General features: G+C 46.6%; 1 pseudogene; it reads right to left on the reverse strand.

Moving 5' to 3' along the window:
* Positions 1-17,860: 17,860 nt before the first annotated feature.
* LOC124101654 (cell division control protein 42 homolog) lies at positions 17,861-48,708 on the reverse strand (annotated as a pseudogene).
* Positions 48,709-72,089: the final 23,381 nt, after the last annotated feature.

Genomic DNA, 72,089 nt, shown 5'->3' on the forward strand with positions numbered 1-72,089 from the left:
CAAGAGGTCACTGTTCCAGTCTATGTGACCTCAGGTGCTGGAGACCCACCCTCCGCCTCCATCATATGGAAAATCCCTGCCCTGAGAGTCGTGTGGGCAGGTCCAACAGTGTGCCAGAGTGATCAGTCTCAGCCACCATCAGCGGGCAGAGGCCTTAGGCCTGATAACAAAGGGGCATCAGAGACCCCCGGGTTGACTGCCTGTTATTTCTTCCTTCCCCGCCATTATCCCATTTTATAGAAGAAGAAACTGAGGCTCAGAGGAGCACGTGAAGCTTGGATAGACGTCTGTGGAACTGCTGAGTGGAACTGGCCTTGTGGTACCCTGAGCCCGGCTCCTGCTCTGCACCAAGTGCAGACCTGGCACATCCTGCATGTCCCAGAGCCCAACAGACACCTTCTGGGCCTCTCCGCCTGCAGGTCCCAAAGGCACTTCAAACTCAGGACGCGAGACCCATTCCCAGTGGGCTCACCCCCAACTTCTTCTTCTGGGAATTTTCTGAACTATGAATGGCAGCACGAAGAGGCCAGTGCCAGCTTTCTGCCCCCCTGGGCACTTTCCACAGAGCCACCCAGGGTTCAGGAGCCTGTCCCCTTCCTTGTCCTGCCTCATCCCCCTCCCAGGGTGTTGCCCTGGTGCCTCCCCTGCACACAGCGCCGCTGCTCCCACTCCACCCCACTGCTGCCTACCTGCCCCCACGCCTTCCCTGTCTGCCATCAGAGGAGCCTCCTGCTCATTTCTCCAGCAACTTTTGTGCTCAGGCTCTGGTCACGCTGCCCCTGTCCCAGAGGACCGCTTCCGGCCTCGGGCCCTTGGCACATGACACTTCTGCTCGATTGTCTGGCTGTACCATGTCACCCCACCTTTCATGATGGTCTTGACCCAAATTTGTTTTGCCCCTGGGGCCTGCTCTCTGGGCACTCTGACACCACAGGCTGGCCTGAGGTGTAATCCCTGTTTCCCCCACCCTGCCCTCCCTCTGCACTGTGTGAGGCCAGGCCCAGCCTCCAAAAGCCCTTAGCGTGTCCACCAAGGAGTGCAGGCTGGACTACACCAGCTAATGGGCAGGAGGGGGTCCCAGGGTGTCCACACTGCTCCTCGATGACCCTAGCCCAGGGTCGGCCTCAGCATCCTCAGCCCTCCCTGTAACCGGAGGACACCCCGGGGGACCGACAGCCAATCACAGCTGGCTTCTACCTCCAGAGCGAAGCCAGCTAATTCCTCACGGTCTCTGCTCACCTCGACATAAAGCACTTATTCTTCCTCGGCTTGGGGCTTGGGTGGGAAAATATTTTCCAAAGGTCAGTTTTCCAATTATACTTAAAATTTGAAAGTTCATTTTTTTTTTCTTGCCTCCTCCCGGTGCAGCCGTGGCCTGCTAATTTCATAAAGATACCATTTAGCTGAGGTAGGTGGGATTCTGGGCATCGGACACGGCTTCCCAACGTCAACAGCCAGCCGTAACCGTAACGACAGACTTCCCATCATTTGTGGGGGGAAGCCGTTTCTCTCCCCCAAAAATTATGGCCTGTAGGAACCAGACAACATCCCCATTGCCCAGCGGGAAATTACAGAGATTTTCTTATGTACTTAACATTAAGCCCGAGTTTATAAAGTCCTGCTTGGTTTTAATGGCTTGCTCAGGAATGGCCCCGGCCGCTGGGAATGAGGGGCTGTGGTTCAGGGCCATCGCTTTGGCATGGCGTGATGTGGCAGAGTCCCTGAGGTGGGGGATGGCAGCCCTAGGGGGCTGGGGCCTGTGCAGGAGGGGCTGGGACCCCTGGGTCCTTGAGGAGGAGGGCAGGGCGAGGTGGGTCTGGGCCTCCATTCAGTGGCTATGACAGGAGACCCAGCAGGACTGCCCCTCTCGTGGCCTCAGCCCCTCCCCTGAGGACACTGAAGCACTGACAATGACAGTGTGGTGTGGGGTGTGATGGAGACAGTGCTGGGGCTGTGGTGGGGTGGCTGAGGGGTCCAGGAGTCTGGCTTCCCGGGCATGGGGTGGGGAGCCATCTGGGTGCAGTCCTGTCCTGTCGGGGCCTCTCTCACCCTCTCTGCCCAGGCTGAGCCCGGGTCCCTCCAGGAGTGAATGGCGCATGAGTTCTGAACCCCCAGTTGAGGGCCTGGCTGAGGACCGGGAGAAGTCGGAAGCAGAGGCCCTGCTAGGGTGTGGCCTGGAGCCCAGACCTGGGGGACAGGGTGCTGAGGGACCCAGGGGCCTCCTCCCATGGGGGCTGCGTGTGGGTGTCAGTGAGGTGCAGAGGAGAGATGACCCATGCATGGTCCAGCAGGGGCGCAGGTGCGTGGTCTCACCTCTGGCTTCAGTGGCAGGGAGACCTGATCAGTGGTGCCCACAAGGCCAGTTTTTGGGAGAAGCCAGGAATCGGGCTCTCGATGTGAACTGCCCCAGTCTTTTGAGTGTGGCACCTATCTCATGTTTTTGAAAAGCAGGCGCATCAAGCCACAGGGACTGTGGGCCTCTTCCGTCTTCTTCTTGCCTAGCCTTCTCTTTCCCAAACCCAGCCACCTGTTGGCTCCTTGTCTCTGCTCAGGGCCTTGGAACTTGCTGTCTCCTCTGCCCAGGACACCCTGAACCCAATGATTGCATGACAGGCTCTTCCTCTTGGTGGCCCCTGGCCCCAACCTGATATCCTAGTTTATTCCTATGAGCTCATCTGCTTGTTGGTTCACCCCACATATAGCAAGCTCTGAAGGCAGGAACTTGTCTGATGTATTTACTGCTTAACTTTTAGGTGCTTGGTATGTAGTAGGTACTTAATAAAAAATTAGTGAATTAATGAGCAAATGGGTGTATGTGCAGCATACCCAAGGGGTGGTATTACCGTTTGGATATGAGGTATCCCCACAAAACTCCTATATCAATGCAGGAATGTTTGTAGGTGAAATATTGGATTGTGAGAGCTCTACCCTAATCAGCCTGTCCTACTGTGAATGAACTGGGTGGTCACTGTAGACAGTGGGGTGTGGCTGGAGGACGTGGGTCACCGAGACATGCCCTGGGGGGGTGCATCTTTTCTGGGGCCCATTTCCCTTCTTCTCTCTCTGCTTCCTGACCTCTCCATGAGCTTAGCAGCTTTCCTCCACTGGGCCCTTCCCCCATTTCTGCCTCACCCTGGGCCCCAAGCAATGGACTCAGCCCGCCACGGACTACCTCTAATATCGTGAGCCCCCAATCAACTTTTCCTCCTCTAACTTGCTCTTTTGGGGTACTTTGGTTCATAGTGATGAAAAGGTAGCTAAAACAGATGGTCAGGTCAGGGGCCTGGGTATGAAGGGGCTGATGGACGTGGTAAGGCCACTGGGATTGTGGAGCAGTGAGGGGTTGGGATTTTATTCCAGAGTCATCACAGGGTCTGTATGAGACCCTGGATGTGTGTGTGTGTGTGTGTGTGTGTGTGTGTGTGTGTGTCAAGGGGGATACAAAGAAAAACCTGATGGACGAGACCTGGGTCCTCAAAGAACTTCTAGATATTTAGATGTGTAAGTAGAATCGACTAATTCTTTGGCAAGAGTTCTACATACACAAATGCAAGCACAGTAGGTGCAGACCTGTCTTCAAAGAGCTAAGACTCCAGAGGAGACACACAGCAAATAAGGGAGACATTCATTATGTCCATCCACTTGTCATCCATCCACTTGCCTGACCACACACCCATCCACCCACCTATCTACCCTGTCTCCATCATGTAATGATGGGCTCTCCTACCTTACCAGCCCACCGTTCCCAGATGGACATCTGAAAATGGATGAAACACCAGGTCTTCTTCTTATGGGATTATAGGACAAAGAAAGTTGACAGTTCCTTTCAGCAGGATTGCTCTAGTGGTCATCAAAAGGAAGGGCCAGGAATGGCAAAGAAGAGCAACCCATGTTGCCCAGCCTATCATGGAAGACAGGATGGAGCAGGGTATATCGGAGTGGGGTTCTGAAGATGAACAGTGGAAACAAGTGTTTCAGTATGAGGAAACTTATTGAACAAGGCCGAGAAGGCAGGAAGTGACCCGTAGCATTAATACATGTGCAGACTTGGAGACTTGAAGAGACAATTATAACATAAGGTTATCCTTTCCAAGCATCTCCATGAACAACTTCTTATTTTATCAAAGAACACACCTTTCCCATTCTGTGATAAGAAAACTGAATTTTGGAAGCATCCAGATGCCAAAGGTAGCAAAAGAGTTGGGGTGGCATTGAGATCTGAGACTCACACCCCAATCATTGTCACTCCTAACAGCTTTCTGGATGCCATCTGCAAGACTTGGCTCCATTGGCCTCTGGCTGCTTGGACAACCCACTAATGAATTCTCCAAAATGGGTATTGCAGTGGAAGGAAGGAAAGTTCCAGGCTTTGAACAAAAGTTCCATTGCTCCAACACCAAGTAGGAAAAACGACAGGAAGGAAACATTTGTTAGGTATCTGCACCATACATGGACTGCAGTAGGCACTTGAGATGACCAACTTCAACTTATCCTCAAAGATATCCTTATGAGGGAGGGATTATCCTCCTTATTTTGCCCATGAGAAACTGGAGATGAGAGAGATTAAATAGCTTGCCCAAGGTCACAGACCTAGTAAGTGGCTGAACCAGCATGCAAATCAAGGGTTAGCTCATTCCAAACCACAAACCCCTACTGAGAAGAGGGGTGGGCAGTCCACAGAGTGGCTGTGCACAGGCAAGCAGACAAGGTGAACCAAGCACTGCTCTGCTTTGTGATTTTATTTACACTAGCATTTAAAGAAATAATATAAGTAATATATACAAATGTTGAACAATAAAGAGGGAACTTGAATGTTTAAGCATCTAGGTGTGGACATGATTGGGTACCGAGTGTCAGATTTATCCTATCCAACAAACAACCATAAAACTAGACAAAACACATATGAAGCCACTCTTTTCAAGCACTGAGCATCCAGTGAAATCAGAACTGTGATTCTTTTTGTTTTTAATTTATTTTTTAGTTTTGGGTGGCCACAACATCTTAATTTTATATTTATGTGGTGCTGAGGATCAAACCCAGTGCCTCATGCATGCTAGGAGAGCACTCTACCATTGAGCCACAACCCCAGCCCCAGAGCTGTGATTCTGAGAAATCAGAAACACCCAGGCAAACTCCATCTTCATTCTGGTTCTGTGCTTGAAAGCATTTTCCAAACTGTGGCACAAGGAGGAAAACCGGCAGAGCTCCACGTGCAGAGGTAACAGGCTAGTTCAGGACTTTTGAGACAGGTAGTCTGCAAGGCAAGGCACCAGGAAGGAGGAAGTAGTGCAGAGAGGCACCAGCTTTCTTCAAGGGAAACAGTTTTCTGCAGAACACTCAGGCTGAAGTTCTGCAAGGCTTAGTAGACAACTACTATAGGATGATTGAGAGCTGAAGAGTGATTCTAGAGGTGGTCTAGTTCTCAGAGACGTTGGAGTTCTCACCAGCCAGTGTAAGGAGCTACTCCAGATCCAGCTTTAAAAAGCTAAACTCAACCTGACCTAATTTTCCTAGGTACATATATTAATATACCACAGTGAATCTCACCATCATGTACATCCACAAGACACTAATCTTAAAAAACTATAAATAAATAGCAGAAAGATCTGTAGAGTACAAGGAAGGGAGTAGAGGGAGGGAGGAGGGGAGAGAAAGGGGAAGTACTGGAGACTGACTTGGAACAAATTTCATGCTTTTATAGTTTTGTCAAAATGAATCTAATGTTATGTATAATTAAAAAGAGCAAATAGAATTTTAGCCTCAACAAGATCAACCTCTTCTGTTAGTAAACTAACAGCCTGTCAGAAAACCAGGTGACACTCTTTAGAGAAAAACAACATTTAGCTTCTCAATAGCATGGCATTAACAATGTCTAAAATGTAATAAAAATGACTAGACATTCAAAGAAACAGGGAAAAGGGTACCCACAATCAGGAACAAAATGAAACAAGGTTTAACATAAACAGATGTAGAAATAAAGTGTGTTAGATGAGCTGCCAGGCGCGGTGGTGCATACTTGTTATCCCAGTGGCTTGGGAGGCTGAGACAGGAGGTTCGCAAGCTCCAAGCCAGCCTCAGAAAAAAGCGAGGCACTAAGCAACTCAGTGAAACCCTGTCTCTAAATAAAATATAAAAAATATGGCTGGGGATATGGCTCAGTGAACTCCAATGGACCATATACTGAGATATAAAACTCAAACTATAAAACTTCTGGAAGAAAACACAAGAGAACACCTTGTTACTTTGGGCTAAGCAAAGTACTAGCTACAACACCAAAAGCACCATCCACAAAACAACAAATAAATAATTTTAACTTCATTCTCTGCTTTGCAATAAACATTATTAACAGAATGGAAAGACAAACCATAGACAGGGAGAAAAAGTTTGCAAAGCATCTCTTGAAATTCAATAAGAAGAAAAAAATCTAATTTAAAAATGGGCAAAAACTTTGAACAAGCAATTCAGCAATTAATATATACATAGATGACAAACAGGCGGATGAAGAGATGTCCAACACCACTAAGTCATCAGGAAATGCAAATAAAAAACCACAGTGAGAGAGTACTGCATACTTATTAGGAAAGCTAAAGTAAAAATGACTATACAAAACTACACAAAATGTTGTTACAAGTGTGGAAAGACCAGATTGGTGGGAATATGACATGAAACAAACACTTTGGAAAATAATTCGATAGTTTATTTAAAAGTTATAGAAGAGCATCAGCACGCATGAAACCAAACCCGATGAAGAAAGCAAACTTGGCAACAGCTTTCAAAACAATGACAATCATAACTTAAATCTCTGGAAACTGTCTAAGGGCCTACAGCAAATGAAGAGACATTTATTCTAGAAAACATGCTAAGACTCAGAAAGAAGAGAGTTTGTAGATTCTAGCCATGGCCCCTTCCATCCTTCCTCCCTACTTTTAGAGGTGAGGCTACTGGGAAGTGATTAGGTCTTAAGTGGGAGTAGTGATTTTCTTGTAGTGGTTTCCTGCTCTTGCGGTTGTTGTAAGCGAGCCTGGCATCCCCCTGAATCTCTCTCACATCCTGTCTTGCCATGTGACCTCTCCCTCTCTTGCACTTCCACTATTATAAAGCCAACGGCCATGGGGCCTTCACAGGAACTAAGCAGATGTTGGCACTGCACCATTGAGTCTCCAGACCTTGGTCCCATATTATGGCCTTGTTTCCACATGAACAAAAGGCAAGACATGAAGATTAGTGGCTACAGGCCCATTCAGGGTGCATAGACTTTGTCCAGAAAAGAGGGCTCCAAAGCCTTTCACAAAGAAACTGACATGATTTGAAAGAGCATTGAGAAGTTTAAACTTAAAAGTGCTTTCAGAAACAGCATCCCCTTTTAAGGTAAGAGAAATAAGCTAAACCATAGACTATCTAGTTCACCAGAAAGAGCCAGGGAAACAGACAGCTAAGAAGTGTCCTCCTGGGTATTGAACAAACCCCAAAGACTGGCCTCAAAATCTATCCCTAAACAAATTTAATTGGATAAAACTGCTCAGAAATTTATGTTCCAGGGTAATGTTGAAAACAACAAAGCAACCAGTTGGTGATTAGTGGAGCCTAAATGATGGAGAGTAAGACCACCCTTAACAGAGAAATAAGGAAAGGGGACAAAGAGAGCCCTCCTGAAATCCCTGTCATCCCAGGGTGACTGTGTGCATGCCAAAGGGTATCCCTTTTGAGGAGTGACACCAAAATCTTTATTCCATGAGGGAAATGAGCTTTCACTAAAGTAGTCTAGCAAGCCATAAAACAAACAAGCAAACAACAAAATTACGTCTCATGGAGGGGGAAGGCCATTAGTATTCAAAGTTGCACAAAATATCATCTAAAATGTTCAGTTTTCAACAAACAAATTATAAAACATGCAAAGAAACAGGCACATGTAACCCAGGTACAGGAACAAAGCCACAGAGAGTTTCCTATAAGAAACTCCAGATGTCATACTTAACAAAGTCTTTAAAGTATGTGTTATAAAAACATTAAAAGAACTAAAGGACAATGTTTCATCAGATGCATAATATCAATAGAGACAGAAATGATTAAAAAAAAGAACCAAGTGAAAATTCTATACTTTAAAAGTATAACAAATAAAATGAAAAATTTACTAAAGGAACTCAAGCAGTATATTTGAACTGTCAAAAAAAAATAGTGACCTGAAAGATAAATCAATAGAGATCATGCAATCTGAATAACAGAGAGAAAATAGAGTGGAAAAAAAATGAACACTTTTCAGCACATAAGCATACATGTAATAGAAATACCAGAAGGAGAGGAGAAAGGAACAAAAATAATAACTTGAAGAAATAGTGACTGAAAACTTCCAATTGGTGAAAAACATTAATTTTTACATCTGTGAATCTCAACAAAGTCTAGTTAGAATAAATACAAAGAGATCCACACCCAAACACATCATGGTGAAAATGTTGAAAGCCAAAGACAAGGAGAAAATCTTGACAGCAACCAGAGAAAATGGCTCTTTAAATACAAGGGAACCCTAATGAGATTAACAGCTGACTTCTTATTAAAAGCAATAGATACCAGAAGGCAATAGTATGGTCCATTTCAAGTGCTCAAAGAAAAATACTGTTAACTGAGACTCTTCTATCCAGAAAATAAATCTTTCAAAAATGAGGATGAAATTAAAACATTCCCAGATAAACAAAACCTAAGAGAATTAGTTTCTGTCTGACCCACCTTATAAGAAATATTAAAGGAAGTCCCTCAGGCTGAGAGCAACTAAACCCAGACACAAATTCAAATTCACAGTAAAAACACACCATTAAAAGTAATTATCTAATTCTTTTTATGTTATTAAAAACCAGAATAAATGCATACTTTCTTTTTTCTCTTAATTGACTTAAAAAGAAATTATGTGAAACAATATATACATATGTTAAGAAAGTTAAGGAAGGTCTCAGGCTGTAGCACGGTGGTAGAGCACTTTCCTGGCACATGTGAGGCACTGGGTTCGATCCTCAGCACCACATTAAAAAAATAATAAAACAAAAGTCCATCATAAACTAAAAATACTTTAAAAAAGAAAGTTAAGAAGATAAGACAATGTTTCATTAAATATAGATATTATTTGAGGCTATAAATGTAATATATTTTACAAAAATGGCACAAAGAAGGTGGGTAGTTGGAGTGAGGTATGCTGGAGTAAGGAAATGACACCCCATGGTAATCCAAACCCATAGGCAACAATGCAGAGACCCAGAAATTGTAAATTAGGAGGTAAATAAAACAAACTCAACTAATATACACATGCTCTCCATGCTTTCTTCAGTTTCATGTATAATGTAATAATTACAACAATGTATTTTGAGGCTTTTAAAATGCATGGATATGATGTGTGTAACAATACCAGTTCAAGGAGAGAAAGAGGAAATAGAGCTTTCTAGGCAGGCTATTCTATGTTTCAATGGCATTAAATAAGTAGAAATCTTAAGAAGACTCTGATAAATTAATAAGTAAGAGAAAGTAAGTAAGAGACAACAGATCATTATAGGAATTAAAATGTTACACTAGGATAAATTCACTTCACATGAAAGAAAAAAGTATAGCAGGAGTAGAGGAATGAAATGAAGGAAAAATACAGTGAACAAATGTGAAATGTCAGATATCAGTCCAACTATACCAATAGTAACATTTAACTGAATAGATTAAGCAATACAATGAAAAAGCAGAATTTTCATACTGGATAAAAATATTCCAATTATATGCTGGCTATAGGAGAGCTACATTAGATTTAAGGTCATAAATAGGTTGAAAGTAAAAGAAAGAAAGCAGGAATGTCTATATTATTATCATGCAAATAGCTTTATTTTTTCCTAGAGATAAAGATAAAGATAATGAAAATGTCAATCTATCAGGAAGTAATAACAATTATAAACACATATGCACCTAACAACAGAGCTCTGCAATACACAAGCAAAAGCTGACAAAATTGAGGGTAGATATAGGTAATTTAACAATAGTAGTAGGAGATTTCAATAACCTACCTTAAATAGTGAGTAAAACAACAAGGCAAAATATTGACAAGGAAATAAAAGACTTGAACAATAATATACACAAATTAGACCTAACTAATATCTATAGAGTGCTGTATCCAACTAGAACAGAATATGCACTATTTTCATGTATACATGGAACATTCTGCAGAACAGACCATGTGATGGATCACAAAATGAACACCAACTAATTTTTAAAAATTGAAATTGTACAAATGATGACCTCCAATCACAATGGAGTTGGAAACTAATAACAAAGAAATTTGGAAAATTCAGAAATATGTGAAAATTAACACACTACTAAATAAAGAAATTGGGATTAAAGAAAAATCACAATGGACATTAGAATGTACCTTGAGATAAATAAAACTGAAGATAAAAATGTGAAAATTTCTGGAATACAACTTAAGTAGTAGTAAATTGATGGGTGTAAATTACATGAAAGAATAAAGATCTCAGGTCAACACTCTTCCATCTTAAGAATTTGGAATAAGTAGTGACAACAGAATGCAAAGTGAGCAGCAGAAACAAAATAATAGGAATTTTAGTAAAAATTAATAAAACAGAATAGAGAAAACCAACTAAACCAAGTATTGTTTCAAAAAAAAAATCAACAAAATGACAAATAACAACTAAATACTTGGTCCTGGTGCACAATCCCTTTTACATTAAAGATTTCACCTACACTGAGTAAGAAAAAAGAGATGACTCAAATCACTAAAACCAGAAGTGAAAGAGGGGACATAATTATCAACCCAGCAGAAATAAAAATAATCGTAAGGGAATACGATAAACAACTATTTATCACAAACTGTATAACTTAGATGAAAAGGACAAGCTTCTAGAAAGAACAACAGGAATTGATTCAAGAAGAAAAAATTAAAAATTGGAATAGACCTATACAAGTAGAGTTTGAGTTAGTAATCAAAAACTTCTGTAAAGAAGAGCCCAAGACCAAATGGGTTCACTAATGAATTTTACCAAACATTTAAAGAATTAACATGAATTCATCACAAACTCTTGGGTGGGAGGAGGATGGAATTCTTTTCAACTCACTCTATGGGGCCAGAATTGCCCTTATCTCAAAATCAGACAAATACATCACAAAATGCACCATTCATATTTCCATATTTATATTTTTATATGAATACAGACCCAAAATTACTCAATAAAATACTGTCAAATAGACTCCACCAGCACATAAAAAAATTTATACACCATAATCAAGTGGGATTAATTTCAGAAATAGAAGGTTTCTTTACTTTTTGAAATTCAGTTAATGGAATGCACCATGTGAACAGACTGAAGGGGGTGGGGGACACACTTTAATTTCAATCAATGAAAAGAAAAAAAGACATTTAACAAAATCTAATACACTTTCATTATTATAACACTCAACAACCCAGAAATAGAAGAAAACCTCAATGTAATGAAAATAATATATTAAAAAACCCACAGTTAGCTTCATACACAATGGTAAAAATTGGAATGCTTTCCCCTTAAGATCAGGAAAAGGACCAGGGTATCTGTTCTCACCACTGCCTTCAATTGTACTAGAAGTTCTATCCAGGGAAGTTTGACAAGGAAAAGGTATAAAAGTAAGTTAGACTGGAAACTAATAAGTAAAACTATCTGCAATTGCACATGCCATGACCTTGTGTACATAAACACCTAAGTAATTCACTAAGAATCTATTAGAACTAATAAATGAGTTTAGTAAGGTTGTAGAAATAAAGATTAATATATACAAATAAAGTATACTTCTAAACAATTCTATTAGCAATGAGGTAAAAATAAAATACTTAGGAATAAGTTTAACAAAAGAGTGCAAAACTTTTACTCTGCAAACTATAAAATATTGTTTTTTTAAAAAAATTTTTTATTATTAGTTGTTCAAAACATTACAAAGCTCTTGACATATCACATTTCATTCATTTGATTCAAGCGGATTATGAACTCCCATTATAAAATATTGTTGAAAAAATAAAAGAAGCCTAAATAAATGAGAAGACATCCCATGTTCATGAACTGAAGGCTAAATATCGTTACAAGGGCAACACTTCCTGAAGTGATCCACAGATTCAACATGATTCTTCTCAAAAGCTCAGCTGAATTCTTTTCAGGTATCAACAAACTGATCCTAAAAATCCATATAGAAATTTAAGGAATAGTCACAAAATTTGGACTAGTCACAAAAATCTTGGAGGGCTCCCCCCTCTCTAATTCAAAACTTACTACACAGCTATAATGATCAAGATAGTGTTGTACTGGAATAGGAAAATCATACAGTTCAATGGAATAGAATTAAGGGAAAAAATCCAGATTTATTGCCAATCAAGTCATGGTAAGAGTGGCAACATGATTCCATGGAGAAGGAATAAGCTTTTTAAGCTTGTGGTGCTGGGACAACAGGGTATTCATGTGCAGAAGGATGGAGTTGGGCCCTACCTCACACCACAACAGAACTATGACCTCACAAGGGTAGTTCTTTGACCTAAGTCAAAGAGTTAAAAGTATACAAATGTTAGAAGAAAAAAACAGGTGTAAATCATCACAACCTTGGAATAGAAAATAGTTTCTTAGACATGACCTCAAAACCACAGCAACGAGAGAAAAAGGCAGATAGACTGGACCTCATCAAGACTGAGACATTTTGTGCTTCAAAGACATCATCAAGAAAGTAAAGGAAGAAGCACAAAGTGGAATAAGATGTTCGCAAATCATACATCTTATAAGGTGTTAGAGTCTGTAAACAAGTCTGGATGGCGCCTGGCATTTTGCCAGAGGGAGTGGTTTGTGAAGTAACGCCAGTGAGCCATTAAGTGTGGAGATTCCTATTGGTTGACTGCTGTATCTAGTTTATGCTAATTAAGATAAGCTGTGTGGAATGTATAAATACCTCTGCTGTCCTACAATAAACGGCTCCCATTCCTGCTGTATCAATCTACACAAGTTGTTCGTCACCCCCCGGTTATTTTGCTGCAGCCGGACTGCGGCAGTAAGGGACTTGCATACAGAATATATAAAGGATTACTACTACTCAATAATAAAAAGACAAACAATTCAATTTAAAGATGAGCAAAGGAACGATCGAAGTCGACATTTTCCCAAGGAAGATAAACAAATGGCCATGAAGAATATAAAAAAAGATGCAATCATCATCAGCCATAAGGGAAATGCCAATGGAAACTATTCATTAAAATAGCTATAATACAAAAAAAATGTAATAGCAAGTGTTGGCAGGGATGGGGGTAAATTGTAACCCTTGTGCACAGCTGGTAGGAATGTGAAATTGTGTGACTGTATTGGAAAACTGTTTGGTCATTCCTCAAGATGTCAACACGCAGTTTCCACATAACCCAGCTCTTCCACTCTTTGGTATATAACCAGGATAAACAAAGGCTGCATATGAACATCCAGAACAGCTTTATTTAGTGACCAAAAATAGTAACCAACCCAGGAGTCCTTCAGTGAGTGAATGGCTAAACAACTCTGGACTATTGACAACATAGACTCCTACCAGCTATAGGAAGGAATGAAATATTAATACCTGCTACCACATGAATAAATTTCCACGGAATTATACTGAGTTTTTAAAAAGGCTATCTATGACAAACTTTGAGGGGTGATAAATGTGTTCAGTATGTTGATTTTGGAGAGGGTTTCTGTATCTATATGTCTATAGTTCTAGCTATGACAAGACAAAGGCAGAAAATATTTGCAAGTCATATATATGAGGAGGGTTTAATATCCAGAATATATAAAGAGCCACCACACCTTAACAACAACAAAAAAGACAATCCAAATAATGGTAAATGCCTTGAGCAGACATTTCTCAAAAGAAGATATTCCAGACATTTCTGGTGGGAATGTAAAAATGTTACAGCCACTACAGAAAACAGCTTGGTAGTTTCTCAAAGAGCTAAACGAGTTACCAAGTGACCCAGCAATTCTGCTCCTGGATATATATTTAAAAGAACTGAAAACAGGGACTAGAACAGATATTTGTTTGTGGTTTTTGTAGCATCATTCACAAAATGGTGGGAACAAGGCAAGTATCCATCAATGGAGGAATGGATAAACAAAACGTGGTGTATTCGTACAATGAAATGTCATTTGGTTATAAAAAGCTGTGAGATTCTGATACATGCTATTACATCAGTGAACCTTGAACATACTAAGCCAAGTGAAATAAGTCAGATACAAAAGGACAGCTACTGAGGGCTCTCACTTACATGAAATGTCTGGAATAGGAAAAAATAGGAAGTCAGATGTAGACTAGAGTTTGCCTGGGGGCAGAAGGGGGAGTTCAGTGGGTCTGGTTTCTGTTTGGGGTGATGACTGCACAACAAATTGAACACACTTACTGTTACTGAATTATACATTATGATAGTTAGAGTGGGAAATTTTTACTTTTATTTTTGGTCCTGGGGATTGAACTCAGGGGCACTTGGCCACTGAGCCACATCCCCAGTCATATCTTGTATTTTATTTAGGGTCTCACTGAATTGCTTAGAGCCTGGCTTTTGCTGAGACGGGGCTTGGAACTGACCATTCCTGCCTCAGCCTCCAGAGCCACTGGGATGACAGGCGTGTGCCTGGTTTAAAATGGGTAAATTTCTGTTCTATTTCCACAGTTGAAAATAATGATGTAATATATGAAAAGTATTTAAACCATATACTGTAAATGGGAAAACTGTGAATTATATCTCAATAAAGCTGATTTAACTGATTTATCAACTTTCACACTTGACTTATTTTCATTCGATCATATGTCAATGACACTTCAATAAAACAAACAAAACTGTGCATTCATGACTGATAAAAATAAAATTCTATTTTTTGAAGGAAAAAAATCAAATCCTGATACAGTCTCTTTAATCACCTTCCAACAATATGACTTTATTCCTCCATATTTGTTCATTCAGATAAGAACAGAGGCTGGGCCTCCTCAGCATGTGCCAGCCACCCTGTGACTCCAAACCCTCGGCTGTAGCCAGCTTTTCTGTCCCTGTGACAATCTGGCCAAAACAACTGTAGAGGAGGAAAAGTTTATTTGGCTCTGGAGGTTCAGTCCATGGGGCCCACTCTATAGGTCTGGGCAGGAGGTGAGCAGGACGTCATGGCGAAGGATATGGAGGGGGGGGGAGCAGCTCAGGACATGGCAAAAGGAAGCAGAGACACAGAACGAGCTCTGCTTGCCAGGGACAAACTATAAATCCCTAAGTCACATCCCCAGTGACAGTGAGCTACCTCCTCCAGCCACATCCTCCTCCCTTAGTTATCACTCAGTTAATCCATACCAGTGAATGGATCCACCCATTAATTTAAGGCTCTGAGAACCCAATCATGTCACCTCTGAAAATTTCTTGCATTGTCTGGCAGGTGAGCTTTTCGGGGATACCTCATGTTATGGTTTAGATGTGAGGTGTCCCCCAAAAGCTCACCTGTGAGACAATGCAAGAAGGTTCAGAGGAGAAATGATGGGGTTGTGAGAGTCTTGACCCAGTCTGTGAATTAATCCCCTGATGGTAACTGGAGTGGTGGGTGTGGCTGGAGGGGGTGGGTTTTGGGGGCGTGGCTCTGGGGTGTATATTTGGATCTGGCCAATGGAGTCTCTGCTTCCTGATCATCAGGTGAGCTGCTTCCCTCCCACACTCTTCTGCCATGAGGTTCTGCCTCACCTTGAGCCCCTAGGAATGGAGCTGGCCTCTGTGGACCAACACCTCTGAAACTGTGAGCCCTCAAATAACTTTTCCTCTTTTAAAATGGTTCTGGTCGGATCTTTCAGTCCCAGCAGTGAAACAGCTGACTAGAGTGCCTCATTATCTAAGCCAGAACACCACCCTGCCTCAGTTTACCCTCTTGGCCTTATAACATGAACCCTGAGGCTCTGTGATTGGAGGGACACAGGGGGACCACCATGGTTTTTCCTTAAGCTCCTCAAGCCTTGCTCTCTTCATCCATAAAATGACAATGACACCTGCTTAAAGGACTCCCAAAGGTGTCCTTCCACAAGGCTTAGCAGTGCTCCTGGCACACAGAAGGGGCCAGACACACGGCTCCAAGGAAGGGGACTCCTGACGCTCCCAGTGAGACACATGGTCCTTGCCTGCCCTGGGGTGGTGGGGCTGAGAGACGCTATGTCGCTATGTCGGAGGTCATGGAGACTCAGGCAGAGGGCAAAGGCGGGCCAGGGCTTGGGCCCAGGAGTTGTGGTGTGCTGGGTGGGTGAACTGGGAGGAGAGGTGAGAGCTAGTCCTGGGACAACAGAAGGCCCAGGATGGGGACCAGGATCCCCTGGACGGTGTGGGGGGGGCTTCTCAAAGTCCTTTCCAGCACATGCTGGGCTCTGTGCTCCAATGTGGTGCACACCCAAGCCACCATTAGTATCACATCCTGTCCTGTCCCTGAAGGGGACCTCAGCGTCCTCATCTAGAAAAGGTGAAGGATTAAGGCTGAGGAAGGGGCTCAGGTTCACCTCCACCTGCCTTGTCCCAGGCTGGTGGCTGTGCCCTTCCTGCACAGCTGTCCCCTCATCCTGGGAAGCTCGGTAGTGCCAGGCACCCTGGCCTTGCAGTCATCGAGGGACAAGAGGCTCCTCCTCTGTCCTCTGGACTCCCCCCCAGCTGGGGTCTCCCCATCCCTGGGCCTCCCGTGCCTTCCCAGGTCTGTCTCCTAGGCTTGCCTGGGTCTGTGGCCCCCTAGGGCCTCGCTCTGGACAGCCGGCTGGGCTATGAATAGCACACGGCCCTTTTCCTTTCCAAATATAAAAATGTTTGCTTTCAATCAGGGGCGTCTGGGGAAATGGAAATTATAGGATTGGAGAGTGTCCTTGGGTAAAGAAATACCTCGAATGCCGAAACCTCGCAGGGCCTCTGATTAGGGCTGGAATAATTCCTGCTGTAATATAAACAAGCCTCACTGGGCTAATGGGGGGTGGGGAGCAGGCTGGGAAATAGGGGCACATGCCACGTCTTTGTTCTCTCCCCTCCCTGTGTGCCATTGTGCAGGCCCCAGCCTAGCATCTGGAGCAGCCCAGCTCTGAGGGGTCACCAGAAATCTTGGCTTCCTGGGGTGCTGGGTGACCATGGGTGGGTCATTGGCAGGACAGGATAGATGAGGTGTGCATCTCACAGGATTTGGGACTGCATATGGCTCCTTGGTCCCCTCCAGACCTTGGGCTAGGATGCTGGTGGAGGGAGCAGCAAGGATAGGGCTAGGAAGAGAACCAGGGAAGCCTGGGAAAGTGGCACTAAGAGAAATTTCCCAAATGGTCCATCAGTCACTCAACAAACATCGGATCCTATCTCCTGGTGGCACTAGGATGTGAAGATGGTGAAAATGCTGCCCCCACCAGCAAGGGGCACAGAATTGAGTGAAGAAAGAAGCAAATATAAACCAACAGTCTTACTGGCCATGGTGCAGGGCTGTGGTTTGGGTAGGAGGCTTTAGACCCCTCCACTTCTCCCTAGAGAGCGGGCAGGTAGGAGGAGGCAAGGCTATCTCTTCTGCATGGTGCCGCCATCTTAAAAGTTCAGTTAATCTTTTTTCTTTTGTGCAGATGGACCTCTCGAATCCACGGCTCTTATTTGATGCCCACGTCTCGGGTGTGCAGCCACCTTGTGCTCGGCATTGAGGAGGCAGGCACAGGTGAGCCCAGCTCACCAAGCCAAGAGATCAGCAAACTTTGGAGAGCGTTTGCAAAATTCTTAGGGTGTGTCTCTGTCCTCAATCCTGCATCTGTAAAATGGGGGAACCAGGAAGAGGGGGAAAAGCCATCAGAGGTGACACTGAGAACCCAGGATCATAGGCTGGGGCAATCAGCCCCAAAGCCCTGCAGTGCCTCCAGACAGCCGCATGCCCTGGGGTACTGCGCTGGCTCTGAGAGCGGACACTTGGCTTTGCCCAACATATGCCGGAGGCCCAGAGGACAGAGGGGCCAATGGGGCTCGGTCAGTGTCTGTGGGGAGAAGCAGAGGAGGGGGAATAAGGTGGAGGTGGATTAAGCAGGGACTGTGAAAGTGGCCACCTCTGCTGCCCCAGCGTTGAGCCCAGTCAGGAGCCAGGACTCAGGGGCCTGCAGACCACGAGACCAGAGCGCAGAGAAGGAGGGGGAGAGGGGACAGGGTTCACCTGCTCCCTCTCTCCGAGGGTAAAAACGCACCCAGCCCCTGGCAGATCAAGATTCCGCAGCGTGAGTGGGACTCCCGCGTGTCCCCTTCTGCCTCTGAGGTGAGAACGTGTTGAGACCTGGGAAGTGGGAAGGGTGTCCAGGGGCCCCCGAACTCCGCAGGGCACGGGCGGGAGGCAGCGGCACCTGGAGCAGCGGCTCGGTGGGGGGTGGCGGGGCGCGGGCGGGACCCCTCCCCAGGAGGGTGGGAGCGGCCCCTGGAATGCGATGGCAGCCTCGCAGATGGCCCCCCGCCCGCCCGCCCGCCGCGGCCGCCAGCGGTTCCGTATTTACACTACATTAATAATGGTTTAAACGTTCTCATAAATAGATGCTGATTAATTGGCAATCCATTTGCCGAAGCCCGGCCTGCCAGACGGTTTCCTGGAGGCCGGTTCCACATCGCGATAAACACCGGCCGCAGCCCAGCGGGCGCTAATGCACCGGCCCCGCCCGCCCGGCCATTCCTCAGGCCCGAGAGCGCCGCCCGCGACCACCGCGGTGGCCCCGAGTTCCCGCTCCCAGGACACCCTCGGGCCCCGGGGAGGGAGCGCAGCCCGCCGGGCGGGGCCCCAGCGGCTCCCTGAGCTTGGACCCATCCGAGCCATGGGCGGATGCGCTGCGCCCGGGGGGACCCCAGCAAGTCCTCTTGCTGGTCACCCTCAAGGGCCCGCGGTGGCAGGCCTGTAGGGACTTTGCGGACCTGGAGACCCCTGGAGAGAAGGCCGATGGGGGACAAGTCCCTCGTGCCGCGCTGCGCTGTCACTGCCAGTAGGGGCCCTGGCCCACCTGTCCTCTGTCACCCAGAGTGCCCTCCCACGCGCCCTCCTTTCCTGCCGCCTGGCAGAGGCCCCTCTTCTCCTGTTGGGGTCCACGCTCCGCCCCGCCTGCAGGACGTCGGCAGGAAGGGGACGCCTTGGTGCAGAACGCAGAGCCAGAGCGCCACCGTCACCCCGATGCCTGCACCACAGCCCCTCTCACAAACCCCGGGGGAGGCCCCACTGACCCCCCGCGCCCTGCCCTGCGAGACCCCTGCCTCTGGGTGCTGCGGCCACGCCCTCGGGGCGGCTTCCTGCGCTCAGCGCCACACTTACCAACCCCAGCTGTTCTGTGTCAGCTTCCCGCACCCAATCCACAGATGGGAACACTGACTGTCACCTGCCTAGGATCACCTGGCTCGCCAGTGACAGGTCGGCACACCCCGCGCATCTGTTGCAGGTTGAATTGTTGAAAGAATGAATGCGGCACGTGATGAACGAATGAATCTATAAACCCGGGTCCAGGGAGGAAAGGGGGTGGGGGAGGGGAGGGGTCCCCCTCCCGCCCCTTCCCTGATGATTGGTTTTTAAGCTCGGGCAGACCCCGAGTGGGGAGGTCAAAGGTGGCCGCTGATGGCTGTCACTCAAGCAAAATAGGCCCGTTTTCATTTTTCACTTGGGCCCAGACCCCTCCAAACAGACAGTGATTAGGCCCTGATTGAGCCTTTCCTCCGCCTGATGACTCCCACATGTGACCCGCTCCCAAATTACATGCAAATGTTCCCGGACGAGCTGCTGAAAGCCCCCGCCCGCCCCCGGGAGGGGCCACTCCCAGCCGCCGCGCAGCACCCATCCCCCCGCAGGTGCGCGTGCAGGTCTGCGGGGCTCACCTGCGCCCCCCACCGCGCCCCGCAGCGCCGCCTGGCGGCGACGCGCCTGGTGCTCGGTTTGCTGCCCCGTGAAGAGGGTGGCTAAGGGGAACCGAGAGGAACGGTGGCCTCGGCACAGCCTGTGCGCCGTGTGTTGTGTTCTCAGTCACGAGGAGGATGGTGGCAGTGGTGACGGTGCTGATGATAACTGCTATTGGGGTCGTAAAGCTGAAAAGCTAGGGGCACAGACTGAAGCCAGAGGCTTCCTCTGAGGGGCACCACCCTCCTGCCTGTGTGACCTGCCGGTCGCCTCTGCAGCCCTGCCTCGGAGTCGGGATGGAGTGGGCTCACCCGAGCCCAGCCTCACCGCGGTGCTGAAAAGCAGAATAAACAGACATCCCACGGTGCTTAGAACCGGCACACAGTGTCACACAGGCTGCTGACTCTGCCACCCTTGGGGCACTGTGAACGACAACCCAGAGCAGGCCTGGGGCCCCGCAGCCCCGAATTCTCTCCGACCTGTGCAGGGATCCTAACTGCTCTTGCTGGACACCAGACAGAGCTGTAAATATGCCTCTGTAGCCAGTCCTGCACGTTCTCATGCCTGTCCTATGAAGTTGGTGACACCGTGATTCTCATTTTTCAGAGGACAGTGTGACCCACAGAGGTAGAGCAGCCTGTCTGCAGCCGCACAGCTGGTCAGCAATGGAGGCATCCGGGGCTGTCCACACCTGCAACTTGGGAGCTGAGGCCCTGGCCTGCAGATGGCACACAGGGACAGCAGAGGCTGCTGCTGTGGGGTGTTGGTCCTGGTCCTGGGGCCTCAGTTCATCCTGAGCCGGCTGCCATTTGGGCTCTAACAGGGGCCATTGAATCACCCCACCTGGGCTCTAGCAGGGCGGGGTACCCTCTGCTGTAGGCTGGGGCTACAGCCAGCCAGGCCCAGATTTCAGATTTCATCCTCCTCTGATGGGGGGGCTCAGTCCCTGCCCTGGTAGAGCACTAGGCCCTGTGCTGGAGGAAGGGAAGGGGTCCCAATTCCAAGGACTCTCCTCCCTGAGGGCCCCCACAGGATCTCAGCTCTCTTCCTTCCACTCATTCCTTTATTTGTTCATTCAGCTAGGCCTTCTCTGACCAACGCCCTCCCCGGCTCCCCACCCTGGGCAGGTTTCCCATATTCCCAGGGCCTTTCTCTGAGATCAGTCAGTTCATTGTTTGCTTGGTTCTTTTGTCGGTCCCTGTTGGAACACCAGCTTCACCAAGGCAGGATCAGTCCCTCTGGAGAGGGGGAGGGTGTGGAGAAGGAGGGAGGGGGATAGAGAGGGAAGAATTGGGTACACACATCTTGAAGTGTCAGTTCCTGTGCACAAGCTGCATACTGACCCACAGTTACGGGGTGGCGTGCACAGAAGCCAGCTCCTGAGGGCTCCCAGTTTGGGGGCTGGGAGATGTGAGCATCAGCAGTCACAGTCATATCACAGACTGCCCAGGTAGGGGGGACAGCAGTGCTGTCCACCCATGGACCCAGGAAGAGGAACAGACCTCGGAAGGGGATGGTCAGGGTGTAAGGGACATCCTGGAGGCAAGGGGCTTTTCAGTGTGTGGTCGAGCTGTGGTCGGTGATAGGGGGGTCAGAAGGACAGAGGTGGGAAGAGGGATTTATGCTCTGGATTGCAGAAGGGGAGTGAGGTCAGGGTAGAGAGGAAGGCAGGTCTTGGAGAAGGAAGGAGCAGGTGGAGAGTCCGGATGGAAAGGGGCCTTTAGCTTCGCCCATGTGAAGCAGCCAGGAGCCCCTTCCAGGATAGGCCGAGGGGGCAGAAAAGAGGCAGTGGGGACGTGAGCACAGCCAGGCTGTTGTGGACTGTTGGGCAGGTTGTGCACTGCACCACAGGGGCTCCAAGGAGTCCAGACAGCTTCTGCCAGGCATACTCAGGGCTCCAGAGGGTGGCCATACCCCAGCCAACAGGGGCATCTAAGTCCCACAAAGGGTTGTCTGTTCACGCACCTAAAGGCAAGAAGGACCAGAACCCGTGCAAGTCAGGACAGAGACAAAGACCCTGGAGGTGGCTTGCTCAGGTCGCACGGCTGGCAGGGGCACAGGTGGAAATTGCCCCCACCTTCCAGGCTCTGCTGTCCCTCCCTGCCCAGCCCCGTGCAGTGGCCCCCGCGACTCCTGGGCAGGAAGCCGGCGCAGCCCCTCCCTCGCAGCAGGTGGGTGGCCCCTCATCAGCCTGATGTGGAAAGTGAAATAACTTCTTCCAATTACCCTCGAATCTGGAAACTTTTTGTGCCTCCGACATTTCCTCCAGCCCAGGAGTTAATCAGCCCCTTGGCTGTCCCCCCACTGGGGCCGGGGCGTGGGGGCACCAGGGGCAGTTGTGCCCTAGAAAATTATTTCTCATCACCAATTATTGCCCATTAGAGCTAATGGTGGCGCTTAATCGCTGCACACTTATCTGGGGTGTTTTAAGCCACTGGAACCGCCTCCCCCCCGCGCCCCTCCCCCACCCCGGCTCTCTCTTGAGCCCAACTCACGCCATTGCCAGAAATATATTTTTTTAAACCAAATCACACATCTGATACCGTTTTGTTTGAAAAATGAGCTGGCCTCCCCTTTCTCATGTCTGCTGGTCACACAGCCGGTGAAGTGTGGGGCAGCATTCCCAAGGCCTGGGGAGGTGGAGCCCCTCCCCGACGGCTCTGCTAGGGGGAGGAGCCCGAGCCCCGCTGCAGATGAGGAAACTGAGGCGGGGAGGGTGGTGAGTCCCCCTCTTCCTGCTTCAGTCCAGGCAGGAGATGGGTCAGGGAGGGCGGCCCCGGGGTTTCAGACCCTTGGAATTTGGGAAAGACAAATCAGGTGGAAGGGTCTCAGACAAGAGCATTCGAGAAACATTGTTCCTGGGTCTGGCTGCGGAGTGGGAAAGCTCCAGTGTTTCTCTCTGGAAGAGCAGAGCTCAGCTCCTGCGGCTGATCAGGAAGCCTCAGGTCAAACCTCTGAGAAGCTCTCTCCTCCACCTCAGAGCCTCTTGAGACTCAGTGTCCTAATCTGCAAAGTGGGGCTCTGTTACCGCCACAGCCGCTCCCTGACAGCTAGCCGACTGCAAGTCAGGGCCTGAGTAGTCCCAGAGCTGGCTTGTCCTGTGGCCCTTCGCTCCAAACCTGATGACCTCAGGCACAGCTTCATGGGACCTAAAGAGGCACGCTGACTCCTAAAGAGACCTTAGAGATCCCCTTCCCTCGGGGCACAGAGCAAAGGACAAGAAAGGCCACCCCTGCCCCCAGGGAGCTGAGGGATGGATGGGAGATGGAGGACGGACGGGTCGGTCAGTCAGATCATTCCAGTGGGTCCTATGAAGATCACAACAGGGTGACATGCTAGAGGACAGGGTGGCATGTGGTGCGAGGTCTGGGAAGCATGCAGCCACCCTGTGCTGCTGTTTGCAGCCCTGTGGGGAGTCTCTCACCGTCAGCAGATTAAATGCAAGGAGGAAAAAGAAGTTACCCAGCAGAGAAGGCAGGCGCTTCTCAGCAGAAGGACAAAATCAGCTGCCACCGTGGAGTGCAGGTGGGCACGGTGGGCAGTGCCCGTCCCTTGCCCTTCGGCCCTGCTGGGAAGATGCCAGCCAAACAGGAGGAATCCCAGACAGACCCATGAGGAACGTGCTGCCCAAAGACTGCAGTTTTCAAAAATATCAAGGCAATCACAGGCAGAGGCAGACTGTGGAGAGCACTTTAGACCAAGGACTGGAGAGACCTAAGAACCGGATCCAGTACCTGACCCTGCAAGGAGAGGACACGCTCTCCGGGACACTAGTAGGTCAGTGGACAAGACTGACACAGGGCTGGCAGGCCGAAGTGTTGCCTTCCTGTTGAATTCTCTGAAGTTGGTTTCATTCTTGGGAAATATGCACTGCACTGAGGTATTCAGGGGTAAAGCGCCATGATGGCCGCAGGTTACCCTCGAATTGTGTGTGTGCGTGCGTGAGACTGTGTGCATGAACCAGAGCAAATAATAAAGTGAATAATAAAAATAAAAAGAGGAGGATGCAGATGATCTTTGACCCCTATTCTCATCTCTACAATTCTTCTATAAATTTAAAATTATTTCCAGATAAAATATAAAAAAACACCAAAAAATAAAAATAAACTGTGATGTGAGTAGGAGGTGGCTTGAGGTGAGAGCGGTCAGGGATGGAGTGGTCAGGTAAGGGGCCTGAAGCATGAGAAAAAATAACTAAGTAATTGAGTGCCCCAGAGAACAGAAAAACACGTGCAAAGGCCCGGGGTCAGAGAGACAGGCCGGGTGTGCTCAGGACAGGGTTGCTGCTAGGTTTTGTACAAATGTCCTCAAAGGCCTGTGTGTTGAGGCTTGGTCATCAGCCTGTGGCACTATTGGGAGGTGACGGAACCTTTGGGGGGTGGGGCCTAGTGGGAGGAAGTGAGGTGGTCGGGAGGTGGCTTTCAAGGGGACATGGAAACCCCTGCCACTTCCTCTGTCTCTTGGCTTCCCAGCTGCCATGAACAGCCCTCCTCTGCCGCACCTTCCCACCATGCTCTGCTCTGCCACCACAGGCCCCAAACAACAGGGCCAAGTGACCATGGATCGAAACCTTCAAAACTGAGCTGATGTTTTTAGTCTTTCTTCCTTTAAGCCGGCTACCTCAGGCATCTGTTATAGTAATGGAAAGCTGACGAAATCCGTGATTCCGTGGAGGGGGCTTGGGGAGGCAGTGAGGCGGAGGATGTTGGCAAGGGACCAGGCAAGTCCTGGTGGGGGACCTGGAGCTTAGTGCAACAGATAAAATAGTCCAGAGATGCCATTGCCTGAAAAAAAAAAATCTATTCCTTCCTTCAGTCATTCAACAAACATGTTTTGCACCCCCCCCTCCCGTTTCTGGTGCCAACAGCCCCAGGGGGTGGGGAGCACATTCTGTTTTGAAGACAGGCTTGGCCTTGCCCTGAGGAAGGTTTCCGGGTCCATCAGTGAGAGTGGGCTGGGTTCTGCTTCAATGACCAAAAAGCCCTGTGCCTCAGGCCAGAACAGGCCAAGGTACATTGCTGTTGATCACACTGTGTGCCCGCAGGGGAGGGTGGCTTGTCAGTCACCCAGGGACCTCAGCGGGTGCTGGGGCAAGAAGACAGGGCCGCCAGGCTGGAGCCACACACGCCTGCTGCTCACGGTTCATCTGTTAGGCGAGCCACGTGGCCACACCTCAGCTCCACGGGAAGGGTCAGATCTGTGGGAGAAGCAGCCTGGGCATCCAGGAGCAGCTGTGAAGACGGCAGAGGAGCGCTCGGTTTCTTGGCTGCCCCCCCCATGCTCAGCTGAGAAGGCTCGATGGAGGCCGGAATGTTCTAGACAAGCAAGGGTTTCTGACCCCAAGGGGAGCAGAATGAGCTCAGTGAGGAGCTTTGCTGCAGCCTTCAATCCTGAGGGCTGAGCTGTCGGACCCCAAGAAGAGCCTCAGCACTGAGCGGGAGACCCACCTGCTGACCCCAGGTCTCTAAAGGCTGGTCCTGGCTCTGGGGGAGGCGACGGAGCCCCAGGGCCTCAAGACCAGAGCTGGGACCTCAGGAGGGTAGGGCAAGGCAGAGACCAGAAAGCAAGGCCAGGGAGAACCGCCTGACAGGGGTGAGCTCTCCGTCGTGTCCAGCATGCAAGAGGAGGGCGCGGAATGTCCTCAGCTGCCTCCACAAGTCCCCTGCCCACACCCAACTCAGGTAGGACCCTCTTCAACGCCAGGTGCCTGTGGGTGTGTGGATCCCACCTTTGTCTGGGGCCAAATCCAGGCCTTGGGGAGGGGGTCCCCAGCAGGAGCCCTCCCCCAGGGAACCCTGAGGCATGCTGCAGAATGAGCGGGCAGACAACGGCTCAAACTGTCCCCTGACTGAGGGACATTGTCTCATAGCCTTCGAGTCCTGCTCTCTGGGTCACCTTGGGTGGGTCACCAGACCTCGGGGCAGCCGGGCCCAGCCCTGTCAAAGAGGCTGTGTAGTGTGTGGCCAGCATTGGAGGTCCTTCCACTGTGGCCTCGGTGAGCTCAGGTGGATTAAATGTCCTCTCTGCAGCCTTCGCCCCTGGGCGCAGCCACCCACAGCAAGGAGCTGTGGTCAGACCAGAAGCTGTCAAGGGTGGGCCTGTTTGTACCGGGGGTCCCTGAGGAATCCAAAACCACTGCCATCCTGGATATGGGCTCCTGGGGGACCTGCCTGGCCACAGTCCCCACCACTCTCTATTATCCCCCAGTGGAGGCCTGTGCCCAGTTGGGGCTCATGTCCTGCCTGTGGCCAGGAGACAGACCCAACAGGGTTGTGGTTTCAGCCACAGGGAAGACTCTCAGTAGAACAGGAAACTCCAGGCTGCTACTGAGCTGGCTCCCTGTGGCCTTGGCAGGGCCCGGCTTCTCAGCCAGACCCTTCTGTATCCAGCCAGAGCTTTCCCCTGCAGCCCCGTGTCCCCCTCCAGCTGTCCTGAGCTGTGGCATCCCCGTGGTGGAGATCATCCATCCCCAGGCCTGTCAGTGGTCCAGCTCAGCCCGGGCGCCACCGGAAGGAGCCAACACCAGTGTCAAGGGGGGCCACTCTGAGAGCCGCTGGGGCGCGGCCCCGGGGCAAGATGGATGGGCATCGCGGGCCACTTGAAGGCTGTGTTTATGGGACACCCAAACAGCTGGTCAATCCCCCGGGGACATCACTCACCTGCTACCAGGGCTTCCTGACAGGCCCGAGATTGTGCAGCCGTCTTAATTCCATCAGCACTTAGGGTCTCAGCCCGGCCGGACAGAGGGGCCTGTCCCAGCCATCGGGGGCTGACAGATGAGGCACCTGAGCCCCCATGAGAGGGCACGTGGCCGCCAGAACCACGGAGGTCACCAGCCAGCGGAAGGCGGGCTTGGACGGGGGCTGCTTCCTGCAAGGCCCCTGGGGCTCTGTGGCTGCTTTGGAAACGGAGGGCTTGTCACCTGGGATTCAAGCTCATTAGGGACAAGCCACGGTTTGGCTTCATCCTGTTCTGTTATTAGTGTGTCCTACTCGAGGGGGCCAGAGAGGAGCTCAGCTCCGACCTCTTTGAGGAATTGACCGTCCCTCCCTCCCTCCTTCCTTTCCACAGATGAAGCCATTGATCCGAGAAGCAGAGTGTGAAAAATCCTGCCTTCAAACCACCCAAAGCCGTCGGTCGATGGGGGTTTCTGGGGACTTCGCGGCAGACCTGGGCAGCTGGCTGCAACAGGGCGGGAAGGAACCTAAGGAAAGAGCCTAATCCAACTCACTGTGTCCCCCTGACCTGCTCACAAGTCTCGGTTTTCCCACTCACAGGCAGGGCCCCGGGAGGAGGGCACCAGATAATGGGTACAACACGGGTTCCTTTTGGTGAGACAACTTCCCAAGCCAAGGAGCATTGTTAGTAATAAAGACAACATAAACCAGACATCGCAACTGGTTCTCATAAAGCACCATTTCAAGGTAGTCAGCTCCAAACAGCAGTTGTTCCAAAGAACATACACAAACCCACTCTACGCAAAAATGAACTCAAAACGGATCAAAGACAGAAGTGCAGGAGAGAAACTACAAGGCTTTTTAGAAGAAATCATTGGAGTAAATCTCTGTGGCCTTGGATTTGACGACAGATTCTTAGACATGTCACCAAAAAAGCACAGCAAGGAAAGAAAAAGAGATAAATTGTGCTTCATCAAAATGAAAAACTTTTGGACTTCAAAGGACACCATCAAGATGTAAAGACACAACCCACCAAGAGGGAGAGAATTTTTGCCAATAACGACAAACAACCCAGTTTCAAATTGGGCAAGGGATCCAAACAGACATCTCTCCAAAGAAGCAATGCGAATGCCAACCAGCACTGGAAAAGAAGGCACAGCATCTGCTCTCAGGGAAACACAGGGCAGATCCTCAGAGAAACACCACTCGTACCCCCTCAAGGGGCTAAAATCAAAGGGACCGAAAATAACAAGTGTTGGCGAGGACATTGCTGGTGGGAATGTGAAATGGAGCAGCCTCTGTGGAAAACGGTTTGGTGGTTTCTCAAAATGTTAACCACAAGCTGGGCACAGGGGTGTAGGCTGTCATCCCAGCAGCACGGGAGGCTGAGGCAGGAGGATCGTGAGTTCAAAGCCAGCCTCAGCAACTTAGCAAGGCCCTGAGCAACTCATCGAGACGCTGTCTCGAAATAAAATATAAAAGGGGCTATGGATGTGGCTCAGTGGGTAAGCACCCCTGGGTTCAATCCCAGGTACCAAAAAAAAAAAAAAAAATTTAACTACAGAATTACCCCATGGCCCAGCCAAGCACTCAAGAGACTGAAGACACCCACACAAAACCCTGTACGGGATTATTCACAGCAGCACCACAGAGCCAAGAGGGGAAAACAACCTGTGTCCACCAAGAGATGAACTGATACAGAAAAAATGCAAACCACGGAGCATTATTCAGCCATAAAAAGGCACAAAGCACCCTATCGTGCTACAGGCTAAATGAAAGCAGCCAGATGCACAAGACAAACGTGTTATGATGAACTTACACAAAGCATCCCAAATGCGCACATCCATGGGGTCAGAAATAGCGCCAGGGGCTTTGCTATGTTAGGGGACAGACAGAGGAGGATGGCGGGAACATGGGGTTGAGAGGATGATTCTATAAAGTGGGCCCACCGTGCTGACCCCACGTGCTTTCTTTTCCAAGAAGCCGCTTACCTGCAGCCCTGCCTGGCCTAAGTGGACAGGATACGTCACATTCCCCAGCAAACTACCTGTTATCTGGAGGAGAAAAGCAGGCCCAAGTTAGTGTCCACGGGAGGAACCCAGGAGATTTTGTGACCAGATCCTGAAACTCTGGGAGATGAGAATAATTCCTCCGAACCATAAAAATCTGTAAGAATATATGGTTAAGAATCCAATTAGAACTGGTCAGCATGGGCCAAGGTGACCTAGGGTTGTCCTGTCAGTAAGGACTTGAAAGACTAATGTCACCCTGCTGTCAGTCAAAAGTCAAGATAGGACTCTGGAAAGTTCTCTGGGATCTCCAAGAAAACTGGAGTGCAGGAGAGGCATGCTGACATTTTCCGTGAGAGGACCTACTGTCCCTTGAGAGTGTCCCCTTTCCCTTTTCCTATCCCTGCAAGAGACTCGTGCCTGGTACTCTGAGTGACATGTCTGAAATCTTTCTGACCTGATTGCAGGAATCTGGGTTTGAAGGGGGGCCTTTGTGCTGCCTCCGTTTCTCAGAAGGCCCAGCTCTGTCACAGCTGGAGAGTGCGTGAATTCTCTGTGACTGTGAGTCGGCTCAGGGCTTCCTTTTAGAGTCATGAAAACGCTCTTGGGCTAGTGGTGATGGTCGCACACTTAAAGGGTGGGTTTTATGTTATGGGAATTCTCTCTCAGCAAAACTCTTACGTTCGTATACATATGAGCAGCTCTCCGAGCTGGCGCGGGGCAGGTCTCAAAGCCGTTTTTGAGAGTCTTTGCTTTCTTTGTTCTGGCCCCAAGTTGCCATCAGGCCGTGAGGGCTGCTAGATTTGGTGGGGGAGCAGGGATTCCTGCAGCGTTTATCTCCAAAACTCCTGTAAAACCCTGCAATCTTGGGGAATAATTAATGACTACTTGGATTTTTTTTTAAACAGAGACCAGCCCACTTGTGGTTAACAAATAAAGGGGAAAAATTCTCCATCCGAACCTCAGATGATAAGTGGGTTTAGCAGGCTTAACCATTTGCAATTGAGACATTAAAAACCTTGGAACCAGCCCCTCAAGTGCTCATATCCTTTGGCAAAGTAATCCCCATCTTGTGAGTATCTTCGCTACAGAAATTACTTAAAAAGCACAAAGCTGTGTGCATGCTGGTGCCTGTACTGGCTTTATATCAACAGGTGGTATCTTAGGGTGGAGGGTCAGCGGACCCTCCTGCTGTCACACACAGGAACCGTGAAGGGGTGTGGGAGGCAGTGACCCCGGTCCAGAAGCATCTGGTGGGTACGTGGTCCACCGGGAATGGGCTGTGGCTTCGTGACCCTTTCTGAACCTGTCACAGGTTTGTATCAGACAAGCCCCTCAGAAATCAGAGGAAGCTCAAGTCCAGGGGCGCAGCCAGGTCAACACTGGCCCCCAGACAAGGCAGAGAGTCTCTGGGGTGGCAGAGACTGTCCACTGACTTGCGGAGATTTTGAAATTGCTGAGCAGGAAATCTTCTCAGCAGAATGCCAAGTGCCCACCACGGAGGACCCCCCGGGAGGGACATTCGGCCCCTTAATGGCTATCTGTGAGTGCAGGCCAGCAGGGGCCAGGAGAATTGTGAGCCTCAGCTCTCAGGAAGAGGGACAACAGACAGGTCTTTATGTGTTTAGAAAAAAGGGCATGAAAGTTTCCTGCCACCTCCTCCAATCACGTCCTTGCTCACAGATTTGTTCCCTTTTTCTCAAATGAGTTTGCTTCAAAGGAGATTTTCTGCCACCACCGTAAGCCACCACCGTAAGGCCCAGTAGGACTTGCTGTGCACTGAGCCCAACAGAAAAAGGAAGCCACAAAAACCCCATGGTGACACGCACTTCTCGCCACACTGGGTTCCCCCAACAGCTCGGAGCCTGGGAGATAGATGGCTGATGGCTCCTGGAGATGTCCGGAGGGCTGGGGAGGGGAGCCACCCCAGCCCCAGCCACACGCTGTTGGACGTCCCTACCTGGGTGCCCTGAGCCGATAGGCATGAGGCTTCCCCTTGGGAAGTGCTGATGTCAGGGAAATCCGGAGAAGGGAGGGGACCCGCCAGGCTGGGACCCACAGGGACAGGGTGAGGGCCTGTGCCTGTGCCCCAGGGTCTCCTCAGGATCGCAGAGTGCACTGGAAGCCCGTCTTTTGTGGGTGTGACAGCCTGGATCCCCACTCTTCTCCCCTCCCCGAGAAAGTCCCTGGGAGAAGGGAGAGTCCCCGGGTGCTGGGTGCCAGGTGGGGCTCTTCCTGCTGAATTCTCCCCCTCTCCTTTGTCCGGTGGGGGTGGTGAAGCAGATGGCACCCTAATGTCACTGGGAGTCAAAAGCCTTTCCTGAAAGCCTCTAGCAGCTGTCAGAGGGCCAGCCTCGGGTCCATTAGCGGAGGCAGGTGATTTGTATTGTTGGCTGCTGGGCTGATAAACAGAGGGCTTAGGCAGTGAGCAGGGGGCACGGAGGGCGGGGCCTGCACCCTGTGCACCTGAGCCCGGGGCCTCCGTCCGGGCACATGCCAGGACCTGCCTGTGCTCTCCCCACATTGGTCCTCAGTGCAGCCAGCAAGGCCAGGGGTCTCCCCAGGGTTGGGGGAGGTGGCGCACACAGGGACAGAGGTCAAAATGCAGCCTTAGACCAAGAGCTCTGCTGGGCCAGCGCTGGGGATGGAGGCCCAGAGCCTCCCCACACCTCTCCTGGCACCTGCAGAGGCCCTGCCCAGACTCTGCACCACGCTGGTGCTGCTGGTGCACTTTAGCCAGTTGGGCTTCCTGGTGGCAGTTTCTCTGCGCCCTGCCCTCAGGGTGGCTCAGCAGCCCCCCTCCCACCCCGCTTCCTGATGGTCTGTTTACACGGCTGTCTTCCGCACCAGACGGAGCGGTTCTTAGGGATTCTAGTGACCTCCCCCTCCCCGGTCAGCGCTAATCAGTGTTTCTTGAATGAATGGATAAAGAATGAATGAATTCTTGAACATCTACCCCTGGAAGCCCCCGCACCTCCATGCTGTGAGTGCAAGCGGGAACGGTCCCTCAGAGGGTCAGAGAGGGGGTCCATGCTGCTGGAGACCCTGGGTGGAATGTCGGGATGAGGTTGAGACCCTGGGTGGAATGTTGGGATGAGGCTGGGTCTTCAGAAAGGGACTGTGACAGAGACCTGAGGGAAGCAGCGACTTGGATGGACCACTGGGAAGAGTGCTCCAGGGAACAGCAGGTGCAAAGGCCCTGAGGCAAGAAGCCTAGGAGCTTCAAGGAATGGTGAGAAAACAAAGGCAGCCGTTGCCCAGTTGGGGAGGGAGGAAAGGAGGAGAAGAGGAAATAGAAAGGTTTGATTCCTGCCCCGGGGAAGCTGCTGGCTAACGGCTTGATCCCCTTCCATCCTATAGGAAACATGGCTTCAGGTGGTTTCCCCGTGATTTGCCAGCCCTGCATAGGAGCCGTGGGAATGAGATGAAGCTTAATTAATTCCAGTCCGTGGGATCGGGGATTGTTCCCCAGCCACAATTCCATGTGTCAAAAACAACTGGAGGATTCGCCTGCCCGCCTTTCCTGGGGTCTGCCCCCGCAGGGCCTGGGCGTCCTCCTGGCCCTCCCTGGTCCGTCTCCAGCCTCTGGCCAGCCTGCCCATCACGCCTGAGGGAGCTTTTGTCAAACCTGGGCTGTGCCCTCAGAGGAGCCAGCGGGGGCTCCCTGCTGCCCTCAGTGCGTCTCCCCAAGGATGTGGTCCTCAGCACACAATCCCGAGAGGCTGTGGCAGCCAAGCATCAGGGACATTGGCTAAGGGCTTGGAGGTCCAAGTTGTGCATTGCAGGTTCTGAGAGGTTCTGGTCAATGAAATGTAGATAAAACTCCTGGGAAGGAGATATTTGGGAGAGATTTGTCCTCCCTGAGGTAATGAGAGAGGATGTTCCCGGTGCTATCTCTAGCTCCAGATCACACACTCCACATCCCTGCCTTTGGTTGTGATTCTGTGTGCATATGATGTCTGGAGCTATGGCAGCTACTTTGCACTCATGAGGGAAAAGGCTAGAAGCACTGCAGAGACATTGTTGGTTCAGAACCCTAAAAGGAAGGAGAGCTGCACCCCACCCTGTGCTGGTGAGACCCAGCTCTGGTGTGTGTCACACATCTGTGACCCACGTCATCACTTCAGTCAACTCACATGAGAGTGTGATCTTCTTCATAGTCCTTCTCTGTGTCTCTGTCTCTTTCTCTCAAATGATTTTGTTTCTGTGTAGACGCTCCTCTCGATCTTCCTCATCAGAACATCAGCTCTGAGAGCCAGGAGCTCGGGCTTGGTTTGCTCACGTGTGTGAGGTCAGGACTGGACACAGAGCAGGTGACCCCGGTTACTGTCCAGGAATGAGCTCATGCTCAGCCTGCCCCGGGTCAACAGATAGTGCCCAGGCCACTTCCACCCTTTCCAGATGGAGGAGCAGGGGGTGGGGGCTGGCTCTCCCCGGAGGCTGCCAACTGGTGAGTGGGGTAGGGGGAGGAAGGAAGGGGAGGCCGTGGACCCCTAGGACGCCCATCTGTCCAGCCAGCACCAGCACCCAGTTCCCCTCCAGGATGTCCATTACCATAAAGTGTCACAATTGCCACTGAAAGAGGCACAAAAGGAAATCTGCACCTGGTCTAGAACCTGGGAGGTGGGGACGCAGGATGGAGCATCAGGGGTGCTCAGGGCCGCGTGGGAAGGAAGAAGTCAGGTTGCAGCTGTGTTCCTGCCACACCTCGGCTGCAGGCGGGAACAGCCTGTGACCAACCCGCATCCCCGTGAGCCCCACAGCTCTGGGCCACTCAGCCACCTGGGCCCAGGCAGGCAGCTCTGCAGGGGCAGGTGTGACTGTGCCCACCTCCCACGGCTCTGCCTTCCTGGAGAAGGAAGGGTACGGGGGGCGGGGGGCTCTGGTCTCAGCCGGGAGGAGTGGGCACAGTCCCCACCTCCACTGCCTTATTTGCTGTGGCCCTGCCCATGGTGGCTGGCTCCCAACCCCTCACTCCCAGGGGACAGGACCGGGGCAGGGCCCTGGTGTCAGGCTGTGTGACCTGCAGCCTGGGTGGGCACAGCCTGGGTAGCTGTCCCGGCCCTGCAAGCCGCGCCTCCCCACGTGCACCCGGCCCACCCGCGGGCTCAGATGACATCGGTGATGGATGGAGGGTGGCCGCAGATGTCCCTCCCTCCGCAGATAAACGGCCAGGGCCGCGGCGGGCAGAGGCTCTCTCCAGGCGGGGATGAGGGGCCTCTGTGTATAATAAAGGTGAACGAGTGTCACCCGGACATCTTAATGCTCTTCCCGGGCCCCAGCTGCCTCGTGGCCGGAAGGAAGGACGAGGCTCTAGCGAGGTCTGAGGAGGCAGCTGCCCGGGGCCAGGTTTCCTGCCCGAGAGGGACGCACCCCCAGAGGGTCCCTTCCCACCCCCAGCCAGCCCCTTGCGCCTCCTGTGAAGAAATTCTGGAGGCAACAGCTGACACCTTGGTGCCTTGCAGGGTGTTCTGAGCCACGTCCCCGGGAGGCACTTGGCAAGTGACGGCAGGCCCAGCATGCCCACTGGGTGCCCTGGTTGGTCCCAGCCTCTGGGGTGTCCCTTCCTGAGCTGAGGTGGGAGGAACACCCAGATGCACAACTTCAGGCTCAGAGGCCTTGCCCTCCTCCTGAGGCCCCTTCCCCAGGACTTGCACTTGGCCACTAACATGTCACTGTCCTCTCTTTCATCCCTCTCCCTCTCTCCCAGGCCTGCCCTGAGTCTCCCGCTGTGGGCGGCTCTCCCCTTGCCCACAGGGTGTCCTGTCCACAGGGAGCTGGAGGCCTGGCTCCTACAGGGAGAGCCCAAAGCCCCCAGGGAGGCTGGGGACTCCACATGGCCATAGATGAGGCCCGAGGCATGGACAGGTCTGCTCAGGATGGCGAAGGGGTGAGGGTGGGCTCCTGCCCCTGGGCATGCTGCTCTGAGTCTGGGATTCTTTGCAAACCCCACGCCAGCCCACCCTGACCCCCACCAGGACACCAGATGCCTAACTAAGCAAGCCAAGCAGCCCTCCTGGAAGAGGGAGTTGGAGGCCGTCCAGCGTCCAGCACTTGATCTTTAGCCCTGGCTCGCCCGCCCTGCCCACTCACCTGGTGCCAGGCGAGGGTCCACAGGAGCCCAGAGTTGTCCAGAAGAGTGGGTGGAGAGGTCTTGGTGATGAGCCGCCCAGGAACGGAAGAAGCAGCGTGTTCTGCTTTTTGGTACCAACTCAAGCTTGATGCCAGCGCCTCCCACTGAGCGAGAATCAGGCTTAGGACGTCCACCTCCTCCCGAGGAGCCTGGGCTTCAGCCCAGGCATCTCCAAGGAAGTGGGACAACGGTGCTCTCAGGAGGTAACTGCAGAACTGGGGGGCTCGGGGCTGGGGCTGGGGCTCAGTGGTAGAGCTCTTGCCTTGCACGTGGGAGGCCCTGGGTTCGATCCCCAGCAACACATAAAAAAACCTAAATAAACAAAATCAAAGTATTGTGTCCATCTACAACTAAAAAGAAAAATTAAAAAGAACTGGAGGACTCTCCAGTCCAGTAGCTCTGTGGCCTTCTCCCTTCCATGTCCCCAAGGACACTCCTCCTGCCTGAGCCTGGCTGTTGCTGAGAGGAGTAAGACCCTCCCAGGGCTGCTGCTGGAACCTGCTATACCTGCAACAGGCCCCTCTGGCTTCTCGGGCCCAAGGAGCATCTGTTCCCTCTGTCCGTAAGCAGGGGGAGGTGAGCTTACCAGCAGCAGGACCTGAAACCCTTTCTTGCGAAGTCCTCGATGCTAAGACCATCTGCTCTTTGGTGACAACAAGTGGCAGCGGGTTGGTGTTAGGGCTGCGGGGTGGGCGCCCTGGGCTTTGTCTCCCTGACTTTTAGAAGTTATAGGTCCACGAAATCCCATGACCTGGGCTCCTGGCCTGTGGGCCTCACAGCCTTCAAGGGAAGGTCAGCACATGGGGGGCATCCCTGCCTTACGGGGGGCTCAGCCAAGTAACACCAAAGACAGGACAGCCCTTCGCCACTCCCCTGATACCAGGTGCGGCAGGTACCTCTCACCTAGGTGGGGTACAGCGGGCATCTCTCACCTAGGTGGGGTACAGGGGGCATCTCATCTAGGTGGGGTAAGTGGGCATCTCTCACCTAAGAGAGGTACAGTGGGCAAGTCACCTAGGTGGGGTACAGCAGGCATCTGTCACCTAGGTGAGGTACAGCGGGTATCTGTCACCTAGATGGGGTACAGGGGGCATCTCACCTAGATGGGGTACAGTGGGCATGTCACCTAAGTGGGGTAGAGTAGGCGTCTCACCTAGATGGGGGACAGCGGGCATCTCTCACCTAGACACCTGCACAGCAGGTAAGCCTCACCTGGAGTCCCTCTGAGTCCGGCCACCCTTGTGGCTGCCTCTCTGCGCCCTGGTTTCTGAGTGCCTGAGACAGGGGATCCCCTGGACACAGTCCTGTGCTGGCCAGCAGGGCTCGGCCTGCTTTGGGGACGCTCCCAGCAGCCGACACCGCCCTCCCCGCCTGGCCACAGGTCAGGTTTCCATCTGCCGTCATTAGGCAGATGTCAAACTCCGAGGCGCAGCAGTAATTTGGACAATTACAGCTGCTATTATTGCTTCCTCTCCTTAAACGGGGGCCAAATTACTCACTTAAACACAAACCGCCACGGGGCGGAAGGGACAGAGTGGGGGAGGGGAGGGGCACGTGGAGGGAGGAGGCCCAGCAGGGGAGAGCTCCAAAGGCCACCAGCCCATCTACTGGTGACTGTCCCGAAGGCTTGGTGTGACATCAGGATGTCACGCTGCCCTGGGAAGAGGCAGTTCCTGGGCAGCGAGGTGTCCTGCGGTCACTGTCAGGAGCAGGAGGGCCACTGCCACCTGGGAATGCTCTAGACGGCTGGATCAAGCCTCTGCCGCGAGCAGGCATGGCGTCTAGGCTGGGAAACTGCAGACTTGCCACCCAGGAAGAGCTGGTCTGAGGGGAAGATTCATCCGTTAGCAGCGAGAGCAGCCAAAGTGGTCCTTCTGCTGATGTGGGCAGGCAGCCCTGGGCACCTGGATCCCCCGCTGGGTGAGAAATGCAGGCAGGAATGCAGGTGAGTCCCTCCTCAGAGCTAACCACAGCCCCACACAGCAGTTGGATAACAGTGGCTTTAACAATAGCAAGGATTTATGTAGCACTTGCTGTGCGGCCAGCCTGGGTACAGTTTATACAGTAGTTCACAGAATCCCCAGAGCCACCCTTGGAGATAGCTATTTCTATCACTCTCGTTTTACAGAGGAGGAGACTGAGGCACAGAGAAGCTAACCAACTAGTCTAGGGCCACCCAGCACCTCCTCCCTTCCCAGAGCCACATGAATGAGAGGCTGTTGTGTTGCAGGCTGCTCTATAGACGGGGCCTGTAGGCTCAGAGAGGGCAGGGCCACAGGGAAGACGCTGGTGGCCTTGCTAGGACTGTGTACCTCAGGCAGCAGGCCAGGAGCTTGGTGGCCTGGTGAGGAAATCAGGATGGAGGTAGTGGCAACAGGCCGGGGTGGACATGGCCAAATGCCGGTCAGGAGGGTCGCAGAGGAGCAGGTGGGGGGTCGCAGAGGAGAAGGGGGGCTGGGGGCTGCATTGGGTCAGGCATCCCTGGAACCTAGACCCTGGGGGATGGGACCAAGGCCACATTCAGCTCTGGAAAGTCCTCCCGGGTGGCCCAGCAGACCATTTCCTCCCAGAACCGGGGCCCCCAGATAGAAGGGGCACAGGCCTCCTCACACCCACAGCCCAGGCACCTGGGGTTCTTACATGGGCAATCCGGGGCCCTTTGGGGTGTCTGAGTCTCCAGGCCAGAGAGGGTATGAGGAGCCTGTGGAGGCCGGGACACTCATGCCACTCACCATTGACTGGGGCCACGTGTGGTCAACTCCTGCCCCACCCCTTCCTCCAGAGCTAATGCCCATCCCTTTGATAAATGCGCATGACTGACACTTCATTATTCAGTGTTTCCTGTTGGTTTATTGGACAAACACTATTGTCTGTTTCTGTTTCCAACCCACTCTCCGCTGAGGTTCCGCCCTGGGGTCTGCAGCTCTGTTCTCCCATCGTGGGCCACACAGAAACCTGAAGGGCCACAGGGGACAGGCGTGTGCCCTCACAAGCTCTGTGCAGGGACAAATGGCTGCTTCTCTCTATTTTTCACCCGTAAAGTGAGCAGGATGACAGTGCTGACCTGGGAGACTGTTATCAGGACTGTGTCAGTCAGCTGGAAGCCACCATAACACAGTGCCACACACTGGGTGGCTTAAACAACAGACATCCATTTCTTATGGTTCTGAGACTGGAAGTCCAAGGTCAAAATCCCAGCAGATGCCGTTCCTGGTGGTGGGGGCTCCCTCCCTGGCTTGTAGATGGCAGCCTTCCTGCTGGCGTCCCCACAAGGTGGTGACAGGGAGCATTGGTGCCTTTTCTTCTAATAAGGGCACTAATTCCATCCTGGGCCCCACCCTTACTCTTGTAGACCAAGTCACCCTCCAAAGACCTCTCCTCCAAATACGATCACATCAGGGTCAGGGCTTTAGTGCAGGAATTTGGGGGAGACACAAGCAAGTCCACAGCAAGGATTAAAAAACCTACTATTTTAAAGCACTTTGGACACAGAGTGAGGGGGGCTCCTGGTCCGTGTTCACAGGCTGTGTGACTTTGTGCCCATACCGGCCCTCTCTGAAATCAGTCCCACCTTAGCTAACAGGACCTTGTGTTCATGGAGCACCTGGGGTCATGATAGTGGCTTTACATGAGTGGCGTTGTCTCCGTTGACAGATGAGAAACCAAGGCACGGAGATGCAAGGGGATGGGGGCAGTCAGGGTGACCTTGGTCTGGGACTTGCTGTCCCCCAGGGTGAGCGCCCAGGACTGACACAGAGAGGCAGTCCAGGGAGGCCAGCACTGTCCTGCTTTCCCAACCTCGGCCCCTGCTCAGTGACACACCCGTGTCACTGAGGCATCAAGATCCTGGACTTTCCCCTCCAAGCAGGGTCACCTGGACCCTGAGAAGATCCCATCACAGGGCAAGAGGACATCTTTCCTGAAGGTCACGCAATCTTTGAGAACTGATGGACAGAGACCCGTGGGGTTTAAGGAGTGGCAACCCCGCACGGTGGTGGGGCTGTCCCTGGGACAAATCTGTTGTGCCGTGGGGGATCCTGGGACCTGCAGCTGTCAGGGCCGTCTGTGCCCAGGGAGGGTCCTTCTTTGGAGTCCATGCAATGGTTCATCCTGGCCCAGCGGCTCCCGCCTGCCCTCCCTGGCCGCAGGAGGAGGCGACCTCCGTGAGTCTTGCTGTCTTGGACCCCCAGGTCTGCTGCGGAGTGATGGAAGACAGTGTCTCCCGGGGCTCAGGGGACAGCTGTGGGGACCCAGACTGGGCCGCACCCTCATCTGAAATGGGGATACCATGTGCTTTCTCCTCGTGGGCTTTGTGCTGACTGAATGAACTAACCTGTATCAAGGACCCCCACGGCGGCAGGACCCAGAATCACGGCCTGGTGCACTGCTGTCTGTAAAATGGGGGAAAATGGGGAACCCCCATGTGACAGGCCTCCCCTCATCTGGGGTAAAGCTCACAAGATGGACACGTGCGGAATCAAGGACCATGGTGTCAGGGCTAACCATGGAGCCGGCGACTGTCTCACCCCCATATCCCACTGTGTCCCTCCCCCCAGATTAGATTCCACTGCCTCCTCAGGGGGTCGCCTGCAGCCTGACACCTTGACACCCGGGACATTGTCTCCAGAGAGCAGGGACCCCACCCTGCCCCAGAGCTGGCTCACTCCCTGTGCTTCCCCCACCAGTCGCTCCCAGGTGCCCTGACAAAGCACAGGCCCCGGACACTTGTTCTGAGCATGTAAACACTTGCCACTTCAAGAGCTTGAGAAGGGCAGGGTGAAAGGTGAGACGGTTTGTCAGCTCCTCATTAACTGCAGGCCTGGGACAGGGGAGGCTGGGCACCTCCCACCCCTGCACAGGCCAGTCCTGGCAGGGGCTTGGTGACAACCAGGATGACAGGGGATGGGGATCAAGCCCAGGTGTGTGCTAAACACTGTGGTTCATTCTCTCATGTCATTATAAGCCCATTTTTGCCAGGAGAAATGACTGAGGCCAGAGGGTGTCACATGGCCAGAAGGGGACAGGTCAAAGTCTGTCTAGTACATCTCCCTGGAGCAAAAGAGGTGTCAGCTGGAAGAGGCAGTTGATGACCTCGGGGTCCCACACAGCCGCCATCATAGCTTGGCTACCCGGGCTCCACGGAAGGCAGTCACAGGTCCTAGCAAGTTCAGCCTCCTCTATGAGGGAAACCAGTCTGGGCCCTGGTTGAAGCATGACCCTTATGAACCCCCAACCCGGTCCAGGAGGCTTTAGATCTACAAAGAGACAGACCCAGGCATCGGGACATGCAAGGATCTCAGGCTCCAGCCCGCCAGGCAGGGGCAGGCAGGAAGGGTTTCCCCAGAAGGTAATCTTGAAGCTGGAGGGTAGGGTCCCCAGATAGGCCCACCCAGAATAAAATCACATTTGTCCTCTGGATCCCCAGAGCAGCTCCAAAACGGGGCTCACAGAAGTAGGGAACATGCCCAAGTGCACAGGCAGGGCTCAGACCAACGCCTTCAGTCCCAGAACCTGCAGCACCCTCCCCGTGGGCTTGGGAGCTGGCATAGAGCTTCTGCAATGATCTCCCCTCCCAGAACCAGGGTTCGCCACCCACCTGGGACACTGCACAGACCTCCGACACATGGCTTGATCGACTGAAGCACAGATCTTTGACCAGTTTTTGACAGGAGCACTCTGGGACAAGATGAACTTATTGCATCATGTAAATGAACTTGAGCTGGGAGTCTGGGCCACCAGGACTGACATCATAGAGTTTTAAACAGAGGCCATTGTCTTTCTGTGGGAAATGTCGCTCCTGTTCATAAAATTGCTTCAAGATGTTTATGTAATTTGAGCAACAGAATGTCACAGTACTCGAAGCATGAGATCTAGCATAACCCCCACGCACGGACGATGAGCAGAGAGAGATTCTCATCCTAAAATATAGGTGCAGTATCCAGCAATACTATCAAATAAATGGAGATCAGTGATCCTGCAGCCACCTCCTTGTGTAGATGGTGGTCCCATGATATGACAATCATCTGAGTTATACCACTATCAACTCAATGTACAGGTAAGAAATTAGTGATCCTTCTGAGGGAACGAGGCAGGAGGGTAGATCTCCCACAGGCAGACAGGATGAGGGCCTCAGAGAAGGCCAGCAGAGGAGGAGACCACCATGCCATCCCGGAAAGAGAATTGGGTCTGCAGAACATCCAGCTACTTGCTGCCCCCCGACGGCTTCAACCACCATGGCCCTTCTTAGCCAGTCACCAGGGTGTTCTGCTCCTGACGGCTTCAGCCACAGGGCTCTTCCCTAGCTACCTCTACCCCCATCCTTATTTGAACAGATGTGTCAAACCACAAGGTTGGACCTGTCCTCTTAATTATGTAACTCAGGGATTGAAATTATGCACTTCTGATTGGCTTATTATGCTCAGAGGTTAGAGAGCTGGATTGTCCCATGCTAGCATCTCTCATTAACATAGTCCCTGTCAAGCACCCAGGCAAAGAATAGCCAGCAGTACCCTCCCTTGGGAACCCCTCCTGGGCTGAGGGAGTCTTTCTCCACTTTAAATAAATCTTTGCCCTCTGCTTGTCTGTAGATCTCATCTTTTGAATTCACAAGACAAAGGACTTACCATACAGTCCTGTTCTGTGTCACTTCTATCGCTTCAATGTATAGATGAGACACAAGTGATCCTGTTACTGTCCCCATGTACAGATGGGAAACCAAGTGATTTTTCTGTGACCCCAAGATACAGATCATGACCCCAAAGATGCCGCCCTCAAGCACACATGATAACTGTAATCACTCCAATGTGCCAAAGAACTTAGTGATTCCACTGTCACTGCAAGGAGCAGGGGATAAATGGCATGATCCTACTGTCCCATCAACACAGGGATAAGAATAGCCAAGATCCAGAAAACTGTCCATCTACATGCCGGCAAGGATGCGAACCTCCACGAACTCTCATTCATTGCCAGTGAGAACGTAAAATGATATGACCACTGCAGAAAACAGCCTGCCAGTTTCCTATAGGAGCATACCAAACCTTACCATATAAACCGGCAACTACACTTCTAAATGTTTATCCGATAAAACAGATCCACACAAAAGCTGGCACAGAAATGTTTATATCAGCTTTATTGATAATTTCCAAGCGTTTGAAGTCACCAGGGTGTTCCTCAATAGGCAAATGGATAGATAAATGGTGATAAATTCAAGCCATGGAATTTGATTTAGTGATAAAAAGAAATGAACACTCCATCCACAAAAAGACACGGAGGAACTTGAAATGCATATCGCTAAGTGGAAGAAGCCAGTCTACTGTATGATTCCAACCATCTCATATTCCTGAAAAGGAGAAGCTACGAAGACAGTTAAAAAGATCAGTGGTTACCAGAGGTTTCAGAGGAGAGAGGGAGGGATGAATAGGTGGCACACAGAGGATTTGGGGGCAGTGAATTATGGACACTATAGTATTCTGTCTGATATTCTGCATGGGGCTGTGTAGTCACTGTAATGGAAACCCACAAAACTTTGCAACCCAGAGAGTGAACCCGATGTAAACTACTGACTCTAGTCAATATGAATGCACGAACATCAGCTCATCAGCTGCAGCAGTGTACTACCCCAACACGAGACGCATGTTGTTAATGAGAGTTCCAAACACTTGAAGGTGTTCTTATTGTTTTCCTATGATGGTTTCTAGTTCAATTCCTCTAGGATTTGAGAACACATTCTGAATGACTTCAACTTTTTCTAAATTTGTTAAAGTCTTGCTTAATGACCCAGGATATTGTCTATCTTGGTGAAATTTCATGAACACATGAAAATGTATATTATGTTTTTGTTGGATGGAGTGTTTTATGAATATCAATTAGATCTAATTGCTTGTTGATGTTGATTATATCCCTGCTGATTTATTTTCTAATCATTCTATGATGTGATATGTATACTCGACTATACTTGTGGATTTGCCCGTTTCTCTGTTTCGTTCCCTCAATTTCTGCTTCTTGGGTTTTGAAGCTGTTATTTAGTGCATGAATATTTAGGATTTCCATGTCATCTTGGTGAACTGGTCGAATTTATCATGATGTCTCTCTTTGGCACTAGTAATTCTTTAGCTCTCCAGTCTAATTTATCTAATACTAATTCAACCACTTTTACTTGTTTTTTTTTTAATAACTTGGATGAAGAGGAAATTTCAAAATTTAAATACTCAAATCTGAATGAAAACAAAAATACAAAATTTCAAAGTATGTGAAATTCAACTAAGGCAAGGCCAAAAGGGATATGTATTGCACTAAAATGCATTCGAACTTCAAATCAATAATCAATAAGAACTTCAAATCAATAATCAAGAAATTAGCAAAGAAAACTCAAAGCAAAGAGAATGAAGTAATAGAGATACAAACAGAAATAAATAGTTACAAACAGAAATAAATAGAATTGAAAACAGAGGACCAACAGTTCTTTTTTAGAAACAAACAAAATAAAGCACTCAAAAGACAAAATTGATAATAAGAGATGTTTTGGTCAGTTTTTTCACTGCTGTTACCAAAAGGCCTGACGAGAACAATTATAGAGAAGGAAAAGTTTATTTGAAGGCTCACAGTTTCAGAGGGTTCTGTCCATAGATAGGCGGCTCCGTTCCTCGGGGCTCCAGTGAGGCTGTATCTCATGGAGGAAGAGCGTGGCAAAGGGAAGTGGCTCATGTGATGATCAGGAAGCAGAGAGAGACTCCACTCACCAGATACAAAATACATAACCCAGTGACCCACTTCTTTCAGCCACCTCCTACTCACCTGCCGTTACCATAGGTTAATCCATATCAGGGGATTACTACACTGATTGGGTTAAGGCTCTCACAACCCAATCATTTCATCTCTATGTTTTCTTGCATTGTCTCACACAGGAGCTTTTGGGGGGCACCTAATATCTAAACCTTAACAAGAGACACGATGAAATCACCAATATCAAGAACAAAATGGAAACCATGAGAACAGATTCTCCAGATATCACAAGAACAGGGAAAACTACAACAATGTTACACACATGCAACTTAGAAGGAACAGACTAATTCCTTGAAACTATAAAGTATAACACAGCCAAAATTAAATAACTGAATGAAATAGTCTTGTAGGTATGAAAAATATTGAATTTATAAAAAAAAATCCCTCAAAGGAAATATCTAGGCTTCTATAGTTGAACCTGAGAATTTTATCAAGGAGCCAATGAACTAACGCCATTCTATATAATTTGGCCCAGAAAACAAAAGAAGGGAACTCTTCCCAATTTATTATATAAAACCAGTATTGATGCCAAGTCAGTCAAAAATCACACACAAAAAAGTATACCGTTATCTTTTATTAATTGAGACCCAAACATACTCAATAAAATATTATCAAAACTGAATTCAGCAAGGCATAAAAGACAGAACCATGTGGGCTATATTGAAGGTGGTGTAACTTGATCCAATACTAGAGTATCAGAGGAATCCATGACACCAACAAGTTAAGGAAGAAAAACTCATATTATTTCAATGACTGTGGAAAAAAGTGTTTGATAAAATGCATTGCCTATTTATAATCAGACTCTTGGTACAACGGGAATAGAGTGGAACTTCATTAACCTCATTAAAAGCATCTATAAATAAATATAAAAGATCCCAACAGCTAAGTATGATGCTGGGAACAATGGCAGAGTAGGATCTGTCTCTCCACCTAAGTGTACCGGGAGAAGCTGTGAGGAGTAACTCTGGAATCCATGTGAAGGGGAAGACTTGGCTAATTTCAGAAAATTCAAGTCTTTAATGTGCTTACAGCTACTTACCTCTCCACCCACCAGCCCCATGGCTAGCAGCCATTCCTTCCTTCCTAGTGCAACTTGCTGGAGACAAGGTGAAAAGTGCAGACCTCATTCTTCAAATATTGAAGTTTGCACTGTAATGTCTGGTTGGAGCCTTTGGTTACTGAAGTACAGGCATAGAATCTGTCGGCCATGGTTCCCACCTCCCTGGCTGAAGTAGCATCCAAGATTTAAAGAAGTAGTACTTCTTTTTTTCTTTTTGTTACCCCCTTTACCATTTTGGGAACCAGATATCTAAGGATTAATATATTAAAAAGCAAATGCAGGGCTTGGTTTGTAGCTCAGTGGAAGAACACTTGCCTAGGATGTGTGAGGTACTGGGTTTGATTCTCAGAACCATATATAAATAAATAAAATGAAGTTCTATTAACAACTAAAACTATATTTAAAAATATTTAAAAAAACAAATATTAAAAAAACAAATTATATTCTCATACCTAGGGAGAAATTCAGGCTAAGACCTGAAAAGACCTAAAGCTTTCATTCCAGGCTGATCCCTATCACGGAGATGCTCTACAATGATTTTTTTTAAAAACCAGAAAATCCTGCAGAAGGGGGAGGATCTTATTTTCAGAGTTACTACATTGTAAGACTTAAATGTCTAGTTTTCAACAAAAATACCATAAAAGATACAAATAAATAGGAAAGTGATCTATTCAAAAGAGCAAAATTAATTAACAATAACTACCACTGAGAAATTGATAAAGTCCAGATAGCGCACCCACTAAACAAAGACTGTTTAAAAACTCCCTTAAAGCTTCTCAAAGAGCTACCAGGGAAATGATGTATGAACAAATGAAAATTCCAGTAAAGAGGAGAACCAAAGAGAAATACTGGTACTAAAAGTTTGCTAGAGGAGTTTAACAACAGATTTGAGCAAGAAAAAGAAAGAAGATAGAACAGTTGAAATTAGAGAAAAACAAAGAAAGAAAGGTTGAAGAAAAGTAAACAAAGCCCTGAGGAAACAAAACCAGACCAAAATTTACATCATGTGAGTCCGAAAAGAGAAGAGAAAGGGAAAAGGGCAGAAAAATATCTGAAAAAAATGACTGAAAATTTCCCAAATTTGATGAAGGATATGAACCTACAAATCCATCAGGCACAACAAACTTCTAAATCATTTTGTGAGGCTCATATTACCCCAATAACAGCCAGGTAAAGATTTCACAAGAAAATTAAAGACAGATATCACTTATGAATATAGATGCTGAAAAGTTTAGCTAAGTGTTAGTAAATTGAATCCAACAATGCATTAAAAGTATTAATCACCATGATGAAATGAGATTTATCCCAGGATTATAAGGCTCTTTACATAAGAAAACAAATCAATAACACAGCCAACAACAGAATGAAGAAAGGAAATCGCATGATCATCTTGGTTGATGAAGAAAAGGAATGTGGCAAAATTCAATACACTTTTGTGATGAAAACAGAAAACAAACTAGGAATGGAGAAAATTTGCTCAGCATGATAAAGAATATTTATTAAAAACCCATTGATGACATCATACTCAAAGGTGAAAGACGGAAGCTTTCCCTCTAAGATCAGAAACAAGGATGCCAGTTTTCACTGCTCCTATTCAACACTGTATTAACAGCTTTAGCCAGATCTATTAGACAAAGAAAAGAAATAAAAAGCATCCAAAGAAGAAAAGAAAGAAATTTAAAAACTCTCTCTGTTCACAGATGACATAATCCTATATGTATAAAATCTCAAAGAATCAAAAAGACAGCTATTAGATCTAACAGATGAGTTCAGAAAAGTTTAAGGGTACAAGATGAACACAAAAACCACCACTGTGTACACCATGCGACTGGGAAATTCCACTCCTAGGTACGTATCCAAAAGAATGAGGAATTGAACAGATATTTATGCCACTGTCCATGGCAGCATCATTCATACTCACCAAAGGTCAAAACAACCCAATTGTCCATCAGCAAATGAGAGATTAACAAAATGTGTATGAATATTCAGCCATTAAAAAGGAATGAAACTTTGATACATGCTACATACAATGGGTAGCTTTGAGGACATTATGCAAATGAAATATTCCAGACATAAAAGAACAAATATTATATGATTCAACTTCTATAAAGTAACTATAATTGGCAAATTCACAAACACAAAGTAGAATAAAGGTTTTGGTGAAAAGAAGATATTGTTTAATGGGGACAGAATATATCCTGGAGATGGGGAAAATATTTTTGGAATAGACAGTGATGATGTTGATTATTGATTGTGCAATATTTTCAATGGCTTTAACATAAGTGAAGACTACAATATTATACTTTACTATAATAAACAAAATCTAGCAAGGTATACAGGCTGCATATTTTCAAATGATATTTGAGGCTTGAACCCCAATTTAAACTTGAATCTAAGAAATGTTGAGGAAGATTATTTTTTTCCTTGATGCTAACCACAAAGGTAATAGATACTACCTCTGGTATCAAGTCACATCTACCTTCAATGTAACTTCTGTGTAAGATGATGGCTTATGCAGCTAAAAGAACAAAGAGATGAGGCTTCACTAATGTACATAACTGATTTATGAACTACTTGCTAATATATAATTGTTTATTAAAAATACTCTATAGTTAAAATCATATTGATTGTGAAAGCCTTATTGTTTTCCTCTACAATTTAGAACAAGGAAAGGATATCCATTCTCAATACTGTCATTTTAAATTTTGCTATCATTTTTTGCCACTGCAATAAAGCAAGAAAAAATAAATAGGGGCTGGGGATATGGCTCAAGCGGTAGCGCACTCGCCTGGCATGCATGCGGCCTGGGTTCGATCCTCAGCACCACATACAAACAAAGATGTTGTGTCCACCAAATACTAAAAAATAAATATTAAAAAATTCTCCTTCTAAAAAATAAATAAATAAATAAATAAAAGATACGAATATTGGAAAAGAAGCAATAAAACTGTCTCTATTTGCAGATGACATAATATCTACATAGGATATTTAAAGGAATCTATATTTTAAAAAACTTCTAGAAATAATAAATGAATTCAATAATGTCATTGGGTATGAGATTTCAATGCAAAAATCAATTGCATTTCTGACTACTGTTAGTAAACCATTAAAAATCAAAATATATTAGCATTTTTAGCATTTACAAATGCTTCATAGATAGTAAATGACAAAGTATAATTATAACAAAAAATGTGCAGGAACTATAATGCAAATTCCAAATTAATGATGAAAGAAATAATACCTCAATTAGTGGAGATATACACAGCGTTCACTGAAAGATTTGGTATATTAAATATGTCAATTTTCTACAAATCCATATATAGTTTTAATACAATTACTATCAAAAGCTCAGGGATTTTGTAGACTTAGACAAGATTATTCTAATTTTTATATGGAAAAGCATAAGCCTAATACTAGTCAAAACAATTTTGAAAAAAAAAAAAACTAATTAAATGAGAAGAATCATTCCTCCCAGTGTTGAGGCATACTGTGGTGGTAGGAATGGAGACAGTGTGTTGCTGGTGAAGGATAGACAAAGATCAATGAAATAGAAAACCCACAGATAGATCCTTACAAATATATCTAATTAACTTTTTGTCCTTCTTGCAAAAACAATTTTTAATCTTTAATTTGACTTAAACATTGCTTTTTGTATGATAGAAATACCAGCTGTGCAGAAAGAGCGATGGAGAGGTGGTCCTAGCCGCACACACCTGCAGCTCTTCCTCCGCTCTGGAGGCTCTGGGGCAGCCAGTGTTGCATCCTTTAGGCCTTTTGGTGGAAGTGCAGAGCATTCTACATACTTGACAGCCGTTAGGTCACTGGCCAGCCTTCCAGCAATCTCTGGAGTGATAGGCTTCTGCTTGTTCTTGGCAAGTCTCTTAATAATAGAGAAGTCATCTCTGAGATCAATTTGGGTTCCAACAAGATAAAAAAGGAGTCTCTGGACAGAAGTGAGTTATCTCAGACACCCACTTTTCTTTGGCCTTTCAAATCCTCATGTCTCGCAGTGCCAAAATGTCCAAGAGTACCTGACTCTCGGCCATTTATATCTGTGATTGCCTAGTTATCAAAAACAACTGGTACATATTCAAATGGAAATGCGTTTGTTCTGTAGGATATCAGGTGGCTTGCTCTTACCAACATCATCGTTTCCCACAACAATCTATTTAATTGTATTGTGGAAATAGTTTTATATCCACTTTAAATATTTCAGATTTGATGTTGACTTCAGCTTCTCCACTGGAGTGTTGACAGCACTTTCCCCATTTCTTCTTAAAGTACCTTTTTATTTTAGAACAGTTTTAGGTTTGCAGAATTATGGTAAAGATGAGTATTCTCATATATCTCACACTCAATTTTCCCTATTACTAACATTTTGCATTGATGTCACATTCATCATAATTAACGAGTATCAACACTGATACATTATTATTAGCTAAAGTCCACAATTCATTCATATTCCTCATTTCCTCCTATTCTTTTTAATTCCAGAATCCCATGCAGGACGCCCTGTTAAATTTGGTTGTCATGTCTCCTTAAGATCCCCTTAGTTGTGACAGTCTTGTTTTCGATGACCTTAATCGTTTTTGACTGGCCCTGTGTTTTATAAAATATCCTCAAATGGGATTTAGCTGATGATTTTTCTCATAAGTACACTGGGGTAGTGTATTTTGGGGAGGATACCAAAAAAATACCATTCTTATCACATATGTCGAGTGCACATTCTCTGAATGAGTTATCCTGTGGATGATAACCTTGGTCACTTGCTCAAGATAGAGTTGGCCAGCTTTCCCCAATGAAACATTGCTCTTTCCCCCTCCCCTTCTGTATTGCATGCTCTGGAGGAAAGTTACATGCACAACCAATGGGTGTGGTATGTTTTACCACCCTGAAGTCAAAGTACCCACACAAATTATTTTCAATTCTTCTGCACTATAGACTTGTCTAATCCTTCCATTTTAAATTATTCAACCATTTATTTTACATCAGCATGGTCTTTTGGACATTTATTTTTATACTTTGGGTTATAATTCAATTCTGTTATTCGATTTCTTGCCAAAAGTGTTCCAACTGTGGCCTTTGGGAGCTCTTTCAGCTGTCTCTGAGTGACATACCCTGTGAGATAAAGATGGTCCCTGACTTGTGATGTGACTTAAAGATTCTCTACTTTACAAAATGGTGCAAAATCCATTTGAATTCAGTAGAAACTATACTTTGAAGTTTGATCTTTTTCTGGGGAAGCAGTATGTGTGACAGTACTCTCAAAATGCTGGGCAGTGGTGGTGAGCCACAGCTCCCAAACCAGTCATGGTGTCACAGGATAAGCAACTGATACTCCATAGTGTACTGTGTGCCAAGCCATGGTGTTTGGTAGGTTAGGTGTGTTAAATGTTTCAGACTTAATGATATTTTCAATGTAGAATGGGTTTACCAGGAACATAGATTAAGGGGTATCCAAAACTCTACCATAGATTTTTTTGGTAGAGGGCTTCGGAGGATTGAACTCAGGGGCACTTGACCACTGAGCTACATCCCCAGCCCTATTTTCTATTTTACTTAGAGACAGGGTCTCACTGAGTTGCTTAGTGCCTTGCTGTTGCTGAGGCTGGCTTTGAACTCCAATATTCCTGTCTCAGTCTCCCAAGCTACTGGGATTACAGGCGTGCGCCATCGCACCCAGCTTATCATAGATTTTTTTAAAAATATTTTTTTGCTTGTAGTTGGACACGATACCTTTATTTTATTTATTTATTTTTATGTGGTGCTGAGGATCAAACCCAGAACCTTGCATGTGCTAGGTAAGCACTCTACCGCTGATCCACAACTCCAGCCCCTCATCATAGATGTTTAAAAAGCACTTCCTTACTTTCTGATACTACGTAATACTCCAGGAGAGACTTGTGTATTTTCCTGCCCCAGTCCTAGAATCAACCATATCTCCAAGGATGCCTGGTTCTTTTCATTAGAGAATGGATTTAGAACACGATCTGAAATTATTCTAGGGTGTCATTTCTTCTAGGTTCTCTAAGGTGACAGAGTAAGGCAATTATGTGTGTGAAGGCTAACCTGTGTTTTTGCAAATCTATAAATGTCTGTATTTATACACATGTATCTCTGTATTAAGTTAAATGTATTCATACTAATGTCCTCAACTTTAGGTCATTTGCATATGGATCATTTTAGCTTCCTCCCCTCACTCACCCATAACCTCCCCCTCCAACAGTAAGAAACCTGGCACCCAGGGTTGGCCAATCCTTTTATTTAATTGTCCAATTCCAAAAGGTGTTGTTTAACCCGTGCCCATATGGTATCAATGAGATACCTGTACTTAGATTCAGTTCCTTTTGCATTTAATCTTGATTTCTGATAATTTCCAAAGTTACTTATTTATGCCAACACTGTCTTCATAAGGTTGCTTTCTATATTTTTTAACACATTTAGCTCCTTTTGTCACATTTTACCCTCCATCCAAGGAACCCCCAATCTATTACAAGATTTTTCCTTATTTGCATGCATTTGATTTACGCTTGTAGCTGTCAAGTTCTGGGAGTTTGGGCAATTGCTTCATGTCCTGTATTCAGCTGATACAAAATAGATTAAATGCCCTAAAATATTCCCTATGCTTCACCTAATCAGCCCTCACACCCCCAATCAACTTGAAACCGCGGATCTGTTTACGATCTCTATATTGTTTTGCCTTTTCCAGAGTTTGATATAATTGCAATCATACAGTTTATGCTTCTTCAGACTGGCCTCTCACTTAGCAACATGTATTAAGGATTCACTCATGGCTTTTTATGGCCCCATAGCTCATTTCTTCTTTTCTTTTATGAACAATATTCCTCTGTGGATGTGCCATTTGCTTGCAGTTTGGGGTTATTACAAATAAAGCTGTTACAAGCAGACACAGGCAGGTTTTTGTGCAGATGAAGTTTCTATCTTATTTAGGTAAAACCAGGGAGGGATTGCTGGATTACATAGTAAAAGTATATTTAGTTTCACAAGAAGCTGCCAAATTGTTTCCAAAGTGGATGTACCGTTTTGTGTTTTCTCCAATAATGAAGGAGATTCCTGTTGACCCACATTCTCACCAGTGGCTGGACCATCAGGTTTTTTGTTTATTCATTCCAACAGGCCTGAGGTGATAGCTCATTGGAGTTTTAATTTGCATTTTCCTGATTATGTGTGTTGAGCATCTTTCCATAGGTTTACTTGCTATCTGTATATCTTCTTTGATGAGGTCTCTGCTTGGATCTCTTCCCCACATTTAAACTGAGGAATTTGTTATTGTTGAGTTTTAAGAGATCTTTTTTTTTTTTTTTGTATGTTGTCTATACAAGCCTTTCATCAGATACACGTTTTACATATATTTTCTCCTGGTCTATGCTTTCTCCATGTCAATAGGATTTTCTACAGTAGTTTTAAAGTTTAATAAAACCCAACTTATCATTTTCTTTTTCATGAAACATGCTATGGGTGTTCTATTTAAACTCATCACAAAACCCAAGGTTTTATGGATTTTCTCCAACAAGTTTTGTGGGTTTGCACATTACACTTATAGTCTATTTGGAGTCAAATTTTGTGTACAGTATAGTGGTGTCCAGGTTCTTTTTTTTTTCTTTATATAATGACAACTGTTCCAGCAATGTATGTTGAAAAAGCCATCCTTTCTCCATTGAACTACCGTTGCTTATTCTCAATAATCACTGGACTGTATTTTGGTGGGTCTATTTCTGGGCAGTGTATTCTGTAGCATTGATCCATGCATTTATTTTTTCCCCAGTGTTGTTATGTATTAATCTGCTTGGGCTGCCATAACAAAATATCACGGACTGAGTGACTTAAACAACAGAAACATATCCTCCCACATTCTAGAGACCTGTGGTCTAAGATCAAGTTGCCTTCAGGGTTGGTTTCTGGGAAGACTCTCTTTCCCGGCTTGTCAATGGCCACCTTTTGCTGGGACCACATAAGTCTCTGTGCATGCACAGAGAAAGAGCTCTCTGGACCGTCTACCTCTTCTTAAAAGAACACCAGCCCTACCTGGGAATTAGAGCAGAAACAGTGACAGTGCCAGAAGAAGACATGGGCAAAACACTCCAACACATGGCCCAGGCACCAGCGTCCCTGAAAAGACTCCTAGAGTTCAGTAAATGGGATAATATTAAATTTAAAAAGCTTCTGCAAGTCAAAAAAAAAAAAAAAAAAAGAACATGAAGAGAGAGCCTACAGAATGGACAAAAATCTTTGCCAGGTACACTTCTGACAGGGGATTAGTGACAAGAATACATTGGAACTCAAAAAATACCAAAAAACAAACAAACAACAAACCACCCATACACACACCTCAATAAATAGGCAAAAGATCTAAAAAGAAATTTCTCAAAAGAAGAAACACAAATAAATGGCCAACAAATATATGAAAGAATGTTCAACATCTGTAGCAATCAGGAAAATGGAAATCAAAACTACACAGAGATTTCATCTCGCCCGTTAGAACAGCAATCATCAAGAATACAAATAACAATAATTTCTGGCAAGGATATGGGGGAAAAGGTATACTTACACATTGTTGGTGTGACTGCAAATTAATACAACAACTTTGGAAAGCAATATGGAGAGTCCTTAAAAGACTAGGATTGGAACCACCATATGACTCGGTAATCCCACTCCTTGGTATTTATCCAAAAGAATTAAAATCAGCATTCTACAAGGATGGGCGCATACCAATGTTTATGGCAGCATGATTCACAATAGCCAAGTTATGGAACCAGTTCAGATGCTTGTCAATGGATGAATAGATAAAGAAAATGTGGTATATACACAATGGACCTCTGCTCAGAAATAAAGAAGAATGAATTATGGCATTTGTGGTAAATAGATAAAAATAGAGAATATTGTGCTAAGTGAAATAAGCCAGACTCAGAAAGTCAAGGGTTGAATGCCTTCTCTCATATGTGGATGCCAGAGGGGAAAAGGAATTTAAAAAGGGATCTCATGAAAATAGAAGGGAGATCAGTGGAGTAGAAGCAGAGGACAAATGGTGAGGGAGGAGGGGAGGGAGAGGGGAAGAATTTGGGAATGAAGTTGACCAAATTATGTTATGAATGTGGAATGTGCCACAATTCATTCAATTTTATATCAGGTATCAATTCAAACCACCAGAGGAAGGTATTACGATGAAAGAGAAGGGGAGGGGAAGAAGAAGTACTGGGAGTTGGAATGAAGAAAACTGTAAAATGCATTTATAAATACATCAAAATAAACCCCACTATTGTATATAACTGCCATGCACTAATAAATAAATTAGTAAAATAAAATAAAGGGCATGAGCCTTATCAGATTAGGCCCCCACTTGTATGTATGACCTCAGTTAACCCTAGTTACCCTCCTCAGAATGCTATCTCCAAACATAGTCACACTGGGGACCCAGGCTTTGACATAAATTGAAGTTGGGGGGGGCTACACAATTCAGTCCACAAGCTTGTGCCTTTTGTCCCCTGAATATTCACGTCCTCCTCGTATGCAAAATACTTTCACCTCATGCCAATGGCCTCCAGATTTCAACCCATTGCAGCTTCAATTTCAAGCCCAAAGTCCCATCTAAAAATCACCTAAAGGAGGCATGGGTGAGACTTGAAGCTTCATTCTGGGACAAAACTCCTCTGTGGGTGTGGATCTCTGAAACCAGACGGGTCATGTGCTTCCCAGCTCCAATGGCAGGGCACACAGAGGGTAGAAAATTCCATTGCAAAATAGAGAAATAGAAAATATGGAAGAGGTCCTGGGTCCCACCAAGTCCAAAACCTAGCAAGGCAAATTCCATTAGGTCTTAAAAAAGGATCAAGAGAAGTCCTCTCTGCTAGATACTTGGCTTTCTGGGCTCATTGAGGCAGCAACATCACCCCTACGTATACAGGCTTGTTCCCACTCCCTTGTCTCTGGGTGGGAACTCTGCTTCCTGGGGATCTTTGGTAGTCCACCCTCTGAGGCCTTGAGCAGGGTGGCCTGTCCTGTTGACATTGAAGAAAGCCCATTTCCCCATCCTTGAAACCAAGAAGGAACAGGCTCCATTCCTGGGCTCGTGGTGGGAGTGGTGACCCTGATGTTCTCTAAGTCACGTTTGGGATCATTCCTCCTTTATTTTATAGGAAATATCATGTTCATGACCAGTAGCTCCATAATCCCATCTGGTACAATCCTGGAATTCCTAAAGCCTTCCTTTATTCATCATGTGTTCACTCCCTCTGGTGTGACCTGGCAGCGTCTCTCCTGGTATAATCCCTTCTCGATTCCTGGTTGCTGCTGGGGTGTTTCACTCCACGGGTGATCTCAAGGAATGTTTGTTCACCTACACCTTTAATGTTCTCTTCCAAAAGCTTTTCAGGTTTAGCAATGTGGGTAGGCTGCAAAGTTTTGAAGTGTACAAGTTCTGGATCCTTTTTATTAAATGTTCTCTCTCTCTCCTGACAGATGTTAGATAGATAATAAATGATAGATAGAAAGATAGATAGATAGAAGACATACATACATATTGGGGGAGCTTTCTTATAAGGAATTGACCTGTGCAATTTTGAAAGCAGGAATTCCCCAAGATCTGCAGGGGGAATGGGCAAACTGAAGACCTAGAGCCTGTGGTTTAGTTTCAGTTTGAGTCTAAAGGCCTGAGAACCAAAAGAATTGAGTTTGTAGCTTTTAACCAAAGACTGACAGGCTTGAGACCCAGAAAGAGCCTTTATTTCACTTTAAATCCAAAAGCAGAGGGCAAAAAACCCTGATGACCCATTTAGACAGTCAGGCAGGAAGCATTTTCTCTTATTTGGGAAAGGGTCAACCTTTTGTTCCATTCAGACCTGCAATTGATTGGGCAGGGCCCACCACATTTGGGAGGGTGATCTGCAGTACTCAGTCTAATGATTTAAATGCTAAACTCATCTAAACATCCTCACAGAAACACTCAGAATAATGTGTGAACAAACATGTGGTTGCTCCACGGCCTGGTCAAGTTGACTCATAATTTTAATCATCACACATGACATTTTGATTACCGAAATCTTATAGTCGGTCCTGAAATAAAGTAACATGAGTCCTAATCTTAAGGAGAAAGCATCTGGCTTTTCCCCATTGAGTGTGATGTTGGCTGTGGGTATTTTGCATGTATTATTTATCACGTGGAGGAACTTCCTCTCTATTCCCAATTGGCTGCTAAATACTTTTTCTACTCCAATTGCTATGATCATATGATTTTCTTTTTTAGTTGATGTAGTGGACTCATTGGTTTCTTTCTTTGATGTTGAACTAGAGTTGTGCCCCTTGGTCTTTTTTTGGGGGGAGGTGCTATTGGGGATTGAACTCAGGGGCACTTAACCACGGAGCCACCTCCCCAGCCCTTTTTACTTTGAGACAGGATCTTGCTGAGTTACTTAGGGCCTTGCTGAGTTGCTAAGGCTGGATTTGAACTTGTGATCCTCCTGCCTCCGCCTCCGAGTTACCGGGATTGCAGGTGTGCATTATTGGATTTGATTTGCTAATGTGTTGTTGAGAATTTCTGCCTCTGTATTCATGAAAGATACTGGTCTGTGGTTTTTTATTTCATGTATTGATCTAATTTTAGTATTTGAGCAAACGCTGACCTCATAGAATGAATTAGGAATTGTTCTTTCTCCTCTTCCTCCTCTTCCTCTTCTTGGGGAAAAGTTGTATGAAATTAGTATCATTTCTTAATTATTTAGTGGAATTCACCAGATAACTCATCTGCACCAGCTACTTTTTGTTTTGAAAGTTACAATTAATCATTCAAGTTTGTTAATAGATAGGGGAATGTTCAGATTGCCTATTTCTCCTTGTGTGAGTTTTGGTAGTTCATTGCCTTTCAAGGAACTGGTCCATCTCATCCAGGTTATTAAATGTGTGGACATAGAATTGTTCTCATTGTTTTTATTATCCTTTTAGTGTCCACAAGATGAGTCATCTTATTATTTTTTTTGAGTCATCTTATGATATTGGCAATTTATGTCTTCTTTCATGTTTTCTTGGTTAGCTTGGTTAGAAGTTTGTCAATTTTATTGATATTTTCACAGAACAAGCTTTTGTTTTATAGGTTTTATTCCTAACTTTTCCTGCATTCAATTTTATTTATTTCTGCTCTGACTTGCATTATTACTTTTCTGTGCTTGCTTCAGACTTAAATTGCTTTTCTTTCTCTATTATCCTGAAGTGAAAGTACAGGTTATTGATTTGGGGGAGGGGTACTGAGGATTCAACCCAGGGGCAATTTAACACTGAGCCACATCCCCCAACACCTTTTTATTATTTATTTATTTGTAAACTTAGAGACAGGGTCTCACTAAGTTCCTTAGAGCACCCTAAGTTACTGAGGCTGGCCTTGAACTTCCAATCCTCCTGCCTCAGCCTCCTGAGCTGCTGGGATTACAGGCGTGCATCACCATGCCCAGCAGGTTATCGGTTTTTTTAATCCTCCTTCTTTTGTAAATACGAAGTTAATATTATAAATTTCCTTCTAAGCACTCTTTTTTCGGTATTGCATATATTTTTATGAGTTCAAAATACTTTGAAATTTTCTCTAGACTTCTTTTTCAACTCATGTATTATTTAGAAAGATAAATAAAGATATTATTTAGAAAGATATTCCAAACATCAGGAATTTTCTAGCTATCTCTGTGTTACTGACCTATAGTTTAATTCTGTTGAAGTCAGTCTGAGAACAAACTTTGTGTGATTTCTGTTCTTTTAATTTGTAAGACATATTTTGTGACCCCAAATGTGGTTTAATTTGATAAGTATTACATATGAGATTTAGAATAGTATGCTATGATTGAAAGAACTAGTCTAAAATATCAATTATATCCAGTTGATTGATAGTTCTATTTGAGTGAACTCATTATTTTTGCCAGTGTGATCTGTCCATGACTGACAGAGGGGTGTCCAACTTCGGTAATGGATTTATCTACATCTCCTGCTGTTCTATCATTATTTTACTCATGCATTTTGATTATCTATTGTTACGCACCTACCTGTTTAGGACTGTTAAATCTTCTTGGAGACTCATTATGTATTAACCCTCTTCACCTCTCAATGTTTCCCTTGCTCTGAACTTTTCTCTGTCTTAAATTAATGTACTCACTCCACATTTCTTTTGATTGTTGTTAGCATGGTATATCTTTCTTCATCACTTTACTTTTAATTGATCAGCATCAGTATGATTAAGGCAGGTCACTTGCAGATTACATACAGTTGGGTCTTGTCTTTTTACCCACTCTGACAGTCACTGATTTTGATTGGTGTTCTTAGACCACTAGCATTTAAAGTGATTATTGATGTGTATGGATTAATATCTATTATAGTTTGGATGTGAGGTGTCCCCCAAAAGCTCATGTGTGAGACAATATAAGAAGGTCTGGAGGAGAAATGATTGGGTTAGGAGAGCCTTAACCTAATCAGTGAATCAATCACCTGATGGGATTAATTGAGTAGTAACTGAAGGCAGGTGGGTGTGGCTGGAAGAGGTGGTGCACTGGGGGCGTGGTTTGGGGGTATGTATTTGTATCTGGCAAATGGAGATCACTCTCTCTCCCACCCCTTTCTGAGCATCATGTGAGCTGCTTCCTTCTGCCACACTCTTGTGCCATGATGTTCAGCCTCCCTTTGAGCCCTGAGGAATGGAGCCTGCTGTCTGTGGGCTGAGATCTCTGAAACCCTAAGCCTTCACATCAACTTTTTCTCTTCTACAGTTGTTCTGAGTGGGTCTTTTAATCACAGTGGTGAAAAGTCTGACTTAAACAATATCAACCATGGTTGTAACTGTTTTTAATTCATTACCAGAGGCCTCTTTTCAACTTCCTCTGGTTCTAATTGAGTGTTTTCTGATTCCACTTTCTCCTTTTTCAGTGCACCTGTTATACTTTAAATGAATTTAGTGGTTGCCCCAGAGTTTACAATATATATTTGTAGCCAGGTGTGGTGGCACACACCTGTAATCCCAGGCTCGGGCTCAGGAGGTTGAGGCAGGAGGATCACAAGTTCAAAGCCAGCCTCAGCAAATAGCCATAAGCAACTCAGTGAGCCCCTGTCTCTAAATACAAAAAAAGAAAAAAAAAGGGCTGGGGATGTGGCTCAGTGGCAGAGACCCTTTGAGTTGAATCCCTGGTACCAGAAATGTGTGTGTGTGTGTGTGTGTGTGTATTTCTAATTAAGCCTACCTTCAAATAATACTAATCTTCTACCACTATGAACAGTGCTCAGATTTACTGCAGGTTCCTTGTAACAGCATATGTCTCTTGTGACACTGCTGCTATTATTCCACTTATCTACAACCTGTTATCACCCAGTATGTTATTATTGAAATACTAATAATACTTTAACAAAAATAATGATGCTTTAGCAGGTGATGTATATTGGGTTAACAAAGAGTAAGAAAAGTAAAAGATTTTATTTTACCTTTATTCATTCCATCTTTAACTTTCTTTCTTTCTTTTCCTATATCTGTACATCTGAACACAAATGGAAAGATTTCTATGAAAACAACCAGTCGTATGCTTTATTAAATTTCAGAAAATCAGCAGAGTTCTCATCTCCTCAATCTGTTGCCTGCAGCTCCATTAACATTTAGAAAGCAAACCTAACCTATGATCCAAGCATCCCTGGTTGTCTGGAATTGGCCTTCTGAAAAAACACTATTTATTTTGCTTTTTCTAGATTGTTTAGATTTTACAGGAAAATCTTGCACACAGTAGAGTGCCATGCCCCCTTCTCCTCCAAACAGTTTCCCCTATTGTTAGTACCCTGCATTGGTGGGACCCACGTTTTACAAATGATAAATCAATATTGATAAATTATTTTAAACCAAAGACAACAGTTTACATTAAGGTTCATGTACATTCTTTTTTGTCAACAAATGTATAATGATATGTACCCACAATTACAGTATCATACAGAATGATATCACTGCCCTGAAAATCCCAAGCTCTGCCTGTTCATCCCTTCCTCCCCACTAAACTAATCCCTAACAACCTCTGATCTTTTTTACTTACTTTTTTTGTTTGTTTGTTTTTTGCCTTTGCTAGAATGTCACCTACAGGCTGAGTTTCTCTCATCTAAAATGCTTGGGAACAAAAATGCTTCAGATTTCCAGTATTTCAGAATTTAGGATATTTGTGTATACATAATTAGATATCTTGGAGATGAGACCTAAGTCTAAACACAAAATTCACTTGTTTCGTACAGACCTTCTACACATAAGCTGAAGGTAATGTTCTACATTATTTCTAGCGTGCCTGTGTTTTGAATGCAACTAGTCACTTTAAGTCAGGTGTGGATTTTCTACTTGTGACATCATGTCAAAGGGTTTAGAATTTTGGAGCATTTCAGATTTCAGAATGCAGCTTGCAGACTTTTCAATTGCCTTTGTTCACTTAGTGCATTTTTCTCCCTTTTTTATGGCTTCCTAGGCTCATTTTGTTTTAGCACTAAGAAATATCCCACCGTGGCACATTATTCTGTACTGCAATTTGTTCACCCTCTCACCTATTGATGGGCAGCTTAGTAGCTTCTAACTTTTGGCAATTTATGAATAAATTTTATGCAAATTTTTGTGTGCAAGTTTTGTGTGGGCATGTTTTCAACTCCTCTGAGTGAACGCCAAGAAGAATAATTGCCGGCTGTAGAGCAAGAGTACACCTAGTCCCAGAGGATGATACTGCCTTTCAAAGTGGCTGGACCACTTGGCCTTCCCCTCAGTGGATGACAGTTCCTGTGGCTTTGCATCCTCACCAGTTCAGTGATGTGCATCCACCGTTACAGTGTCCCACAGAACCGTTTCTCTGCTGTGGGTGTTGTCTGGGCTCTGAACTCCAGCCATTCTGATAGATGAGTAGTGATGACTCATTACTGTTTTAATTTGCATTTCTCTGATGCCATTCGAAGTGTGTTATATTTTCATGTGCTTATTTTTGTCTACATATCTTTGGTGATGTGTCTTTTAAGGTCTTTGGACCATTTTCCAAACGTTTTTTTTTTTAATTGGTGAGTTTTAAGAGGTTTTTGAAAAACAGTCCTTTATCAGATATGTCCTTTGCAAATATTTCTTCCAGTCTGTGTCTTGTCTTCTTATTCTCTTGATCATGTCTTTCACAGAGGAAGTTTTAAAAATTATAGTGCAGTCCAATTTATCCATTCTCTTCATTGTTTTGGTTTTGTATGTTAAAAACCTGTTATGTCCAGGGTCATTCTAGGTTGCTCTTATGTTATCTTCAAGGAGTCCTAAAGGTTTGTATTTTACATTTATGTCCATGATCCATTTTGAGCTAATTTTTGTGAAAGTTATAGTTTGTGTCTGTATATACTTTCTGCCTGTTTATATTTTATTAGTGTGACATAGTTTCCTTTAGATAGATCATGCATACATACATAGATGATAGAGGATAGATATCAAATAAAGAAATGAACATATGTTTATACATGTATGTGAATATATATGTTGACATATACGTAAGCATGAGTCCACTTATATAACATTTAAGAACAGGCAATGATTATCCATGATAATAGAAGGCAGAATTTTGGTTATCTATCCAGGGAATGGTGTTGGTTTGGAAGTGGCATGAGGGAGCTTTCTGGGTATTTTATAACCTGGTTACACAGATGTATGAAAAAGTAAAAATTCAATTCCACCCTGTTGCATGTAGGAGTTATCGCTCATTTTTAAAGATTAAACTATTTGCACACATAACACAAAGGACTTTTCCTTTATACCAATTAAATTTTCATGTCACAGATTCAATTTCAAAGTGTTCAACCCATGTTTCTACCACTAAGAAAATGTTGAATCTGATTCTGTCATCACTGGCGTTAGTTATATATGATCTAAATGAAATAGCAATTGAACCCTGTAGACTTTTGGTGCTAAAGAGTTTACACCAACACCTTGAGTTTTTTCATTCACTGAAATCTTCCTAACTTTATATGCCACAACCAGTGCGGCCAATCAAACAGGTTCCCATGAGGGTCAAAGAGGATAAGAAAAATAAAGACGAACCCAGATTGTGAAGATATAGCTGGGGTCAGGTGGAGCGCTGCTCTCTGATGGAGAAGCAGGTCTAAAGAATTATGCCAGAATTTCTTTATTTATATATGTCTCATCATCAGGTTAAAGACTATGCGAGCATTATTCTTTGTATTTCAGGAAAGTTACAAAGTTAGCAACATTATGCAGCTTATTCTGCAGTTACAGTCGACAGTTGCAATGTGAAATGTTAGGAGCTTTTTTTATTTAAAAAAAAATTTTTTAGTTGTAGATTGATTCAATGCCTTTGTTTGTTTTTAGGTGGGGCTAGGATTGAACTCAGTGCCCACACTTGCAAGGCAAGTGCTCTACCACTGAGCAATGTTAGGAGCTTTGTGCAGCTCTCAAGAAAGTCCACTGTTTAAAGTTACTGTTATGTGGGTAGGTTCAGGAGCAGCGGAGCTGGTGAAACATTGTGGTTGTCTAGCAGGAGAGTTCCTCTATTCCCAGGAGCTGTGTGCCTGAGATCAAGGTCGAGGCTGTCGAGACTCTTATGCAGAGCTTTCTCATGAAGGGCATTGCTACAGCAGCTAGGCAATCCTTCACCTGTGCACAGGAACATTCCCAGGCACCAGGCTTGCCACAGCCATGAGTTCATCAGAGACCCCCAATTTCAGTCACTACTCTCCCATTCTCTGTCACCGCTCTCCACATTTATACACATGATACTTACATTTATTCACATTGTCACGGGGTTATCATGAAAGTTGACCAAATGATTTGCCAAAATGTAGACCAGGACTCATTGATTTTGCAACTACTACTATTTTACTCATATTATTCAATCTTTTATATCCTTTCAGATGTGTTCATATCTCTTCCATCAGTTGGCAAGAAAGATGTGTCAAAATATTTTATGATGATTGTGGGTTTTCTATTTTTATTTTAGATTTTTCCATCTTGACTTTCTATATTTTAAGGTTCTAACATAAGATGGAGTCAAATTTTAAATAATTAAATGGACTTATATTATTGGGAAATATCCCCTTACGTTTCTAATTATACTTTTACTTAACAATGAATTGTGGGGAGAGCTCATTTTGGATTTTTTTTTCGATAGTTTGCAGAATATATTTTTAATTTCCTTTCATTTTTGAATTTTACATTGAAGGCATGTTTTTTTTTTTTGCAAGCAGCATATCATTGAGTTTTTCTTTTTTGTTGCAGCCTGGAAATCTTTGTTTTTAAATTAGGATATGTAGTCCATTTACATTCAGTATATTTACTGATGATATAATTGGGGTTAACCCCACCATTTTCCATTTTTTTTTAATTTGCCACTTATGTTACATGTTCTTTTATTCTCTGGTTTCCTGCTTTATTCTGGAGTCTGTCCCATTTTTCCACTCTATTATTTTTTTAGTTATACAACATCTTCATTTATTATTCCTTTTCAGAGTAATCACAGAGATTACATCATATAACATTATTAAAATCTCATTTAGGGCTGGGGATGTGGCTCAAGTGGTAACTTGCTTGCCTGGCATGTGTAGGGCGCTGGGTTTGATCCTCAGCACTACATTAAAAAAAAAAGATGTTGTGTCCACCAAAAACAGAAAAATAAATATTAAAAATAAAATCTCATTTAAACTCGCAGCTTTGCCAATTGCTGGACAGTGCAGTGATTTTAGAATAGATGAATTCCACATGCAGTTATGAGAAACAATAAATAGATCCCAAATACCCTTTGCACAGTTTCTTCCAATGATAGCTTCTTGCAATGATACAACGGTACAATATCACAACCACAGTATTGATGTGGATACGATGAAGATACAGGACATTTCCATCATCAGGCCTATCAGTTTTTGCCTCACACATTTTTTGTGTGTGTGTTGCTGGGGATTTGAATCCAGAGGCTTGTGCATGTGAGGCAAGCACTCTACCAACTGAGCTATATCCCCAGCCATGCCTCACATATTTTTATGCTCTTTTTAAAGATGCAAACACATTAAGGGTCCTTATTTCTTCTTGGAGAATTGACACCTTCATCATTATGTAACATCCCTCTTTATTCCTGATGGTTTCTTTGCTCTAAAACCTGCTTTGTCAAATTAATATGGCTACTTCAGCTTTATTTAATTCATGCCAGATCAGTATGTCTTTTCCTTCCTTCACTTTTAATATATCTGTGTCTTTATATTCCAAGTGGGTTTCCTATAAACACATATAGTTAGGTCTTGCTTTTTTACCCTTTCTGGCAGGCTTTGTCTTTTGATTGACATATGTAGATGATTCACATTTAAAGTGATGATTTATGCAGTTGGATTAATATCTCCTATGTTTATAACATTTTCTTTTCATTGCCATTTTTCTGTTTTTGTGTTTTGTCTTCCACTTTTTCTATCTTCAGTAATTTTAATTAAGTATTCCATAATTCCATTTTCTCTGTTATTAGTATATTGATTATACATCTTTAGAAGCTTTTTAAGTGGTTGACCTATGGTTTGCAATATATGTTTATAATTAAATTAAGTCTACTGTCACTTTTAAATAGTTTCATGGGTACAAAATTTCAATTTGGTGGGATTTCCCTTTGATATTTTTTTATATTTATGTATTTAATTCCATTTTTCTTCTTTTGTATGTTGATTTTGTATCCTGATATTTTGATGAATTTATTTATCACCTCTAGATACCTTCATTTGCAAATAGAGATAATTCGACTTCTTTTCCTATTTGTATCCCTTTAACTCTTTCTCTTGTCTAATTGCTTTGGCTAACATTTCAAGTACTATATTGAATAGGAGAGGTCATGGTAGATATCCTTATCTTGATTTTAGATGAAACAAAAGAACTTATTCACGATGCACAATCTTTTAAATGTTTTTGAATGTGGATTTTAGATGAAATGCTTTCGGTTCATTCAGTCTGATTTTGGTTTGGGTTTTTCATATATATCCTTTATGATGTTGAGGCAAGATCCTTCTATCCCTAGTTTCTGCAGTGTTTTTAACATGAATGGGTACTGAATTTCATTGAAGGCTTTTTCTTTATCTATTGAGATAATAATGTGATTTTTGTCCTTAATTCTGTTTATGTGATGGATTATGTTTATTGATGTGTGCATGTTGAACCAACCTTGTATCCCTGAAGTGAAAGAACTTAATTATGGTGTCCAATCTTCTTAATATGTTTTTGAACATGGATTGCTAATATTTTATTAAAGATTTTTGCATTTATTTCCTCAGGACTGTTGACCTGTAATTTCCTTTGAAAATAGACTTTGTTTAGAAGAACCAAATACTCTAGATTTTATTTCAAGATGGTTATTTTTCCTCTTTCTCTGTTAGAAGAACAAAGGTGTTTTCCTTTGATCTTCACCCTAAGAACTCGGTGTAGTTCTTGGAAGCAAAACTCATGCAAGTATGAACCCCTTAACTCTGGACCCCATGAGCTTTTATCTGCAAAGCTACTCTATTCTAAGTCTCTAAAATTATTCAGTTAATTACCCCAGGTGTTCCTACAGTGTCTGACTTCAACAGTGGCTGCAGTTCACAGTGAGCCAATACTAGGCATCTTCCTGACTCTCTGGGTTTCAGGGCAGGAATCTGCCCTCTGAATTCAATTTTCTGACATAGTTATGAAGAATTGTTGATAGTTCCCTTTTGTGTGTGTGATGTCAGAAGTCATGACTTTCAAGCTTCTTGTTGGGAAATCTTTGCATTCATTCTTTTAAGTTGATAGATGATGTTTTTTAGAGAACTTTTAGGTTTACAGAAGAACAGAACAGAAAGCAGAGTTTCCCAATACCCACTTCATCTTTCAAATGCTGGTTCCCCATTATTAGCAACTTACTATGTGATACATATATTTGATGAGTCAATATTGACACATTATTATTCATTAAATTACCTTAAGCTTCTTGACCCATGTATAACGACGTGTATTCACCATCATGGCGGCATGTGGAATAGCTTCACTGTCCTAAACGCCCCCTGTTCTCCACCTAGTGATTTCCGGCTCCTCTTTCCCAGATTACTACTGATCTTTTTACTGTTTCTATAGTTTCACCTTTTCTAGAATGCTATGTAATTGGAATCATGCAGTGTGTTTCCTTTCCAGATTGGCTTCTTTCACACAGCTTCATGCATATAAGTTTGCTCCTTGTATTTTGTGCTATGGTGCTTTATTCCCTTAGAGTGTCAAACAAAATTCCATTTCATGGGTGCATCATCGTTTGTTTACCCATTCACCTACTAAAGGATATCTTGATTTCTTCCAGTTTGGGGCAGTTATGAATAAAGCTGCTACAAACATTTGTGTGCAAAATTTTGTGTAGATTAAAGTTTTCAACTCATTTAGGTAAATACTTAGGGAAGTGACTACAGGATCATATTGTAGGAGTATGTTTAACTTTCTAAGAAACTACCTTGTTTTTTCCAAAGTGACTAAACTATTTTGCATTCCCACCAGCTATGTCTGAGACTTTTTGTTGCTCCGCATGCTTGTTTATGATTGGTGTGGTCTCCATCTTCATTTTTTAAAGCACTTTTGCTAGAGCTGGATCAGTGGCACACACCTGCCATCCCAGTGGCTTGGGAGAAGGATCCTTCTGAGGCAGAAGGATCTCAACTTCAAAGCCAGCCTCAGCAACTTATTGAGGCCCTAAGCAACTTAGCGAGATCCTGTCTCAAAATAAAAAATAAAAAAGAGCTGGGGACGTGGCTGGTGCAGAGGCTCTGTGCTCCTCCTGGAGCCTCTACACAAGGGTTCAGTGAATGTGGTTTATTTGAGGGGTAATTCCAGGAAGCACCAAAAGGAGAGTAGGCACGAGAGTCAGAAAGAGAGGCAAAGAAAGGGAAAGTGCGTTGTCAAGAAAGTGACCGCAGGAGGCAAAGGGAGCTCAACCCACGAAAGAACTCTGGGAACCAGGGCAGAACATGCCCCTCAGAAAAATCCAACCCAAGGGACAAGGGGGCTGCAGGATTCCCCCTTAGTTCTCACCATTCATTGCCTGAGGGTGGTCCTCAGGGCCATGCACTCTCAGATGCTCTGGTTTGCCTCCCACAGGCAGAACCAGCTCTGCAGGCCAGGAAGCCTCAAGTAGAGATGCGAGTACTGGCGTTGGATGTAGGTTGGTGAGGCCCCGAGGACATGGGCAGGAACAGGACGGCACTCACTATCCAGAGGTGGCCAAATTTTATAAATTTTTTTGTACTGGAGATCGAACCCAGGGGTGTTCAACCACTAAACCACACCCCCAGCCCTTTTTATTTATTTATTTATTTATTTATTTTATTATTAATTTTTTTTGAGACAGGGCTTGCTAAATTGCTTAGGGCCTCAGAAAGTGGCTGAGGCTGGCTTTGAACTTGAAATCCTCCTGCCTCAGCCTCCTGAGTCACTAGCATGACAGGCATGTGCCACCATGCCCAGCTATGGCCAGATTTTAGAGTGAAAGAGAATACGAATAATACCTCCAAATGGTTTGCTGTTTGTCTGGAAGCTTCTGCACTCCCTGATTTAACCTTTGGTGGGGCAGGGTAGCTGTCTGCCAGGACCTCCGTAGCAGGTAAAGGGAACACATATCATCTATGTCCCATATGGCCAAATGGAAGACCCCCTGGCAGAGAGAGACCCACACTTCCCATTATTACAGGCCGTCTTTACCCTACACCTGAGAATTGGCATTTTCTTCTGCATTTCATAGAAGACACAGGCTCAGACGCTGAAGTGACTTACATAAGGTCACAAGGCAAGGAAACTGGAGCCAGGACTAAAACCTCATCCTGCCAGACACCAAAGCCTTTTCCCACCTCTCATCCCCAATGGCTCCCTGCTCAGGAGCCCAACCCCCAGCCCCCACTGTCCATAAATGAGTGTTAGGAAGGCCACGGCTCCTATTCATCACCATGTCTTATGAATCAAAAACAATGTTCATGAGGTCATTTCCATGGGGCTCTAGGGTTGGTTGTGTAAATATTTGGCCTTCGGGGCTCTTCTCGGCCAAGCTCCTCAGGGTGCTGACGTTAAACACACTCCTTCAGGAAAAATGCAGTTGGTTTCAGGAAGCCCCCCGAGCCGGGCGCTCAGAGGGTGTCTGCTCAGGCTAATGTTTGACAACACAAAGCCCATTTTTCCTCTGACTTTTTCTCATTTAAGACAAGAAGGATCACCCTCGGCTTGCCAACGCACATACTCACCAGTCATTAATACGCAGGCATTTAAAAACATTTGTGATCAGAAAGGTCTGTGTTTTCTCATTTCTTTAAAGAGTCAGGGAGGTTGGAGAGCGAGAGCCAGAGGGGCGTGGAGAATGAGCGCGAACCAGGAAGGAAGAGGGAGGGAGGGAGGGAAGAAACAGCCTCCCCATCCACCACGTGTGGCTCTGTGACCATGTTGTATCCACAGTGGAAAGCCGCACACCCACTCAAACCACCCTATGAGCCCAGGTGGAAATGTCCACAGTGCGTCCACGAGTGGGAAAGGAGGGAGGTCTCCACGCAGCCCGCGTAGCCCACCTCAGGGCAAGGGCCACGCACACAGGCACTGCCAATCAGGAGCGGCCGCTTCCTCTGCGTGACAGAATTGGGGCCGTTTTCATTTAATTCCATGAAGGGAGACTCACTACGTTAGTTTCCTGGGGCAACTGGAACAAAGGACCAAAAACTTGGTGACTTAAAAAAATAGAAACGCATTCTCACAGTTCTGGAGGCTGCCAGCCTCGTCCTGCTTCTGGTGGTGGCTGGAAACCCTTGGTGTTCCTTAGCTCGTGGCTGCAGAGTGTCACTCTCTGCCCGTGCAGTCACAGGGACCTTCCCCGCTTTGTGTGTTTCCATGTCACCTCCTCTTCTATAAGGACATCAGTTCAGTTGGTTGAGGCCCTGCTCCAATATGGTCTCATCTTAACTAATCACCTCAAAAATGACCCTATTTCCAGACAAGGTACATCCTGAGGTCCTGGGGATCAGGATTTCAGTAGAACTTTTTGGAAGGGCACAATCCAACCCATAATACGCCATGATAAGAAAGTGACCATTTGTAGATGGTGAGTGGAGGTGAAGGTGCCCACCATCTGGAGTATGGAACCTCTGTGTTTCTGGGGAATCACAGGATTCCCCCAGATTTATGGCATTCCCAGCCCCAGGCACTGTGTCCCTACCAGACAGGCTGGGGTCCCTCTCAAGACCAAGCTGAGGGCTCCAGATGAAGGAGCCAAGGTCTGGGTCAGGCTGTCCCCACTATTAACTGTCAACCTTGGAGAGCATTTTCCTGGTTTACGGGGAGGGGCACAGGGAGTGGGACATCCAGGATGAACTGATGGGACCACTGCATCTGAGTATCTTACCACAACCCCTGTTGCTTCTGAGAGCAGAACTGGGATCACGGGTCTTCCCCAGGCCGGGGTGGGCAGGATTCAGGTGGATCACAAGGAAGAGCGACACCATCAACTCTTGCTGGCAGGGTGGGGTGGGGGTGGGGTGACAGAAGAAAAGAGAGACCCAGGGCCAAGGGCAGGGGGCTGTGTCTCAGGAGGGGATCCCAGGTGGGTGGTGTGAACAGGAAAAAAAGAGGAGCCATGGACTCCTTCTTAATAACACTGGATTCACAGGAGTGATTACCTACAGCACATGTGTAGGGTATGAAGAATGCCAGGAAATGAGCACCTTCAAGCTACCCCTACGCTCAAGAAATAGGAACTCCCACAGCGGCCCCTCCCACAGGGCGGTGGCTGCACCCACACCCTGCTAACGGGTCCCTTGTGCATTCAGAGCTCGTCTCACCACACACCTGTGTGCCTCCCTCAGTGATGGAGGGTGCATGTTGCTTATTTCCAGACTTTATAGAGTTGGAACCACAGGCTATAGATCCCTTTGTGAGCGTGCGTGGTCGTGAGATCCCTGCACGGTTAAGTACATACCTGTAATTAATTTTCCTCAGTGTTTGTGCTGTTGCTGTTGATGGTTTTGTTGCAGGAGTTCACAGTTTGTCCACTCTACTGCCAAGGGCCCTCACTCCCTTGCTGTTATGAGCAAAGTTCCTAGGAACGTTCTTTGCCTGTCTCCTGGTGCCTGTGGGTGTAGGGACTTGCCAAGGAGTGGGAATGGGGTAGCTCTGCCAACTGATGCCAGACTGACTTCCAATTTCCTAGGCCACCTCACGTGCCCACTGTGTCAGTCAGCTTTCTGTCACTGTAATGAAATATCTGAGGCAATTCACTTATAAAGAGAAAAGGCTTATTTGGGCTTCTGCTTTTGCAGGTTGCAGCCTAAGACTGAGTGACTTCAGGCCTCTGGCAAAGGCCGCGCATCATACCAGGAGGGTGTGGGGAGCAAACTCCACCTCATGATCCAAGAAGGAGAGGAAACAAGGCACATTTTTTTTTAACCTTTGTTCCTTCTCTAAAATCCATGGCCACAATTTTTATATACAGTCACAACCTTTCTTCTTTGTGACTCCTGCAGCTCCTAGGCTGGTGCAGCCACCGCCTACAGCCTGGGCCCCAGAGGACCCTGCCTGAGTGCCAGCTTCCCTGTTGTCCCTGAGCTCTGCCCAGCCGGCCACCCCATTTGCAGAAGGAAGCAGGGTCTCAGGAGATGACATTGGATCCTGGGGAAACAGGATTGGAACCTGGGTGACAAATCTGGAGGTTGAAGGTCTCTCTACCCCAGGATGCTGCGTGCAGAGCAGGGTGGGCAATGTGGCTTTGGGATGCCAGGATGGAGGACAAGATGGGGCTCTGCGTCCTTGTCCCATGGAAGAGGCAGTGTCCTACAGCTCTCGAGTTTCCCCAGCTCAGCACAGTGGCTGGCACAGAGCCATGCTGATGACCCAGTGAATCAGATCCTCTTTGGTCCTTGCTTGGTACCAAGGAGCTGCTACTGTCACCATCTGGCCATGTGCCCTGGACACCCATCTGTGTCGTAGGTGGGTGATCCCATGCTTCCGAGGGACAGGCTGAGCTCCACCAGGGCCTTGACCTTACAGCCACCATGGCTCAGCTGGGCAACTGAGAAACACGTCCTGGTTGCTAGAAGGGGTCAGTGATCCCCACCGGGACCTGGCCCCTCCCAGGGCTCACTATGCTGGCTCTGGAAATGGCAGTAAGAGAAGAAATCCACCTGCAGGTGCTTTGAAGATGTGCAGGAGTTAGCAGGGACCTGGGCACGAGGACCTGGAGTCAGTGTTCACCGGGTGGCTGTGCCCTTGGGAGCAGGGGCATGCAAGGCCTGGGGGAGGGCAGGTCACCAACCTCAGACCACACCTGCGAGAGGTAAAGGAAGGAGCAGGAGAGGACAGGAGCCTCGGAGCAGTCAGTGGGTCTGGAAAGCTGCCAACCAAACCCGCAGAGCACTCTGGACCCAACAGGAGCCCTGTCCCTGCTGCAGACTGTGGGGTAAGATGACCCACAGTAAGGGAAGGAGGAGGTGGCCAGTGGCTCCCCACAGTGTCCCCAGGGGCCTAGAGCTGCCACTGCACACTGGGGTTAACCTAGTAGTTCTGTGCTCTCTCCCAGGGCCAGCTGGCCTGGGTCATGCACACCACTACCCACCTCAGCCACTGGAGTTCACCCAAGCCTCTCAGCTACCAGAGCGTGCACTCAGCACAGAGGAGCGGCCTCTCAGTCCCCAGCTCTGTTCCTCCCGAGGCCGCTACCTTGGCCACAGGTCCCCTCAGTACATCAGTGCTGCCATCTGCAGAGGGGGTCCCCATACCCTCCCTCCTGTCAGCAATGTGTTCAGATGGGGCAGTGATGGACAGCTGGACAGTTGGAAGGACCTGCTAGGCCTCCAATGCTAGGTCCCTGCAGCACAGCCTGGGGACTTGTGCAATGCAGAGGGGTGGCAGCCCAAACTCAGCCTGCCAAGTCAGACCCAGCGTCCCCAAGGCTGTGGGATGCTGTGAAAGGAGGCGTCGGGCTGTCTGCTGCCCCCAGGACCCTCCCATCCAGATGCAGCTATCCTTTCCAGCTCTGTCTCAGATGCTTTCTAATCTGTGACCCCCAGCTCGAAACTGAGTGCTCCCCATGTGCCAACCTGCACCTATCAGCTCTGGACTCTCTGATGCTTTGCTCCTAGGAGGATGAGGCACAAAAGAAGCATCACATGTGTTTAGGGAGGGGGGCTCTTTCCACTCTCCGCTCAAACCACACAAGTCAAGCCTGGTCCCTGGATGCCAGTGGCACAGGAGCTGGCCTCTCCCACTTGCTGGCTCTGGAAATGGCAGTAAGAGAAGGGCCAGGCCTGGGCACAGCCGCCCTCCCTTCATCCTGGCTCCCTGGAGGTGCTACCTGGGTGCCCCAGGCCTGGCCCTATTAACCCATCTAAGCTTCCTGGGGAGGGGCCATGATCCATTGAAGAGGGCTCTGCCTAATGTCCATGAGCAAGGAAGGATAGATCCCCAGGGAAGGAGACAGGGCCCAGCTCCTTGGGCTGCAAGAGAGACGGGGAGGGGACCACTCCCTCTTGGCCCAGGGGTCTGGCTCAACCTTCCAGGGGTCGGAACTAAGTCCAGCTAGGCCAGGG

Source organism: Marmota monax, unplaced genomic scaffold, assembly GCF_021218885.2.
Source record: "Marmota monax isolate L192 unplaced genomic scaffold, Marmota_monax_Labrador192_F-V1.1 WCK01_AAM20220418_F8-fsc00231, whole genome shotgun sequence".
Lineage (NCBI taxonomy): Eukaryota > Metazoa > Chordata > Mammalia > Rodentia > Sciuridae > Marmota > Marmota monax.